General features: G+C 42.7%; 2 protein-coding genes and 1 long non-coding RNA gene across 3 annotated transcripts; 2 read left to right on the forward strand and 1 right to left on the reverse strand.

Moving 5' to 3' along the window:
* Positions 1-10807: 10807 nt before the first annotated feature.
* Positions 10808-42267, reverse strand: LOC121577395 (zinc finger protein 271-like). The gene is made up of 5 exons (XM_045216742.1): positions 42185-42267; positions 37873-38032; positions 13961-14738; positions 13802-13823; positions 10808-11035 (listed from the first exon to the last, which is right to left on the reverse strand). Exons 1-5 carry the CDS (start codon positions 42191-42193, stop codon positions 10808-10810), a joined length of 1197 nt encoding a protein of 398 aa, XP_045072677.1. The 5' UTR covers positions 42194-42267.
* LOC121559704 lies at positions 24733-27583 on the forward strand. The gene is made up of 3 exons (XR_005998795.2): positions 24733-24837; positions 25412-25478; positions 27254-27583. It is a non-coding gene; the product is annotated as an uncharacterized LOC121559704 (long non-coding RNA).
* Positions 42268-56256: 13989 nt separating the features above from the next.
* On the forward strand, positions 56257-62485 carry LOC121576332 (zinc finger protein 664-like). Its single transcript, XM_045216749.1, has 3 exons — positions 56257-56372; positions 59698-59857; positions 61268-62485. Exons 1-3 carry the CDS (start codon positions 56334-56336, stop codon positions 62287-62289), a joined length of 1221 nt encoding a protein of 406 aa, XP_045072684.1. The 5' UTR covers positions 56257-56333; the 3' UTR covers positions 62290-62485.
* Positions 62486-72089: the final 9604 nt, after the last annotated feature.

Genomic DNA, 72089 nt, shown 5'->3' on the forward strand with positions numbered 1-72089 from the left:
ACATCACAGATGGTGGAGAATACAGGCACGCTCGGGCGTTAATAGTGCATGTCAGAGGAGGATACCGAAGGTTTGATCACCCAGTTTTCCAAGTTGGCCGTAGGCTCCCCGCCTCGACTGAAATGGAGGACATATTGAAAGCCCTTGTTGCTGGCCAGCAAGCCCAGATGCAAGCAAACGTGGCTCTCTTTGAGGAGCAAAAGAAAGCCAACCTTCTGAAGGCAGAGGAATTTGCAGTTGCAGAGACAGAGGGTGGTCCAAAATACCCGCCCAATAAAGGCAAGTGACTTTATATCTAAGATGGGAGCTACCGATGACATTGAGGCATACCTGCATGCATTTGAGGCCACGGCCACTAGGGAAGCCTGGCCCAAGCAACAGTGGGTTGGTCTGTTAGCCCCCCTTTCTAACCGGGAAGCGCTGAATGCTGTCCGGGACCTGGGCCCTGACCAGGTTACTGACTATGATGCCCTGAAGTCTGAGATCCTCAGCAGATATGGACTCACAAAGTTTGGTATGGCCCAGCGCTTTCACAGTTGGACCTTCCAACCAGACCAACCTCCTGGCGCAGATGCATGAACTTGTCGATCGCAAGGAAATGGCTGGATCCGCAGAGGAATACAGCAGCGGGGTGGTGGAGGGCCGTTGTGGTGGATCGTTACCTACGCGCCCTGGCTTATGAGGGGCAAAACGGTTCATCAGTCACAGGCCTTGACCCACGGCTGATCTGACCGTGGAAGCTGTGGAAAAGTACCAGGCCACAGCCGGGAGATGCTGAATGCTTCGAAAAAGAGCCCCAGGAGTGCGGCCCCACCACAAATGAAAAGAACCCGTCCAAAGGACCCCAAGGTCTCGAACCCAGCCACGTCAGGACTTATCCCGGCTCCAGGGGAGCCAGAAACCAGGCGGGTCCAAGAAGAGTACACCAGGAGGGGGAAACTCGACAGTGTTACCGGTGTGGGGAGATGGGACATATCTCCTGGCAGTGTGGGAAACCAGCCGATGAACCTATGCCCACTGCGGAGTCCTCCAGCTCAGCACCCACACACCGTGTTGCCTCGCTCTTGGGAGTCGTAGATGGCGGCCCAGATCGACCCCCACCTGCCCGGTAACTGTGAATCACCATGATGGAGGCCTTACTGGATTCTGGTAGCCGGGCCACCCTGGTGCGTAAGGATTTGGTGGGCCCAACGTGTCTGACCCCGGGGAAAGTCCTCCCAGTTTCCTGTGTCCATGGGGACACCAGAGAATACCCCCATTACTGAACTTACAATGACCAGTACACGGGGAACCATACACACGACAGGCGGGGGTGGTTGGGATTCCCTCCCCGTCCCTGTCCTAATTGGGACGAGACTGCCCGGCCTTTTACCCACTCTGGAGAGAGTCTCTCAGGAGAGGATAACCCGAGTACCTCGGAAACGGAGAGGCAAGACTATCCTGGGAAGGCTCCAGTGCAATCCTCCGAGTTACTCACTCCCGCCCCGGGCTCTGATAGGATGGCAGGTGCCCCAGACCGACACAGAGACGGAGCTACAGAATCTGGACAAAGAACTGTCTGGTCTGAAGGGGACCGCTGAGAGGTATCGTTTGTTAAAGCGCAACAGTTAGACATGAAGACAGAAGAGTTAGATATCCTCCAGGCTAAACTCCACAGAGCTCCTTCCTAAGCAACAGGAGGAGCTGGAGAGGCTGCGCAGGGACCATCGAGGAGGTGTGAGGAGACCCTGCGCAGTAGTAAGGAGGTCCAGAAGAAGGCAGAGGAGAAGTACAAGGTGTTGGAGAACAAGATGAAGAATGCGGAGGCAGAGAGAGGAGAAGGAACTGAAAGCTGCTCAACAGAAGCTAAACTCTGCTAAAACCAAGGCTGATCGTTCAGTAAGAAACTCAAGGAGCGACAACAGGAGGCTGAGTCCCTGGTCCTAGAGTTGGAGGAGTTGAAGAGAGAGCAGTCTGGCAAGCACCACGGCAATGTCGGGCACCCTCTCCCGGCGTGATGCCTTCTTCGCTGCCTTTACCCCGACGAGGACGTCGGTCCCGGGGAGGGGGATGTGTGATGTCACAGAGGCTGTGTCCTGGAGGGACGTTACATCCCCCTGAGATGGCTGCAAACCCAGACAGCTATGGCTCCATCTGCTGGTATGGTCGGGAACTCCACCCTCTATGGCCAATCTTCCCACGCAGCTGAAACAAATGAGGAGCTGATGAGCTGAAGGTTTGGGAAGGGAAGAGAGACAGTCTCCAAGCTGGGCTCTCAGGAGGACAAGAGTGCTGCACGTCCACTTCCATGAGGAATATAAGGATTTGGAGATACTTACCTTTGGGAAATACTCACCTTTGGATATATGCACCTGTGGAAATACGTGTGGGACATTTGGAAGGACGTTTTGCTGGGTTGGCCACTAGCTGCAACGTGGAATACAGTAAGACTGGGGAAACGTTATTTGAGCGAGGGAGAGTTATGATTTTGGATGTGGAAGAGACATCCCCTGAACTGTTAACCCTAAAGAGCCACCAGAGAACAGAATTGTGTTATACTTTCGTTAGTTTCCCAAGACCTTTAATAAAATCCTTGTTTTGGTTGAACCTGGTCTCCTTTGCACTACTTGAGCAATCCCGCTGAAAGCTGGGTAGCCTCTCGTGACATCACAGTTGTGTTACAGCCTAAATTCTAAATGGATTACATAGAATTTTCTCTCTCACCCATCTACATGCCACCAGAGGTCTCTTCACAGTCCCCAAGTCCAGAACAGACTATGGGAGGCGCACAGTACTATATAGAGCCATGACTACATGGAACTCTATTCCACATCAAGTAACTCATTATAAAAAAAATAAAAAGATAAAAAATACACCTTATGGAACAGCGGGACTGTGAAGCAACACAAACATAGACACATGCATACAAACACACATGCATACTCTTCCTGGGGGTCCATATACCTATAACACAAAATCCATCTGTACATGTGTATAGTGCCTATGTTATCGTGTGTTTGTATGCATGTGTCTATATTTGTGTTGCTTCACAGTCCCAGCTGTTCCATAAGTGTATTTTTATGTTTTTTTTAAATATAATTTTACTGCTGGCATGAGTTACTTGATGTGGAATAGAGTTCCATGTCGTCATGGTTCTATATTATTGCTTTTATTTTTTACTTAACACTTTTATTTATTTTACTTTTCTTTAAAAACGGCATTGTTGGTTAAGGGCTTGTAAGTAAGCATTTCACTGTAATGTCTACACCTGTTGTATTCGGCACATGTGGCAACTTTGATTTGACTTAAGTACGTTTTACTCCTGAACTTATTTATGCTTGCCATAACAAAGGGGGTTGAATACTCAAGACATACTCAAGACATTTCAGCTTTTCATGTTTTATTCATTTGTAAAACTTTCTAAAAACATAATTCCACTTTGAAATTATGGGGTATTGTGTGTAGGCCAGTGACAACACAATCTCAATGTAATCCATTTTAAATTCAGGCTGTGACACAACAAAATGTGAAAAAAGTCAAGGGGTGTGAATACCTTCTGAAGGCACTGTATGTAGATAGAACAATACAGAGAAAGAGGGTAACCAATGAATGAGCCCATACCTGCCACAGACCAGAGACAGAACACCAACACACTTCCTGCTGTTCTCAAGGCCATTGTTTGTCTCCAACTCTGCAGTCTTAGAATCACAAAGGTCCCACCAGCTGCAGTAAAACCTGGTGTTTCCAGTGTATTGTAACACAGCACTCTCTACTGGCATCTCAACAACACAACAGCCATAAATGTGACTCAAACCATCTCTCATCCTGTAGTCTTAGCAACATAACTAACTATAGCTGGAGAATAAATACACCTTATACATCAAATGAGAGGTGAACAATCACACATTGCAGTGTTTCCCAACCCTGGTCTTCCAGTCAACATCAAGCCCTCAATGAGTTGAATGAGGTGTGTTTGTCCAAGGCTACAATGAAAATGTGTACTGTTGGGGTACTGGAGGACCAGGGTTGGGAAACACTGACTTCTTGAATAGATCTGTCTGTAGCACTGTTTACACTGTAGACATTATTCATTAATTGCTTCAGATCTGTTATATTCTCATAATCCTGACTATAGCATTGATACCTGGGTCCCTGTCTTTATCAGAATATATGGTTTATCACTAAATCTATCAAGCACAATATTACAAGATATACAAGTAAAGTGTACTTACAGAGTGAAGTGAAGGGGGAGGTCTTGTACTGTAAGTCAATTTACTGGCAATGCATAGAAACAGGAAGTGTGAGTTCTTAAAGTATTTAAAGTAGTCAGGGGCTCAAGTAGCTGATATAGTTATATAAGCTGACATATGGAATTATTTTAAGATGGTCATATCATAGATAATAATATCATAGATAATAATCATAGCTTTTTTGATTCAGAATTTTAAGACCGCTTTTAGGTCTTAAATTAATTTAATTTGATAAAATATTTAATTTGGCCTTTAGTACCAAATCCCATGGAAACTCATTGAATAACACATTCATAAATGGCAAAAAGACATCATAACGTGTTTAGAAGTGGCTGTCCTATATCTAGGAGATATAAGAGAGCTCAGGAAATATATATACAGTGAGGAGAACAAGTATTTGATACACTGCCGATTTTGCAGGTTTTCCTACTTACAAAGCATGTAGAGGTCTGTAATTTTTATCATAGGTACACTTCAACTGTGAGAGACGGAATCTAAAACAAAAATCCAGAAAATCACATTGTATGATTTTTAAGTAATTAATTTGCATTTGATTGCATGACATAAGTATTTGATCACCTACCAACCAGTAAGAATTCCGGCTCTCACAGACCTGTTAGTTTTTCTTTAAGAAGCCCTCCTGTTCTCCACTCATTACCTGTATTAACTGCACCTGTTTGAACTCGTTACCTGTATAAAAGACACCTGTCCACACACTCAATCAAACAGACTCCAACCTCTCCACAATGGCCAAGACCAGAGAGCTGTGTCAGGACATCAGGGATACAATTGTAGACCTGCACAAGGCTGGGATGGGCTACAGGACAATAAGCAAGCAGCTTGGTGAGAAAGCAACAACTGTTGGCGCAATTATTAGAAAATGGAAGAAGTTCAAGATGACGGTCAATCACCCTCGGTCTGGGGCTCCATGCAAGATCTCACCTCGTGGGGCATCAATGACCATGAGGAAGGTGAGGGATCAGCCCAGAACTACACGGCAGGACCTGGTCAATGACCTGAAGAGAGCTGGGACCACAGTCTCAAAGAAAACCATTAGTAACACACTACGCCGTCATGGATTAAAATCCTGCAGCGCACGCAAGGTCCCCCTGCTCAAGCCAGCGCATGTCCAGGCCCGTCTGAAGTTTGCCAATGACCATCTGGATGATCCAGAGGAGGAATGGGAGAAGGTCATGTGGTCTGATCAGACAAAAATATAGCTTTTTTGGTCTAAACTCCACTCGCCGTGTTTGGAGGAAGAAGAAGGATGAGTACAACTCAAGAACACCATCCCAACCGTGAAGCATGGAGGTGGAAACATTATTCTTTGGGGATGCTTTTTCTGCAAAGGGGACAGGACGACTGCACCGTATTGAGGGGAGGATGGATGGGGCCATGTATTGCGAGATCTTGGCCAACAACCTCCTTCCCTCAGTAAGAGCATTGAAGATGGGTCGTGGCTGGGTCTTCCAGCATGACAACGACCCGAAACACACAGCCAGGGCAACTAAGGAGTGGCTCCGTAGAAGCATCTCAAGGTCCTAGAGTGGCCTAGCCAGTCTCCAGACCTGAACCCAATAGAAAATCTTTGGAGGGAGCTGAAAGTCCGTATTGCCCAGCGACAGCCCCGAAACCTGAAGGATCTGGATAAGGTCTGTATGGGAGGAGTGGGCCAAAATCCCTGCTGCAGTGTGTGCAAACCTGGTCAAGACCTACAGGAAACGTATGATCTCTGTAATTGCAAACAAAGGTTTCTGTACCAAATATTAAGTTCTACTTTTCTGATGTATCAAATACTTATGTCATGCAATCAAATGCAAATTAATTACTTAAAAATCATACAATGTGATTTTCTGGATTTTTGTTTTAGATTCCGTCTCTCACAGTTGAAGTGTACCTATGATAAAAATTACAGACCTCTACATGCTTTGTAAGTAGGAAAACCTGCAAAATCGGCAGTGTATCAAATACTTGTTCTCCCCACTGTATATCTTTTACACATATTAGTAAGACATGAACATACATGACTACAGTCTTGTTGATGCAGGACAACTAATGATGTCACATAGGCCTACAGATCAGTGCCCTCGTTAATAGAGTAGATGGTTAATATTATGTAGATTACACCTCATACTGCAACTCAGCGGTGGAGGGGCAGGGGGTCACTTATTCTAACAGATGTGTAGCACTGTTTTTTCCATCAATTGTTTCAAACCTATTTTATTCTCCTTACCATGACTATAGCATTGTTGTTTTGTAACCAAGGGACACAACATATCCTTGACTCTTCTACATATTTCAACTAAACATAATTAAACTAAACAAAAATGAAATATATGAAACCACACCACAGATGTGTATTTTACAATTAGGTTTACATGCAAGCATTCGTTCGCGTAAGAAATCACTGATTAAAAGTAGAATGGTAAGGTATAAGATATTATCAAGTGGACTTACAGAGTGAAGAGAGAGAGCGAGAGGTTTGATAGAGGACCTTATTGGCTGTGTGAAACAGAGTGTGATGTCTGTGGTTGACACTAACTAGATGTACTGAGAGGCTAAAATGGGGATGCACAGCTGGCTTCCTGTCATGCCTCTTCTTGACAACCAACACGTCAGTACCGAGCTTTACAACAAATGTATTAACATATTTTTGGAGCACTTATACAAGAGGCCTACGTTCCTTATAGAAGCCAAGGGTTTAAGCCAGTCAAGCTATTACACAAGAAGGAAAGTTGTAAAACATCCCTATTCAAATCCTAGAATATAATTGTGTTAGTTTCTATGTGTAGTGTCTATGTTTTGTTTTCTATGTGTTCTTTTCTAGATCGTGTATTTCTGTGTTGGCCGGGGTGGTTCCCAATCGGAGGCAGCTGTGTCTTGTTGTCTCTGATTGGGAACCATACTTAGGCAGCCTGTTGTGCACTTGTCATTTGTGGGATCTTGTTCCGTGTAGGTTTGTGTTTATGACCGAGGACTTCACGTTTTCGTTTTGTTGTTTTGTTATTGTTAATTGTACTCAATAAAAGATGTACGCATTTCACGCTGCGCCTTGGTCCACTCATTACGACGATCGTGACAATTGGCATAGAAAGATGCCTGAGCGGAGTGCCCACTTCCGTTTTTCAGAAGAAACAGAAGTTAGGTTGAAAATACTTTATCCCTGAAAACCAGAAACATCCACTTTCTGCAAACGCCGCTAAGGGTGATGCACCAAACCGTTCTCAGTCAGCTGATTCCAACAGACTCACCTGTCCATTCTCTACTGTGTCTCTTCTGTCTCTTGTGTCAGAGGTGGATATGGAGGCCTTCTTCCTGTTTTGTTAATGAAGGAATTAATAGACAAATGAACGGATGAATGAATTAATACATTAAAATCAAGTTTAATATTTAGATCAATGATAAAAAACTAAATGTAAAAAAAGGGTACATTCCTCTCACTCACCTGAACCACATGAAGCCAGAGAGACAGAGGATGAGAATCAGAACAACCACTATGATTCCTACAGCTGCTTCCTTCAAAGACGATTGTTCCCCCACAGACAATACAGGAGAGTTGTAGCCTTCTACAGTACAGGAGTATCTGCCTGCATCCTCACTGCTGACTGGGTCTAGGGAGAGGTAGTTATCTTGGGTCTTTGAGTTGGTGAGACATTGTCCGTTCTTGTACCAGATGTAGGTGGTGTTGGGGTTGTCAGTCAGAGTACAGGTGGTGCTACAGGTCAGTGTCAGATTCCCTTTCTCTGTGGCAGGAGTCACCTTCACCTGCAGACCTGAAATGAGGTGTAGAACCTCACTTTGTCAGTACTCTTTGCCATAGACCAAGACTCCATATATATACCTGTGACCGTCAGAGTTGTTCCAGGAAGCTGTACCCCCATTCTCTAAATTGTGTTATGAATCTGAACTTGTACTCAGCTGACTCGTTCTCTCTCAGGTCTGTGATTTTCAGGGTACAATCTTTCTCTTGAATCGCAAGGTAGTTTTCTTTAGTCTCAAGGTACTCAGCACGATCTGCATGCTCTAGGTCCAAGCTCAGCGCTTTAAGCACTTCATCACATTTCTCTTGGATATACCACTTTGCCTTTAAAACTTCACTGACCATTTGGGCGTCTATATGTGCAGGGCAGTTCCACTGTTGAGCCCTTAAAAGCACAGATACTCTGATGGGTGTAAGTCACGTTGAAACACTTCTGACCAAAAACACCCAAAAACAATTGGAGGTCCATCAATTAGTTACAGTAGTTCCATTGTACTGTAAATAAGCACTGACTAAAGTTATATCTGTAATGGTATCCATTGTTGAATTGGGTAATCTTAGATTTAAAAAAATACTGTTGTTGAATCTACACTCACACACTGCAGGAGAGAAGAGATCCTCAAAGCCTTTTACAGCACAGGAGTAGCTGTCTGAATTTTAACTCGTAGCTGACAATGTGGACTTGGATAACCATGCTAGAAGTTGTCCATTCTTGTACCAAATGTATGTGGGGTTATCAGTCAGAGTACAGGTGGTGTTACAGGTCAGTGTTACCTTCTGTCCAAACAATGTGTTGGTGGGTGACACCATCACCTGGATTTTTTGTCCACACTTTGTTGCCGTAGTTGCTGAGTTGAGTGTGAATGGAAACCATAGAGAAGTGTCAATCAGTGAGGTGTGAGAGATAACTACTAAAGTGACATGGGGACGCCTAACAGACAATTCCACTGAACACCCCCAGAATAACATGAAGCATCTTGAATTGTATGTAGATTGAACAATCCAGAGAAAGAGGATAACCAATGAATGAGCCCATACCTGCCACAGACCAGAGACAGACCACCAACACACTTCCTGCTGTTCTCAAGGCCATTGTTGCATCACCCACCCTACAGTTTTAGAAACATAAAAGGTCCCACCAGCTGCAGTAAAACCTGGTGTTTCCAGTGTATTGTACCACAGCACTCTCTACTGGCATCTCAACAACACAACAGCCATCAATGTGACTCAAACCATCTCTCATCCTGTAGTCTTAGCAACATAACTAACTATAGCTGGTGAATAAATACACCTTATACATCAAATGAGAGATGAACAATCACTTATTGCAATGTTTCCCAACCCTGGTCTTCCAGTACCCCCAACAGTACACATTTTCATTGTAACCCTGGACAAACGCACCTGAGTCAACTTGTCAACTAATCATCAAGCCCTCAATGAGTTGAATGAGGTGTGTTTGTCCTACAATGAAAATGTGTACTGTTGGGGGTACTGGAGGACCAGGGTTGGGAAACACTGACTTCTTGAATAGATCTGTCTGTAGCACTGTTTACACTGTAGACATTATTCATTAATTGCTTCAGATCTGTTATATTCTCATAATCCTGACTATAGCATTGATACCTGGGTCCCTGTCTTTATCAGAATATATGGTTTATCACTAAATCTATCAAGCACAATATTACAAGATATACAAGTAAAGTGTACTTACAGAGTGAAGTGAAGGGGGGAGGTCTTGTACTGTAAATCAACTTACTGCCAGTGCATAGAAACAGGGAGTGTGAGTTCTGTGGTTGACACATATTTAAAGTAGTCAGGGCTCAAATAGCTGATACAGAAATGCCCGTTCCTTCCTATTTAAGTCATTAACATGCATGACTCAGTCTACTTATAATTATTATAATAAGACATGGGACTTACACAGTGCTTTTCAAAGACAACTAATGATGTCAGATAGGCCTATAGATCTGTACCCCAGTTATCAGAGTAGATGACTATAGATTGAATAGCAACGGATAGGAGAAAGATGGTTATTATTATGTAGATTACACCTATGTCATGTTGTGCTACTGCTTTAATAAAGAGAACCTATTTATATCATCTGTTTAATTACTGATAATGCTAATTACTGATAATGCAATTAAGCGGTATCAGGCAATTAACATAATCACCTATTTTTTTATTACGTGCTAAAACATAACAAATATGGAACCGATGCAAAACAAAACAAAGGTTTTACTAGGAGACTGACATGCAAACATTCATTATGCAGAACAAATCACCAAGAACAAAGGTTTTACTATGAGACTGACATGCAAACATTCATTCTGCAGAACAAATCACCAAGAACAAAGGTTTTACTATGAGACTGACATGCAAACATTCATTCTGCAGAACAAATCACCAAGAACAAATTATGATAATGTAAAAGGTAGTATCAAGTGTACTTCCAGAGTGAAGAGAGGAGTTTGGTAGGATACATTATACTGGCTGTGTGAAACAGAAGAGTGAGTTATATGGTTTACACCAAATAGATGTACTGAGGGTGATGCAGATCTGGCTTCCTGCACCCATGATGCCTTTTCCTGACAACCAATATGTCACTGAAGTGCTTATAAAAAAATGGAAAAGATCCCCATTAAAATACTTTAAAACAAATGCAACAACATCATTTGACCACACTAATAGGCCTATGGTTTCTCTGTAGTTCTGTATGTCTCACCAGCTACACTAAAACCTGGTGTTTTCAGTGTACAGTACTACAATGCTTTCTACTGGCATCTCAACACAACAACCATCAATCTGACTGAAAGACAGTCTATTGAGTAGCACTGGGGTGGTTGAATTTCACAGCAGAATACTGGATATCCTCGTCCTGTTTCTGGGGTTGAGACAGTTGTGCAGTGGAGTATCGAGACACTTCCTGTTTTCTGTGTTGGATGCTGGCGTAGTGAATGTCCTCCTGGTAGTCTGTGTCCGCTCTCTGTGCTGCAGTAAGGGTCATGGCCATGTCTGAGACGTTGTCATGCACTGGAATAGAGTCTCCCTGATGGGGAAAGAGGACAGATAACACGAGGACTGGAAAAGACTGTAGTTGTGGTGTTTTGAGTCAGGTGTAGGGAGACCACTAGTGGATTAATAGACTGTAGATGTGGTGTTTTGAGTCAGGTGTAGAGAGACCACTAGTGGATTAATAGACTGTAGTTGTGGTGTTTTGAGTCAGGTGTAGGGAGACCACTAGTGGATTAATAGACTGTAGTTGTGGTGTTTTGAGTCAGGTGTAGGGAGACCACTAGTGGATTAATAGAAGAACTGCAGGATGAAAACAAACCAACCAGATGACCTTTTCAGTTTTACTGAGTAACCCAGTGTGAATCATGTGTGTGGGGGGTGTGTGTCTGTGCATGCACACGCATGTATGTTTGCGTTTGAGCAAACTGTGTTTCCATGTGTGTACTCTGTGTGTGTTAGGTTAAAGCTATGATAACTCACACACCTCTTCTTTCAAGTGTTCCGACTGAAAATGTTGTGATGATGATGACGACGATGCTGGTTGCCGTGGTGTTGAAATGGTGTGAGTGTGAAGCATTGCCATGGTAGCTCGTCTCTCTCTCTCTCTGTGATTCTAAGTACAGATGTCCGGAGTCACCCAGCTCAAGCTTGTGATGTCCTTTCCTAACTACGGACAAGCCATGCTGAAACCAATGACGTGAGATACTGATCCTTCTCTCTCTCAGGGTGTTAGGGTACAGGAGGATCCCTCCGGCCTTAGGGAGGTTGGTTGACGTGGTAACAGAGATCAACAACATCACCACAGACCACAAACTTGCCAGGACCTTCTTCACCTCCCCTGGTCTGTCTATCATTCTATCCCTTCATCACTCTCTCACACTCACCCCATCTCCTGCGTCTGCATCTCCTCTCCCTGCGATAGTACGGCTAGAGTGACCTATCTTTCTCTCTCCCCCCTCTCTTTCCCTCCCTCCTCTCTCTGTCTAGGATCCGTCGCTCCACCCTACTCCATCTCCTCTCCCTGCCCTAGAACCGCGTCAGTGACGTCATGAGGGACTCACTCTTCCATGATCCTCTATTTTCGGTAGCGCCTTTCCTCTCCGAGCCGCACCTCTCCACCATGGATGTCACCTAGTGACTGTGCTCTGAACCATACACTGTTGCCAGGGATGACAGCCGCCATGGAGGAGACGATGAGGATGATGATGATAGGTCTAGTGTATGCTATCGATGGGCTGGGATGTTTAAATCCCTGTGTACATTTACCATACGGACTTGTTGTGGAAAATCTAAACCATGTTGTGGAAATTACCATTAGGGACACTTGAAGTAAATCTTAAATTAATCACCCTGTTTATTAACAGTTAACTGGAGAGGTTCCAACCAACTCAATGCACCATATGTCGATCAGGAGATCCAACAAGGCAGTCCCGTTATTTCTCTTTTATACTGCAGACAAGTCATATTTGCATGATTTAGCTTATTCATCATTCATAATTAATTAACGTTTGCTTCACTCATGTGACTGACCAATACCTCACAAGGCTTCTTCTCTCTAAGCTGAGAACTTGAAACTGAGATATCTTTAGTTCTCAAAACAAGGTTGGGCGTACTGCCAAATTGCAGATACTGATAAGTGAGGATTAGTTCAATCAGTCACTTGCATGAACACAGAAATTGGTTATTAGAACAGCACATGAAAATAACACAGAAATGTGTTATTAGAAAAGCACAAACATAAAATGTCCATCACAGTAAGGTTTAAGATATTATCAAGTGTATTTCTAGAGTGAAGAGAGAGAAGTTTGGTAGGATACCTTACTGGCTGTGAGAAAACAGAAGAGTGTGATGTCTGTGGTTGACATGACCTATAAGTACTGATGGGAAGAGCTGGCTTCCTGCCCCCATGATACCTCTTCCTAACAACCAATACATCATTTGCTTCTCAATATAAATGTGTGAACATCTTTTTGGAGCACACTTAATATACAATGAGGAAAATGTAAAGATATCTCTATTAAAATGCAACAACATAATTTGACCACACTAATAGGCCTATGGCTTCTGTACTTCCGTATGTCCCATCAACTACACTAAAACCTGGTGAAGGGTTTTACAATAAATATGTGAACATCTTTGAGTAGCAAACAAATTATACAAGAGGCCTATGATCCTTATAAAAATAGATTATTATTATAGATTTAAAAACAATGTGATAAGCAGATTGTCACGATCGTTGACTGAAGACACGGACCAAGGCGCAGCGTGATAAGCATACATACTTTTATTTAACGTACTTAACGACAAAAACAACAAACAAACGATACGTGAAGTCCTGAGGTTATAACACAACAAACCTTTACGGATCAAGATCCCACCAAGACTAGTGCAAAACAGGCTGCCTAAGTATGGTCCCCAATCAGAGACAACGAGCTACAGCTGCCTCTGATTGGGAACCACCCTGGCCAACATAGATCAAACGATCTAGAAAAAAAACATAGAAAAACTAAACATAGCAAATCCACACCCTGGCTCAACATTTAAGAGTCCCCAGAGCCAGGGCGTGACACAGATGTTGTTGAGCAGATAATGGATTTAATTTATTGATCTATTGAATACAAGAATACACACCTAGTATTGTTGAAACATTATTCTACATTATACAATTATTTAATGGATAATAGGAGTTAATGAAATAAGATACAGCTCTGAACACCCCCACCCAACACACATAGCACTCTTACTCCAAGACGCTTGATACATATGGATCCAGAGCTGCATATTATGTTACACAGGTTACCATGTTAATTAGATTGAGTAAACTGTTAGAGAATGGGAGATAGATGACTCTTTATGAGATGTTTTTTATTGAAACTTTATTTAAGGATCTGGAACCTGTGCAGGAATGGAGGGAGATGGAAAAAAACATGTTTGTTCTTTCTGGTGTTTTTTTAGGGACCCTGAAGAAGCAAAGCTCTTTCCACATAGACAGGAGTAAGGTTTCTCTCCAGTGTGTGTGAGCTGGTGAATAGTCAGGGTGAAATCTCGAGCAAAACTCTTCCCACACTCATCACAGCTATAAGGCTTCTCTCCTGTGTGTATGCGTTGGTGTGCAGTCAGTGTGGAATCTCGCGCAAAACTCTTCCCACACTGATCACAGCTATAAGGCTTCTCTCCTGTGTGTATGCGTTGGTGTGTAGTCAGGGCTCCTGATTGATTGAAGCTCTTCCCACACTGATCACAGCTATAAGATTTCTCTCCTGTGTGTATGCGTTGGTGTGCAGTCAGTGTGGAATCTCGCGCAAAACTCTTCCCACACTGATCACAGCTATAAGGCTTCTCTCCTGTGTGTATGCGTTGGTGTGTAGTCAGGGCTCCTGATTGATTGAAGCTCTTTCCACACTGATCACAGCTATAAGGCTTCTCTCCTCTGTGTATGCGTTGGTGTGTAGTCAAGTGTCCTGACTTCCTGAAACTCGTCCCACACTGATCACAGTTATAAGGCTTCTCTCCGGTGTGAATCCGCTGGTGAATTGTCAATTCCTTCTGTTTAGCAAAACTCTTCCCACAGTCAGAGCAGCAGTGGTGAGGTTTCTTCCCTTTACGTCTCTGCTGGTGTTTCTTGAGCTGTTCTGATCTGGAGAGACTCTTCTCTTTCTTGTCAGCATTGTGATGTTGTTGAAGCTCCCCAGATGATAAGCCCCTGCCACTGAGAGAGCAACGATTAGGGCTGTCCCCTATGAACCAAAGACATTGAATAGTTAGGTTTTGCAAATATGGGTCCACAAACAGATGGGTCATTCCACGAAATGAAATGCTTTTGCGTCCCTTTGATATTTTGTCAGTAGAAATTCTGCACCAATATTCAATTTGAAATCTCTGTTATATTAAATAAAATGCCCTTTTATACAGAACACATGGAGAACTCAATTAATCCAAATTGTTATATGAATAAAGACTTGCTAAAGTCCCTCCAAGTCTGTCTAACTTCTAGAAAGATTTTAACCTACCTAATACAATAATTTCTCCACATTTTACCATCATTGAGTACGGTTACAAGCGCAGAATAATATGATTAATGTGAATAGTCAATTAGTACAAGAGTTTGATTTAAACGTTGACATTCTTTGAATGAAGAACAATTTCTCTAATAATCCTGTTTACATGAAATCTGAAATCAGGCTACCTGATGGGACTTTGATAAATGTAGAAAATTGCCAATCAAAATAAACGTTCTACCACAGCCACCATGTATTTTTTGAAGCATATTTAATTCTGAGTTCGGACATATAAAATTTGTATGTGAAAACTATTTAGAAGCTGCACATTTTCAGTTTTTCTGAACTCACTGCACTCGATCAAAAGAAGTTAGCTTGCGCCGCTTGTGCTAGCACATGTACAGATTAAATACACCACTATAACTCTGATTAAAGAGTTTACATGTCCTAATAGTTCTAAAGATTGCTCAGAAAACCAGGTGTTTTTAAAGGCGTATGCTTACATCGGTTATGACCTCACGCCAATTAGAGTAAGGTGTTTACATGACATTTTTACATTTTAGTCATTTAGCAGACGCTCTTATCCAGAGCGACTTACAGTTAGTGAGTGCATACATAAAACATTATACTGGCCCCCCAGTGGGAATCGAACCCACAACCCTGGCGTTGCAAACGCCATGCTCTAACAACTGAGCTACACTGGGCCCGTGTAGCTAATGCTATACTCGGCCTACTGCCATAATCAGTTTAATAGGAAATGATTATTAGTGTGCATGTAAAGCCCTAGTTATGTGTTTTCTTTGAAAGTCATTTCTGGATATAATTTTTTTCATGTGATTAGTTATTAATTTACACCTGTCCCCCATTTTAAGGTCAACCCTGTTACATGAACTGAACACTTGTTTTAAAGTGTTTCTTAACTTTTGTAGTAAAATGCTTTTTTATGAAGTTGAACATGTGCTCTTTATGACAGAATGTTAAAATTAGGTGAAATCCAACTTTGTATTTTTTTTACCACGTTACACTTCTCAAAATTGGGTGGACGACCAGATATTTTCATCAATAAATAATTAATCAATGAATTGTTACAGAAGCAGACTGTAGTCTAATCCAAACACCATGGTTCTTACTTAATGAAACCAAATCTCCATGTTCCTCTTCTCCTCTCTATGTTCCACTCTGCCCCTGTTTTTTCCTGCAGTCGACCAGAACCAGCAGTATAATACCGGGAGGCGGTCGACCTGGGGACTCCGGAAGTGTGGAGGGGGACGGGCTAGATTTGTCCTGTTGGCCGCAAGAAGTATTCTACATAGATTAACACTAAACCAAGTATTTTATTAATTCAGTCTAAACCTCTGATTTTGGTGTATCCCTCTAATGTCTCATTTTTCCTGAAATGTTCACTCGTTCACTACAACCCACAAATCTAAGAGCATTGGATTGGTGGAGGCATGGGCTAGTTTCCACCATATTTCTTATACCAGTCATTTCCTTTCAAACTGCGAGGAAGAGGCGAGGCGAAGCGAGAGGGATAACTGGGCCCAAAATCTGGTTTATGCCTTATTTGATCAAATATACTGTAACGACCCAGTATTGTGTTCTGTGTTCGTGGGTGTGTTATCGTTCTCATGGGTGCTAGCAGGGGTTAAATATGCCAGGGCAGATGGAAAGGTTGGGGGGGGTATGATGGGTAATCCCGCGGGGTTTTGGAATGCTTAAATAGGGGTTACGGTCTCATCTCTCTCTCTTCTGTTCGGGACCCTTGACTTGACAGGTTATATTTGTGTATGTTCGAGGTTTAGCGGCGTGGGCTGTGGCCTGAACAATAGCCCATTCAGGAATAAACCTGTGTTCTGCCTGTACACCTGGTGCCCGTCTCTCTTTTACTTTATGACCCAGCTGGGTCATTACATTGGTGTCAGAAGTGCATTCGAACAACGGGATAGATCGAGATTAGGCGAGTTAGCTGTTTCAGTATAGGCCGTGGTTAGCTTTAGCGTGACTCGCATCTACGGTCATGATGATCGGGGCGAGGCGGAAAATTAAGGAAGAATCGGACGAAGTGTCCGTTGTGGGCTCGGGTGTACCCGGTCGGGAGGGTCAGGCGACGACGGCTGTAGAAGAGCTGGAGAGCCACATGGCGGAAGTTAAATTGTCAGTCAGCAAGATGGCAGAACGGGCGGGTTTTCCTTCAAACCGCTCGACCAGAACAGACGTCACGGCGACGGAGATATCGACGTCACCGCGGGCGGAAATGGCTGGGCCTCCTTATGTAAACAGAGATGGCAGCGCCCTATTGCCATTAGCCACGGTAGCGGCTAAACTTCCAAAGTTCAATGGACAAGGTAAATGGGAAGTTTTTTTCACTCAATTCGAGTTGTTGGCTAGAGCCGGGAGGTGGTCTGACGAGACGAAAGGGTTACAGCTTGCCCTGAGCCTGGCAGAGGAGGAGTCGGAATGCCTGCTAACGCTAGCCCCGGACGAGAGGGGCGACTACGGTGCGCTAGTGGAGGCATTGGGGGGCCATTTCGGCAGCGATGCACAGCCCAACATGCTGCGGATTGAACTGAGTAACAAAAAGAGACTTCAGGGGGAATCATTAAAGGCGTTGGCAAGTGATATTCTGAGCCTGACCAGGCGGGCTTATGCAAGTATGCCGATTGGGGTGCAAGACGAGCTGGCACGGGACAGTTTTATTCGAGCGCTCTCCCCCACCGAACTGGGTAAGCATGTTCAGATGTCGGACCCAGCATCTCTGCGGGCTGCAGTGGAGATAGCCAGGAAGAGGGAGCTGATCTGGGGTGAGGGAGTGAGAGTGGAGGTTGCCAGTCAACCAGAGGTGAGACCAGCGGCGGCCGGCGTGCCGGGGTCACCAAACCAGAGTGGGTCGACGAGTTGGGCGGGTTAGTCAAGACCGCTTCGCTTGTCATTGAGAGGAGCTCCAGACAACATCGCAGTGTCAGCTCAACTCCCATTGTCTGCTGGGGTTGTGGCCAGCCTGGCCACATTCAGCGGGAGTGTGGCAGATTCTCCCGTCACCAGGGGAAATGACAGCGGGTTCTCGCGCAGAGGGCAGCGCGGGCCCACCCCTCCGCCCCGAACCCACAGTAAGCAGAAGAGGTACCCAGCAGCGCAGGCAAGAGGGTGAGGACCTGCTTCCCCAGGGTGTAGCTGCCACCATGTTTCCTAGTCCGGTAGTTGTGGTGGGACACACCACCATTGGGGACTTCTGCAATGTCATCGTCAAGGTAGAGGGGGTGGAATGTTTGGCCCTGGTCGACACGGGCTCTACAGTAACCCTGGTGAGACCAGACATACTACCTGTTGGGGTGCGGGTGGAGCCAACCCTTGTCCAGCTACGGACTGTCACGGGGGAGCTAGCCCCCATGTTAGGGAAGTGTCGGTTGTCTGTGACTGTGGGGGGAAGAACTGTGGGGTGTCCGGTGTGGGTAGCAGCGGTACAGGACCCCTGTATACTGGGAATGGACTTTTTGAAAAACTGTGGGGCTCAGTTGGACTTAGCTTCGGGCACTTTGAGGCTGTCGGGGGGCCCACAGTGGGAATGACACCTTCCGGGAGGGCCAGCAGGGGGCAGGGCTGTCCCTCCGTCTTCCTCCAAGCTTGCCAAAACTCCACTGGTCGTCCCGGCTGCTCCCTTGGTCGTTGTGCCATCCCAGCAGCTGTCTCCGGCGGCAACGACCTTCACTCCCCATAATGGTGCAAGCACAGGCAGCCCAGTAGCCCAAAACACACTGGCTCCTTCACCCCATCAGCCCGACGGGGGGAAGGAGGAAGTTATCGACGCCGTTGAGGCTGTGTGGCTGAAAAACTGTCAAGGTCTGGATGAGAGACAACAGAGACAGTTAAAGCAGCTGCTGTTTGACTTTAAAGATAGCTTCGCTTGGGGGGAAGATGAGGTAGGGCAAACGCACCTGGTTCAGCACGACATCGACACTGGGGACAACCAACCCATTAAAATTCGGCCCGTTGCATTCCCCTTGCCAAGAGGGAAGCAACAGCCACAGCTATTGCTGACATGTTGCGGGCTGATTTCATTGAGCCATCAGATAGCCCATGGTCCGCGCCGGTCGTCATGGTGCCTAAGAAAGGGGGTAAACTTAGGTTTTGTGCGGACTACAGGGGCCTAAATTCTGTCACCACTAAAGACTCTTACCTCATACCAAGGATCGATGAGTCGCTAGACCACGTCAGAGGGTCCTCGTGGTTCTCTTCCCTTGATATGCGCAGTGGCTACTGGCAGGTGCCCCTCTCGCCTGGGGCACGTGAAAAAACTGCCTTCTCCACGGATAGGGGCCATTGGCAGTTCAAGGTGCTGTGCTTCGGCATTTGTAATGCTCCTGCCACCTTTGAGAGGCTCATGGACAGAGTGCTGGCGGGGGTTCCGAGAGACGAGTGTGTCGTGTACCTAGACGACATATTGGTGCACGGCACATCGTTTGAAGGGGCACTGGGGGCACTTAGGCGAGTGCTGGAGAGGATCTCGGGGCGGGGCTAAAATTACACCCGGAAAAGTGCCATTTCATGCAAAGGGAGGTGGCGTTCCTGGGTCATCAGCTGGGTGGTGAGGGCATCAGCACGATGCCAGACAAAGTGGAGGCTGTGAGGGGGTGGCCAGTTCCAAGGGGGAAAAAAAGAGGTTAAGAGCTTCCTGGGTCTGGCATCCTACTATCGTAGGTTTGTGAAAGGGTTTGCGGGGATAGCAGCTCCTTTGAACAACCTTCTCAAGAAGGACACTGTTTTTCAGTGGACCGAAGAGCACCAGCGGGCGTTTGAGGCCCTCAAACGTGCCCTGGTGGAGGCCCCTGTCCTGTCCTCACCAGACCCGAACCGTCCGTTTATCCTGGACACCGACGCAAGCAATGAGGGCTTGGGGGCTGTGCTGGCTCAGCGTGGTTCTGACGGGGAGCACGTAGTAGCTTATTACAGCAGAACTTTTGATAAGGCTGAAAAACGCTACTGCGTGACAAGGAGGGAGCTTTTGGCTGTCGTGGCAGCAGTACGCCATTTCAAGTACTACCTGGGGGGCCTGCCGTTTGTGGTGCGGACGGATCACTCCGCCCTGCAGTGGCTTCTGTCCTTCAAGGAGCCAGAGGGTCAGATCGCCCGCTGGTTGGAGGAGCTGCAACCCTACGACTTCCAGGTGGAGCACAGGGCCGGCCTTCGCCACAGCAATGCAGACGCCTTGTCCCGCCGCCCGTGTGCTGAGGACGGCTGTGGGTACTGCGCCAAACGGGTGGAGCGAGAGAGGGAACTGTGCATGGAGGAGGGAGTCACCGCCACGGTGAGTCAGCTGAGGGTGACAGAGTGCCGGGAGCTTGAGGCTGTGGAAGTCGGGGAGTGGAGGCGTCGCCAGGAGGAGGACGCAGAGCTGCGTCCTGTGCTGGGGTGGGTGGAAGAGAGAAGACGACTGCCATGGGGGAAGTAGCCCCTCTATCACCAGTCACCAAAGGACTGTGGGCTAAATTCTCAGTCCTTAGAGTGGCTGAGGGAGTGCTCCAGAGGGGGTGGAAAAAGCCAGCTACTGGAGAAATTACGTGGCAGGTAGTGGTTCCCAAAAGGCTGCAAGGGAGCGTGTTACAGCAGCTTCACGGGGAGTAGGCGCAGGGCATTTTGGGGTCTCCAAAAGCGTTAAAGCGCGTACGTAAAGGCTTCTATTGGGCCAGGCACAGGAGGGATGTGGAGGTCTTTTGCAGGCAGTGCGACGAGTGTGCTGCTAAGAAAGGACCTCCAGGTCAGTCACACGCCCTCCTACAACAATTCCCAGTAGGGGAGCCCATGGAGAGACTGGGGGTAGACATAGTTGGACCGTTTCCAACCACAGACAGCGGTAACAGGTGGATTCTAACTGCTATGGACTACTTCACCAAGTGGCCAGAGGCTTACGCTCTCCCAGACCAGGAGGCAGAAACAGTAGCTGATGCGTTGGTAGGGGGAATAATCAGTCGGTTTGGGGTGCCACAGTCTATACACAGCGACCAGGAGAGAAACTTTGAGTCACGGGTGTTCTCAGAGTTGTGTAGACGGTTAGGCGCGGAGAAGACGCGCACTACTCCGCTTCATCCCCAGAGTGATGGGCTGGTGGAAAGATTTAACAGAACATTAGCACAACAGCTGGCTATCATTACCTCAAAACACCAGAGAGATTGGGACACCCACTTACCGTTTATTCTTATGGCATGTAGGTCGGCTGTTCAAGAATCGACTGCGTGCTCCCCAGCGCTACTAATGTTAGGTCGTGAGTTGCGCACCCCAGCCGAACTGACGTTTGGCCACCCTCCTGATAACGACGACGGGGTTTTGCCTGGCCCGAACTATGTTCATCGTCTGCAGAACCGGTTAGAAGCGGCTCACACCTTCGCAAGAGAGCAACTCGAGAACGCAGGAATGCGCCAAAAGCGCCACTATGACTCACGCGCTAGGGGGAGGCACTTTGGAGCGGGAGAACGCGTGTGGCTTCACAACCCCACGCGCAAGAAGGGGCGGTGCCCAAAGCTGGACAGTGCCTGGGTGGGGCCGTGCCTGGTGATAGAGAGAGTGGGGGAGGTGACGTACCGGGTGGAGGTTCCCCCACGGAGCAGGAAGGTGGTGGTCCATTGGGACCGATTGGCGCCCTACAGAGGCAGGAAAACGGTAGGGAATGGAAGTGAGGACTCTGATGTGAGTACACGGGGACAGTCTAGCGAGGAGACTCTAGTGCAACCTGAGCCTGGGCGGGGGCTGCCTCTTCGGAGGGCGCTGGAAATGACATTGGGGCAGATGAGTGTTCTGGGGGTCCACCAGTGAGAGTCAAGGGGAGGCACAATAGACTGATGCGACCTCCGGGTCGTTTTAAGGATTTTGTTTTGTAACCCTAGGGGCTAGGGTTTAGAAAGGGGGGCTATGTAACGACCCGGTATTGTGTTCTGTGTTCGTGGGTGTGTTATCGTTCTCATGGGTGCTAGCAGGGGTTAAATATGCCAGGACAGATGGAAAGGTTGGGGGGTATGATGGGTAATCCCGCGGGGTTTTGGAATGCTCAAATAGGGGTTATGGTCTCATTCTCTCTCTCTTCTGTTCGGGACCCTTGACTTGACAGGTTATATTTGTGTATGTTCGAGGTTTAGCGGCGTGGGCTGTGGCCTGAACAATAGCCCATTCAGGAATAAACCTGTGTTCTGCCTGTACACCTGGTGCCCGTCTCTCTTTTACTTTATGACCCAGCTGGGTCATTACAATACATTTCAGTAACGATTAGGTTGTTAGGAGTTTATTGGAAAACAGCCCGTCTGGTGTTCGACCTTCCCAAGTTCTCTCATGTCACCCCGCTCCTCCGCACACTCCACTGGCTTCCAGTTGAGGCTCGCATCTACTACAAGACCATGGTGCTTGCCTACGGAGCTGTGAGGGGAACGGCACCTCCTTACCTTCAGGCTCTGATCAGACCCTACACCCAAACGAGGGCACTACGTTCATCCACCTCTGGCCTGCTAGCTCCCCTACCTATACAGAAGCACAGTTCCCGCTCAGCCCAGTCAAAGCTATTTGCTGCTCTGGCACCCCAATGGTGGAACAAGCTCCGCAACGACGCCAGGACAGCGGAGTCACTGACCACCTCCCGGAGACACTTGAAACCCTACCTGTTTAAGGAATACCTGGAATAGTATAAAGCAATCCTTCTACCCCCCCACCACCCCATAAAAAAAAGAAGAAAAAAAGTGGTTGTCCCACTTGCTATCATAAGTTGAATGGACCAATTTGTAAGTCGCTCTGGATAAGAGCGTCTGCTAAATGATGTAAATGTAAAAAAAAATGATATGTAGAACACCTGACATCCCGGCAACTTTGAGGAATGAAAAACACTTACAGTGGGGAAAAAAAGTATTTAGTCAGCCACCAATTGTGCAAGTTCTCCCACTTAAAAAGATGAGAGAGGCCTGTAATTTTCATCATAGGTACACGTCAACTATGACAGACAAAATGAGAAAAGAAATCCAGAAAATCACATTGTAGGATTTTAATGAATTTATTTGCAAATTATGGTGGAAAAAAAGTATTTGGTCACCTACAAACAAGCAAGATTTCTGGCTCTCACAGACCTGTAACTTATTCTTTAAGAGGCTCCTCTGTCCTCCACTCGTTACCTGTATTAATGGCACCTGTATGAACTTGTTGTCAGTATAAAAGACACCTGTCCACAACCTCAAACAGTCACACTCCAAACTCCACTATGGCCAAGACCAAAGAGCTGTCAAAGGACACCAGAAACAAAATTGTAGACCTGCACCAGGCTGGGAAGACTGACTCTGCAATAGGTAAGCAGCTTGGTTTGAAGAAATCAACTGTGGGAGCAATTATTAGGAAATGGAAGACATACAAGACCACTGATAATCTCCCTCGATCTGGGGCTCCACGCAAGATCTCACCCCGTGGGGTCAAAATGATCACAAGAACGGTGAGCAAAAATCCCAGAACCACACAGGGGGACCTAGTGAATGACCTGCAGAGAGCTGGGACCAAAGTAACAAAGCCTACCATCAGTAACACACTACGCCGCCAGGGACTCAAATCCTGCAGTGCCAGACGTGTCCCCCTGCTTAAGCCAGTACATGTCCAGGCCCGTCTGAAGTTTGCTAGAGTGCATTTGTATGATTCAGAAGAGGATTGGGAGAATGTCATATGGTCAGATGAAACCAAAATAGAACTTTTTGGTAAAAACTCAACTCGTCATGTTTGGAGGACAAAGAATGCTGAGTTGCATCCAAAGAACACCATACCTACTGTGAAGCATGGGGGTGGAAACATCATGCTTTGGGGCTGTTTTTTCTGCAAAGGGACCAGGACGACTGATCCGTGTAAAGGAAAGAATGAATGGGGCCATGTATTGTGAGATTTTGTGTGAAAACCTCCTTCCATCAGCAAGGGCATTGAAGATGAAACGTGGCTGGGTCTTTCAGCATGACAATGATCCCAAACACACCGCCCGGGCAACGAAGGAGTGGCTTCGTAAGAAGCATTTCAAGGTCCTGGAGTGGCCTAGCCTGTCTCCAGATCTCAACCCCCATAGAAAATCTTTGGAGGGAGTTGAAAGTCCGTGTTGCCCAGTGACAGCCCCAAAACATCACTGCTCTAGAGGAGATCTGCATGGAGGAATGGGCCAGAATACCAGCAACAGTGTGTGAAAACCTTGTGAAGACTTACAGAAAACGTTTGACCTGTGTCATTGCCAACAAAGGGTATATAGCAAAGTATTGAGAAACTTTTGTTATTGACCAAATACTTATTTTCCACCATAATTTGCAAAAAAATTCATTAAAAATCCTACAATGTGTTTTTCTGGATTTTTTTCCCTCATTTTGTCTGTCATAGTTGACGTGTACCTATGATGAAAATTACAGGCCTCTCTCATCTTTTTAAGTGGGAGAACTTGCACAATTGGTGGCTGACTAAATACTTTTTTCCCCCACTCTATATGGGAGTAGTGCCTGGTCATCACTAGTTACCACAAACAAAGCCATAAACCCCGCCCATTACTACAATTAATGTTATTCAAATGAGATATTTACCCTAATCTTAACCACACTTCTAACTTCATGCCTAACCCTAAATAAATACAAATAGGATATAGACATTTGACTTCGTGGCTGTGGTAACTAGTGGAAACCCGATTATCTGCCCTCTCATTGGCTATAATGGTCCCACCTGATCTTGCCTCTTTCCGGTTGCCTTCCATTTTTGAAGACATTTATTTTCTTTGTTAGACCTGCCACTTGAGTATCTGGTCAAATAATGGATAATGTGTTCGAAATCAGTGAAGGAATGTGAACACTTTGGGAGAAAGGTCATAGTCACAGATTCCTAAACATGACATAGGCTACTTTGTTGAAGGAAAAAAAATCCCAACAAGTTTTACCGTGAGGTTTCTTTTGTCCAGCCGTTTAAACCGAACACAGGAATTACATTTACATCATTTAGCAGACGATGTTTTAAACCGAACACAGGAATGTGGATGATTAAAGATGAAAACTAGGCCTAGACATTTTATACAACACAGCAGGCCTATACTGTTAAAACCAGACTTACCCGACCCATTGTGGAAGCTACCGTTTCTTTGTATGACATTAAATGTTGTAGGCTACAGTACAGTTAGACTACTTTGACTACTTTACAATATAGCTAACGTTAACTAGCTAATGACAAGCTCGTCTCTGCTGCCTGGATGCTTTCACGTTTCTCTCATCTGGGTTTCTTGCTGCTTGCTAGCACATGGACAAGCAGTAGCCTACTGCAGTAGTCCGACTACACGAATTACCAATATTTAATTTTTTACACTGCAGGAATATTTGAGAACAGTTAGCCCTCGAATGCTAGCTAACTAACGTTAGTTGATTGTAACACTGACACTCTGTGTGCAGACTACAGGTTTGGAGGCCACTCTAAAGATGAACCCTCTATCCTGACACCTCTGGAGCAGTGCTGCAGGTAAAACATGGGTGCATTTAGTGGCGATTCTAGCATGTAAATCTTGGTGGGGTAAAAAGAAATAACAAAGTGGGATGCATGTCAGCAAAGCCACAACACTAAACAATACATTAATTGCACTATAACTGTGACAAACGGTGCCCACAAACTGTTAGGGCCTGCATAAAGCTGTCCCAACAGCAGAGTCCCAACACCTTACAACTGCTACACCTGGCTATCAGGGAGCCTTGTCTGGCAGCGAAACAGTTCATTCAGCCTTATTTACTGCCTTAAAAAAAACAGCTGATATGCCTGACTTGCTTAAACAAATGTGGTTTCTACTGACAAATGAGATGTACATAATATGGCATAAGGGGGCGACAAGTGGATAAGAGGCAATCCGTAATTTCGATTAAGACATTAATGAGAGCGCTAGGACGGACGTAGTCAATATAACTACTTGTTCAGCACTTTTGAAATGTACAGCGACATAATTCAGAACATGGGCTGTTCTTACAGTATTCTCCCTGTACACCAAGTCAGAACCGTAGGATAAATAAAGAGGGCAGACAATGAAAGCTCTTACAATATTAGATGATTACATTTCTCAAAAACAGGTTATAGGCTACATGGGCACCATCAAGTCAGATCAGTAGGCGAAATTAAGAGGTGAAAATAGACCAAATTATTAGGATGAGGCACATGGGCAACTAACAGCTTACTACACAACATACACTTAGTATTACTTTCTTAGCTACAGTATACATATCTCCCTGGCATATTACATCATTTATGCAGCAGCGTATAAGACATTGTTGGACTCACCTTGTTGTGTTGTGCTCACTTGAACAGGAAGGTGGTGCGGCGGTCCTTCGTGGGATTTTGCAGTTCCGAGTTAACAGTTGTTTTGAGCGTGCCACAAATCATGCTTAATTGACAGCTTGGCCAATGTTGAATGTTTATAATCTTAGACTTGGGACCACAGAGCCACTCCACTGAATAGCAGGCTAGTGATTGCTTTGCAATGCTTGCAGTTAGCCACTGATTCCTTCCAACTTGTGTAATGTTTATGTCCAATGGCCGATGAGCACCGATACGTTTTATCTATAATTTCTCCATATTATTTATCTTTATATGACAAGGATTAAAAATAATTTGCCAGTAGATTGTCGACTTGATTCATGATAATGACTGCTGGCTAAGATTTTGAAAGTATGATGTTGAAATGATCAGTCTAATCAAAGCTACTGTAGATATAACGTGATATGACATCATTTTATCTGTGGTCAATGACCTTGAGCGTTCTTGGATGGCCACTTCTAATGTAACTATGGCAGCACCCAAGGGGCTAGAATTTTCGAGGTCTACCCTTAGACTTGGCGGTGATGTAGTGTCCCCATGAGTGACAGAACACTGAGCCAATCACGGCGCAACGCTCTGTATTTTCTGGACTGCCTTACTCAATAAAACAAAAAAGACTGTTTGTATGCAGCTTTATTAACTCAATTATATATAATTTTTACATTGTTTGCAAACTGATATGTGACACGTATTAATACCAAAATAACATGCAAAACAGGCAAGCCCCCCCCTCAAAAAATGTGGGGCTCAAAACAGGCCCTGCACCACCTGCCCTGAATGACGGGTCGCCACTGGGTGCATGATTAAGTTGTGTTATAATTAATATATATACTCATATGTATAGCAGCTAGAGGAAAGAACATGATAAATGTAAAATATAATTCCTCTTTCTCAACTTTCACTCCATTTCTCTCTCGCTCTCTTTCTCCCTCTAGGATTTGTCGCTCCACCCTCCTGCGTGTCTACGTCTCCTTCTCCCTGCTACAGTCTCTGTGACGTCATGAGGGACTCTCTTTTCCACGATCCTCTATTCTTCGTGGCCCCTCTCTGAGCTGCACCTCTCTGCCCTGGACCGTTCCCTAGCGACCGTGCTCAGAACTGTGAGCCGTTGCCAGGAGCGACAGTGTAGCCGCCATGGAGGCGAGGATGATGTCACTCATTATACGACCTTCGTTACACCTGTGACACATGCAGGGTACACTCTTAGAAAAAAGGGTTCTTTGGCTGTCCCCATAGGAGAACCCTTTTGGTTTCTACATGGAACCCAAGAGGTTCTACCTGGAACTGAAAGGGGTTCTTCAAAGGTTTCTCCTATGGAGAAAGCCGAAGAACCCTTTAAGGTTCTAGATAGCACAATTTTTTTCTAAGAGTGTAGTGTTGCCACGCACACTTCACGACAACACTTCAACCGTCAAAAGAAATTGTCACAACGCATCACCATGTCCATGATGATTTGTGTGACTTCATTGCGTCGGCAATCCACAAGAGTGACACGATGACATTTGGAGTTCCTGGTATCATTTGTTTGGCTTCTAACTGTTAGAGAGGAAAGCTGCATCCCAAATGTCAACCGACATTATATAGGGAATAGGATGCCATTTCAGACAGACTATTTGTTGGTCTATTCTAGTCTGGTGTATGGATGTGATGTTTAAATCACTGTGTACATTTATTGTTAGGCCTCATTAAATAAAGCTGATTATATTGTGTTGTTTAATACATGGAGCGTACTTAGTGAAATCAAGCCCAACATATACTTAGATTAAAAAGGGATAGTTCAACCCAACATTTTACAAAAAATCAATACAATTACAATGTTAATTGCAAGATGTGTATGTAGGCCAGATTCAGACTTGAGATATGTAGACTTAACATGGACTTAAGTCAATAAAACATGGACATTAGACAATATTTTGGGACTTAAGTCAATGTTAAGTTCTCAAGTCTGAATCGTGTCTGACGTGAACAACATGGGGGTGTATAGTCTTGTACATTAATGAAATTACAGAAATTATTCCCTAGTTTGTTGTGCCATGACCCATGACACTCTACAACATTATGGGCAACAGTTTCCTCTTGCTAAAACACACTCAAAGAGAAAAAAACAACCAGCGCAATGACCAGTTTGGTATATTATCTTGTTCCCCTTGAGATATACAAAGCAAAGCTTTTAGCCACAGCTCAGTGTCAAGCCATGAGCCCGTGACCAATGTAGAAATTATCCAAGCCCTATAGTAGACCCTATAGTATACTATATTAAAACCTATAGTAGACCCTATTTTTAATAATAAAAAGTCAGAATAAAATAGAAAGACTTCTTTCTTCTGTGCTGCCGACAACGCAGTTTTTAAAGACAATTTCCCTGATGTTTACAATCACATTCACGGTAAATGCTGCGGAGGTCGGCTTAAGTGTTATTACCTTTAAAATTAAAGTGCAGTATGCTTGTCCATAATGCAACTTTGATTGAATCCCAGGCAGTCATCTTTTGTTCAGGTCTTCTGGTGTTCAGTGTGCTTCCAAAATGGCACCCTATTCCCTACATAGTGCACTAGAGGGAACAAGTTACCATTTGGGAAGCATCCAAGGTGTTGTTGTGTTCAGGTCTGTTGCTTGTGGTCTTCTTGGTTCTGGATTTGTTGACTGTGCCAGAGGTCTGTTATGAAAGGAGACACAACATGTCATCCTCAATCTTCACTTCTGGGGTCTCATTTTAAGTAATCATGTAGATGTTAATACATTTAAACCAAACAACTGCTGGTCTGCTTAACATACAAGTGTTGTATGCATTCCTAATTGTCAAGCACAAGTACCATTTAATTTAAAGAGTCTCTGAGATGTTGTAATGGCTGGACTTGCTCACAGGGTGGCAGCCCTGGGGCGGTTGAATTTCACAGCATCGTACTGGACATCCTTTTTCTGGGGTTGAGGCAGTTGGACAGTGGAGTACAGAGGCACTTCCTGGTTATTGGAGCAAGAGAGGTGGACATTGGCGTAGTGAACGTAACCCTGCTCGTCTGTGTTGCAGTAGGGGCCATGGCCATGCCTGAGACGTTGTCATACACTGGACTGGGTCTCCCTGGAGAGGAGAAACGACAGACAATAGAAGCATACCTTGGGACTATTCAATTGGTTCCATTGTACCAGGCAAGATTAATCGAGCACTGATAAAAAGATCTGAAAGAAAACAAATACTTTTTGACCTCAACTCACCTGTCCATTCCCTGCTGTGCCCCTTGTGTCAGATTTTACTAACAATTAAGTTAGTAACAAATCAAAATGATAAAGTGAAAGATACATCTTAGAAAGATGCTCACCTGAACCACATGAAGCAAGAGAGACAGAGGATGAGAACCACAACTACAATTCCTATAGCTGCATTCTTCTGTTCTTCTGTCTGTCCCATCAGCAGCTGGTAAAGGGTTTTACAATAAATATGTCTAGATCTTTTTGGAGCAAACTTATTCTAGAAGAGGCCTCTGGCCCATCTAAACAAACAGTTAAATGAAGTGAGAAGCAGATGTTGAGCAGATAATGGATTTAATTTATTGATCAATTTAATACATGAATACACACCTAGTATTGTTGAAATATTATTCTACATTATACAATTATTTAATGGGTAATAGGAGTTAATTAAATAAGATACAGCCCTGAATACCCCCACCCACCTCAACATCCCCCTCTACACACAAACGGTTCACTATGACATTTGGCCATTTAGATCAAAATGCATGACAATAAATGGACACGGTACCTGCTCCTAGATCAGCACTCCTACTCCAACACAGTTGATACATATGGATCCAGAGCTGCATATTATGCTAAACAGGTTACCATGGTAATCAGACTTAGTATACTGTTAGAGAATGGGAGATAGAAAACATATTGTAAAGACTCATGTATTGAAACTTTATTTAGGGATCTGGAACCGGTGCCGGAGAGTAGGGAGATAAAATACATGTTTGTTCTTTCTGGTGATTTTTCAGTGACCCTGAATGAGCAAAGATCTTTCCACATAGACAGGAGTAAGGTTTCTCTCCAGTGTGTGTGAGCAGGAATTGAGTTTAATAAGCATACTGAGTAGAACATTGTTTGATACAGCCTCAAATATTTATATATTTTTAAGAGAAATGGGGCTGGCAGACAGGATTTAGTTCCTCGATCCCTGTTGCTGGCCCACTCCAGTACAGTAGGTGGCATAATGCACCATAACATTGGATGCCAAACACCGCTAGACCCCACAGAAAATGTATTTTCATTGTTAGAGTGGCCACTTGAGTATCTGGTCATATAACGGATCATCTGACTTTCAAAGCAGTGGAGGTGAACAAGTGCACACTTTGGGAGGAAGGAGAGATAATTAAGTAATATGACAAATTCCTAAACATGATATAGTTGTGAGCTACTTTGCTAAAGGCAAAAATCCCAACTAGTTTTACTATTATGTTTTTTTTGTGTCCAGCCGTTTAAACCGATCACAGGAATGTGGAGGATCAAAGATGATGAAAACTAGGCCTAGACATTTTATACAGCACAGCAGCCTATACTGTTAAAAGGAAACCAGACTTACTGGATCCATCGTGGAAGCTATTGTTTCTTCAGCGTTTATTACTAAGACAAGAAATGTGTAGGCTACAGTACAGTTACTATGTTGTCACAGTGTTCAGATAAGGATTATGGGGTTGCTGGGAGAGAATTCCAGTCTCAAGGCTGCGACTGATGCACCCCTAGACCAGAGCAATCAAACATCTATTTAAATATCCAAGCTCCATTAATCTTACTTCAGAAAGTTCCCGATCTATAAAAGTTGAGTATAGTCAAGAAAACGTTCAGCAACACCCCTGTCACTAAGAATCCTGTTGTCTGCTGTCGTCTATTTTTACCTGACAGCAACTTGGAACAGAGTTCTATTTGAGTCCAGTAAGACACGTGTTTCTCTGTTGATTGTTTTAAACCTGTTTTATTCTCAGGACCATGACTATAACATTGAGTATTGGGACACAGGGCAACAACATATCCTGGTCTCTTCTACATAATACAATTAAACATTTAAAAAAATACATATTTTAATAAATGAATATGCAATCAGCAATGTAAAACAAAACAAGAAAACATGAAACCACATTGCAGATGTATGTTTTACAATGACATTTACATGCAAGCATTCGTTCTGAGTAACAAATCCCCAATAAAAAGTAGAATGGTAAGGTATAAGATATTATCAAGTGTATTTCCAGAGTGAAGAGAGAGAAGTTTGGTAGGAGACCTTACTGGCTGTGAGAAAACAGAAGAATGTGACGTCTGTGGTTGACATGACCTATAAATACTGATGGGCAGAGCTGGCTTCCTGCCCCCATGATGCCTCTTCCTAACAACCAACACATCATTCGATTCACAATGAAAATGTGTGTACATCTTTTTGGAGCACACTTAATATACAATAAGGAAAGTTGAAAGATATCCCTATTAAAATCCTTTAAAACAAATGCAACAACATAATTTGACCACACTAATAGGCCTATGGCTTCTGTATTTCTGTATGTCCCATCAGCTACACTAAAACCTGGTGAAGGGTTTTACAATAAATACGTGAACATCTTTTAGGAGCAAACTTAATATACACTACCGGTCAAAAGTTTTAGAACACCTCCTCAAGGCTTGTTCTTTATTTTTACAATTTTCTACATTGTAGAATAATAGTGAAGACCTCAAAAGTATGAAATAACACATATGGAATCATGTAGTAACCAAAAAAGTGTTAAACAAATCAAAATATATTTCATATTTGAGATTCTTCAAATAGCCACCCTTTGCCTTGATGACAGCTTTACACACTCTTGGCATTCTCTCAACCAGCTTCATGAGGTAGTCACCTGGAATGAATTTCAATTAACAAGTGTGCCTTCTTAAAAGTTAATTTGTGGAATTTCTTTCCTTCTTAATGTGTTTGAGCCAATCAGTTGTGTTGTGACAAAGTAGGGGGGGTTTACAGAAGATAGCCCTATTTGGTAAAAGACCAAGTCCATATTATGGCAAGAACAGCTCAAATAAGCAAAGAGAAACAACAGCCCATCATTACTTTAAGACAGGAAGGTCAGTCAATACGTAACATTTTAAGAACTTTGAAAGTTTCTTCTGGAGCAGTCGCAAAAACCATCAAGCGCTATGATGAAACTGGCTCTCATGAGGACCGCCACAGGAATGAGACCCAGCGTTACCTCTGCTGCAGAGGATAAGTTCATTGGAGTTACCAGCCTCAGAAATTGCAGCCCAAATAAATGCTTCACAGAGTTCAAGAAACAGACACATCAACATCACCTGTTCCGAGGAGACTGTGTGAATCAGGCCTTCATGGTTGAAATGCTGCAAAGAAACCACTACTAAAGGACACCAATAAGAAGAAGAGACTTGCTTGGGCCAAGAAACACGCGCAATGGACATTAGACCGGTGTAAATTTGTCCTTTGGTCTGGAGTCCAAATTTGAGATGTTTGGTTCCAACCCTGTGTCTTTGTGAGACGCGGTGTTGGTGAATGGATGATCTCTGCATGTGTATTTCCCACTGTAAAGCATGGAGGAGGAGGTGGTATGGGGTGGGGGTGCTTTGCTGGTGACACTGTCTGTGATTTATTTAGAATTCAAGGCACACTTAACCAGCATGGCTACCACAGCATTCTGCAGCGATACACCATCCCATCTGGTTTGGGATGAGTTGGACCGCAGAGTGGTTACTACATGATTCTATTTGTGTTATTTCATAGTTTTGATGTCTTCACTATTATTCTACAATGTAGAAAATTATCCAAATAAAGAAAAAAACCCTTGAATGAGTAGGTGTTCTAAAACTTTTGACCAGTAGAGTACAATAAGGAAAGTTGAAAGATATCCCTATTAAAATACGTAAAAATAAACGCAACAACATAATTTGACCACACTAACAGTCCTATGGCTTCTGCACTTCTCTGTATGTCCCATCAGCTACACTAAAATCTGGTGAAGGGATCTACAAGAAATATGTGAACATCTTTTAGGACCAAACTAATTATACAAGAGGCCTATGCGCCTTATAAAAATAGATTATTATTAAAGATTTAAAAAACATAATTACAGTGCCTTGCAAAAGTATTCATCCCCCCTTGGCGTTTTTCCTATTTTGTTGCATTATAACCTGTAATTTAAATGGATTTTTAATTGGATTTCATGTAATGGACATACACAAAATAGTCCAAATTGGTGAAGTGAAATGGAAAATATAACTTGTTTCAAAAAATTAAATAACAAAAATACCGGAAAAGTGGTGGTGCATATGTATTCACCCCCTTTGCTATGAAGCCTCTTAATAAGACCTGGTGCAACCAATTACCTTCAGAAGTCACATAATTAGTTAAATAAAGTCCACCTGTGTGCAATCTAAGTGTCACATGATCTGTCACATGATCTCAGTATATATTCACCTGTTATGAAATGCCCCAGAGTCTGCAACACCACTAAACAAGGGGCACCACCAAGCAAGCGGCACCATGAAGACCAAGGAGCTCTCCAAACAGGTCAGGGACAAAGTTGTGGAGAAGTACAGTTCAGGGTTGGGTTATAAAAAAATATCTGAAACTTTGAACATCCCACGGAGCATCATTATATCCATTATTAAAAAATGGAAAGAATATGGCACCACAACAAACCTGCCAAGAGAGGGCCGCCCACCAAAACGCACAGACCAGGCAAGGAGGGCATTAATCAGAGAGGCAAAAGCCATTGCTTAAAGAAAAAAATAAGCAAACACGTTTGGTGTTCGCCAAAAGGCATGTGGGAGACTCCCCAAACATATGGAAGAACGTACTCTGGTCAGATGAGACTAAAATTGAGCTTTTTGGCCATCAAGGAAAACGCTATGTCTGGCGCAAACCCAACACCTCTCATCACCCCGAGAACACCATCCCCACAGTGAAGCATGGGTGGCAGCATCATGCTGTGGGGATGTTTTTCATCGGCAGGGACTGGAAAACTGGTCAGAATTGAAGGAATGATGGATGGCGCTAAATACAGGGAAATTCTTGAGGGAAACCTGTTTCAGTCTTCCAGAGATTTGAGACTGGGACGGAGGTTCACCTTCCAGCAGGACAATGACACTAAGCATACTGCTAAAGCAACACTTGAGTGGTTTAAGGGGAAACATTTAAATGTCTTGGAATAGCCTAGTCAAAGCCCAGACCTAAATCCAATTGAGAATCTGTGGTATGACTTAAAGATTGCTGTACACCAGTGGAACCCATCCAACTTGAAGGAGCTGGAGCAGTCTTGCCTTGAAGAATGGGCAAATATCCCAGTGGTGAGATGTGCCAAGCTTATAGAGACATACCCCAAGAGACTTGCAGCTGTAATTGCTGCAAACGGTAGCTCTACAAAGTATTGACTTTGGGGGGGTGAATAGTTATGCACGCTCAAATTCTGTTTTTGTCTTATTTCTTATTTGTTTCACAATAAAAAATATTTTGCATCTTCAAAGTGGTAGGCATGTTGTGTAAAAAAATCTATTTTAATTCCAGGTTGTAAGGCAACAAAATAGGAAGTATTGCCAAGGGGGGTGAATACTTTCCAAGCCACTGTAATGAGATAAGAAGACGTTGTTAAGCAGATAATGGATTGAATTTATTGATCTATTGAATACAAGAATACACACCTCGTATTGTTGAAACATTATTATACACAATACAAGTATTTAATGGATAATAGGAGTTAATGAAATAAGATACAGCTATGAAATCCCCCACCACACACACATAGCACTCCTACTCTGAGATGAATGATGGATATGGATCCAGAGTTGCATATTATGCTACATAGGTTACCATGTTAATACTATTTAGTAAACTCTTAGAGAATGGGAGATATATTACTCTTTACAAAATGTTTTCTATTGAAACTTTATTTAGGGATCTGGAACCGGTGCCGGAGAGGAGGGAGATGAAAGAAAACATGTTTGTACTTTCTGGTGTTTTATCAGTGACCCTGAATGAGCAAAGCTCTTTCCACATAGACAGGAATAAGGTTTCTCTCGAGTGTGTATGCGTTGGTGTATAATCAGGTGTCCTGATTGATTGAAGCTCTTCCCACACTGATCACAGCTATAAGGCTCCTCTCCTGTGTGTATGCATTGGTGTTTAGTCAGGGATCCTGAATGATTGAAGCTCTTCCCACACTGATAACAGCTATAAGGCTTCTCTCCTGTGTGTATGCGCTGGTGTGTAATCACGGATCCTGAATGATTGAAGCTCTTCCCACAGTGATCACAGCTATGAGGCTTCTCTCCTGTGTGTATGCGTTGGTGTATAGTCAGGTTTCCTGATTGATTGAAGCTCTTCCCACACTGATCACAGCTATAAAGCTTCTCTCCTGTGTGTATGCGTTGATGTATAGTCAGGTGTCCTGAATGATTGAAGCCCTTTCCACACTGATCACAGCTATAAGGCTTCTCTCCTGTGTGTATGCGCTGGTGTATAGTCAGGTGTCCTGATTGATTGAAGCTCTTCCCACACAGATCACAGCTATAAGGCTTCTCTCCTGTGTGTATGCGTTGGTGTGTAGTCAGGTCTCCTGATCGACTGAAGCTCTTCCCACACTGATCACAGCTATAAGGCTTCTCTCCTGTGTGTATGCGTTGGTGTTTAGTCAGGGATCCTGAATGATTGAAGCTCTTCCCACAATGATAACAGCTATAAGGCTTCTCTCCTGTGTGTATGCGCTGGTGTGTAATCACAGATGCTGAATGATTGAAGCGCTTCCCACACTGATCACAGCTATAAGGCTTCTCTCCTGTGTGTATACGTTGGTGTGTAATCAGGGATGCTGAATGATTGAAGCGCTTCCCACACTGATCACAGCTATAAGGCTTCTCTCCTGTGTGTACACATTGGTGTGTAATCAGAGATCCTGACTTCCTGAAACTCTTCCCACACTGATCACAGCTATAAGTCTTCTCTCTTTTGTGTATGCGTTGGTGTTTAGTCAGGTGTCCTGACGTCCTGAAATTCTTCCCACACTGATCACAGCTATAATTTTTCTCTCCTGTGTGTATGCGTTGGTGTATAGTCAGGTGTCCTGATCGACTGAAGCTCTTCCCACACTGATCACAGCTATAAGGCTTCTCTCCTGTGTGTATGCGTTGGTGTATAGTCAGATGTCCTGATCGACTGAAGCTCTTCCCACACTGATCACAGCTATAAGGCTTCTCTCCTGTGTGTATGTGTTGGTGTGTAGTCAGGTCTCCTGATCGACTGAAGCTCTTCCCACGCTGATCACAGCTATAAGGATTCTCTACTATGTGTATTCGCTGGTGTGTGGTTAGGTTTACGGATAAAGCAAAGGTCTTCCCACACTGATTACAGCTATAAGGTTTCTCTCCTGTGTGTATACGTTTGTGTGTAGTCTGGGCTCCTGATTGATCAAAGTATTTCCCACAATCAATGCAGGTGTAAGGCCTCTCCCCTGTATGAATTCTCTGATGAGATTGTAAGGTTTTAGATGCAGCTACACTCTTCCCACATTGAGAGCAGTGGTACGGTTTCCCTCCGGTGTGAATCTGCTCGTGAATGATCACTTCCTTCTGTTTAGCAAAACACATCCCACAGCCAGAACAGCAGTGGTGAGGTTTCTTCCCTATATGTCTCTGCTGGTGTTTCTTGAGGTGTTCTGATCTGGAGAGATTCTTCTCTGTCTTGTCAGCATCATGATGTTGTTGAGGCTCCCCAGATGATAAGCCCCTCCCACTGAGACAGCAATGATTAGGGCTGTCCCCTGTGAAACAAAGACATTGAATAATTAAGTTTAGCAAATATGGGTCCATAAACAGATGCCTTTTGCATCCCTTCGTTATTATTCCAGTAGAAATTGTGCACCAATATTCAATCTTATTATTATTTTTTTTTTTTATAAAGTGCCCTATAATACAGAACACATGGAAATCTGATTTTGTAATATGAATAAAGCAAGAATTTTTAAAGCATATTTGATTCTGAGTTTGGACAAATAAAGTTTGTATGTGAAAACTATTTCTAAGCTGCATACTTTCAGTTTTTCTGAACACACTGCACTTGCACAAAAAAAGTTAGTTTGCGCCGCTTGTGCTAGCACATGAACAGATCAAATACAACGCTATAACTCTGATTAAGGCGTTTACATGTCCTAATAATTCCAAAGATTGCTCAGAAAACCAGGTGTTTTTAAAGGACTATTTTTCCAAGGTCAAGTAGTGGTTTTGTTGTTTCCAGTAGTCCCCTGTTACGGTCAACACTGTTACTTTATTTGGCACATAGGCACTTAGTATAGTATTTGTTTTTTATTGAACCCCCTGAGATGGGAAAACATGTTTTTTATTAAGTTGAACACATGCTCTTTATGACAGAACGTTAAAATTAGGTGAAATCAAACGGTTTCTTTGACCAAGTTACACTTCTCAAATTTGAGTGGAACGACCAGATATTTTCATCAATATATAATGAATCAATGAATTGTTACAGAAGCAGACTGTAGTCTGATCCACACACCATGGTTCTTACTTAATGAAATCAAATCTCCATGTTCTTCTTCTCCTTCTCCTCTCTCAGTTCCACTCTGCCCCGGTGTTTTCCTGCAGTCGACCAGACCCAGCAGTAAAGTACCGGGAGGCGGTCGACCTGGGGACTCCTGGAGGGTGGAGGGGGACGGGCTAGATTTGTCCTGTTGGCCGCAAGAAGTATTCTACATAGATTAATATTAAACAAAATATTTTATTAATTCAGTCTAAACGTCTGATTTGGGTGCATCCCTCGAATATGTCCTTTTACCTGAAATGTTCAATCGTTCACTACAACCCACAAATCTAAGAGCATTGGATTGGTGGAGGCATGGGCAAGTTTCCACCATATTTCTTATTCCAGTAATTTCCTTTCAAACAGCGAGGAAGAGGCGAAGCAAGATGGATAACTGGGCCCAAAATCTGGCTTCTGGCTTATTTGATCGAATATACATTTCGTAACGATTAGGTTGTTAGGAGTGTATATGTAAAAGTAGGTTACGTGACATCCCGGCAACTTTGAGAAAAAATAACATTGTATGGGAGTAGTGCCTGGTCGTCACTAGTTACCACAAACAAAGTCAAACCACACTCATTTCTACAATTGATCTTATTAAAATGTGATCTTAACCCTAACCACACTAACTTTATGCATAACCCTAAATAAGTAGAAATACGATATAGCAGTGCTTAATTTGAGCCGGATCCTTCTGGAACAGCATCAGGCACCATTCAGATTAGACTTTGTTTGTTCTGGCAACTATTTGCCAGGATCTGGTACCTCTCGCAGCATGATTTAAGAATTGTTAAGTCAAGTTTCCTCCTCGTTATTTCTCCCGCCCCCCAGAAAGACCATGTAAAAGCGCTGTGATCTTTCTGTGTAATCATCCTATCCTGCCACACTGATTCCAGATCTGTTCTCTTAATTGTACATAGAGGTTATGGGGAGGGCCGGTGGGGTAAGTAACTGATCTTGACTCAGGTGTTGGTAGTGGTGGTCAGCTAGTTAGAGGTCCCTACGTATTGACGTCACGTAGCCTAGGCTAGTCGTCTCTCAACTGAATTTGAATCGTGGGAAAGGCAAATAAAAAAACTGGATAAGAAAAGGCAATTGAGTTAGATTACATTTTTGAAGTCCAAAAATCTAGAGAAAGATGGTGAATCAAACCCAGAACGAGCCAGAGAACTGTCAGTGCCTGAGGAGAGGAGTGAGGGGCAAACTGTTCCTGGTGGCGATGCCTTAGCTAGCAGCGCTGCTAATCCCGCCAGTTCAGCATCACCACCGGCACCTCCACTAGCTAGTAGGCAGAGTAGCGAGTCAGACTCAGCAGGAGAGGGAGACGGGGAGCTGGGGGTAGGGGGATAGTTCATCCACCGACAAAGTGCTCGGAGCTGGTGCAATTTGCAGGTCAAGAACAAGCAAACGTATAACCCCTGGCTTGTCATTTATAATTCAAAGTTGGGCTGTACAACATGCAAAAAGGTAGGAAGCTTGGGTCTAGAAACGACTGGAGGGATTAAACTTGCAAAAGAGTCGATGGAATGTACAGTAACATCCTCTGCCCCAGACGTAAAACAAGAGACCTCAGAAAAAAGGTTTTTGAACATGCTCCAACCAAGGCATATTTGATGGCAGCAAGCCTTGTAGACAAGGCTAAAGAGGACACCCAGGTTATAGTTAACACTCAAAATGAAAAAATAGACACTACAGCCAGAGTCTTCAGAACAGCCTTAGAAGGAGGCTAAACGTCACAGCCACAGGCCCGCTCATGGCTTTGAGCAAGAAATGTACTCTCAGGAGTTAAATGGACTTGACATGGGGAGAGTCATTGTGGGAGGTATTGAAAACTAAGGTAGGACTTTATTTTTTCTTTACAAACTTGTTCTGTGAAGGTAATCTGAATATGTGCTTCATTTTATCACACAGGCAGGAGGCCTATATATTCTGATATGTGTTCTAATGTAGCCTACATTGATTTGTTTTATTTGAAGTTATATTACAATATTGTGATATTTGTTCTACTGCTACATTGATGTCTTAAAAATTCTATGAAATGTGGGTATGCAAGCCCCACAGCTGAGTATGTGTGGATATGCATATGGCGGGTGTTCTGCAGTGTTGTCTAAAAATGTTGCTGTACATTGATGTCTAGAAAATTAGCCTATAAGAAATTCGGACTTGTGTAAGCCCCGAAACTATACTCAAGTATGTGGGCATACTGCAGTGACATTTAAAATGCTTTGAATTAATCAGCACCTTGTAGAGCGCTGTCCGTTTCACCACCATAGATAGTAGGCTACTTAGCTGTTTACTCTTTCTGCTGCGCTGCTACTTTGTTTTTGACACTTCTTTTTTCTCAATGTGTTCCGGTACCTCAGAGCACCTCGGATAACCACCCCTCTCGCGGACACTACAGTTGAAGTCGGAAGTTTACATACACCTTAGCCAAATACATTTAAACTCAGTTTTTCACAATTCCTGACATTTAATCCTAGTAAAAATTCCCTGTCTTAGGTCAGTTAGGATCCCCACTTTATTTTAAGAATGTGAAATGTCAGAATAATAGTAGAGAGAATGATTTATTTCAGCTTTTATTGATTTCATCACATTCCCAGTGATCAGAAGTTTACATACACACTATTCGTATTTGGTAACATTGCGTTTTAAGTTGTTTAACTTGGGTCAAACATTTCAGGTAGTCTTCCACAAGCTTCCCACAATAAGTTGGGTGAATTTTGGCCCATTTCTCCTGACAGAGCTGGTGTAACTGAGTCAGGTTTGTAGGCCTCCTTGCTCGCACACGATTTTCAGTTCTTCCCTCAAATTTTCTATAGGATTGAGGTCAGGGCTTTGTGATGGCCACTCCAATACCTTGACTTTGTTGTCCTTAAGCCATTTTGCCACAACTTTGGAAGTATGCTTGGGGTCATTGTCCATTTGGAAGACCCATTTGCGACCAAGCTTTAACTTTTTGACTGTTGTCTTGAGATGTTGCTTCAATATATATCCACATAATTTTCCTTTCTCATGATGTCATCTATTTTGTGAAGTGCACCAGTCCCTACTGCAGCAAAGCACCCCCACAGCATAATGCTGCCACCCCCGTGTTTCACGGTTGTGATCCAGGCTCTGTCGCAGCCGGCCGCGACCGGGAGACTCATGGGCGGCGCACAATTGGCCCAGCGTCGTCCAGGGTAGGGGAGGGAATGGCCGGCAGGGATGTAGCTCAGTTGATAGAGCATGGTGTTTGCAATGCCAGGGTTGTGGGTTCGTTTCCCACGGGGGCCAGTATAAAAAAAAAATGTATTCACTAACTGTAAGTCGCTCTGGATAAGAGCGTCTGCTAAATGACTAAAATGTAATGTAAAATGTGTTCTTCGGCTTGCAAGCTTCTTCCTTGCTGAGCGGCCATTCAGGTTATATCAATATAGGACTTGTTTTACTATAGGACTTGTTTTACTCTGGCTATAGATACTTTTGTACTTGTTTACTCCAGCATCTTCACAAGGTGCTGTTGTTCTGGGATTGATTTGCACTTTTCGCACCAAAGTACGTTCATTTCTAAAGCCATGACATCATTTTCTGGAATTTTCCAAGCTGTTTAAAGGCACAGTCAACTTAGTGTATGTAAACTTCTGACCCACTGGAATTGTGATACAGTGAATTATAAGTGAAATAATCTGTCTGTAAACAATTGTAGGAAAAATTACTTGTGTCATGCACAAAGTAGATGTCCTAACCGACTTGCCAAAACTATAGTTTGTTAACAAGAAATGTGTGTAGTGGTTGAAAAACTAGTTTTAATGACTCCAACCTAAGTGTATGTAAACTTCCGACTTCAACTGTATGTGTTACCGGACCTCCCAAAATACAAATTAAGCACTGCGATATAGACGTTTGACTTTGTGGTTGTGGTAACAGGCATATCTGCCCTCTCATTGGCTATAATGGTCCCACCTGATCTTGCCTCTTCACGATTGCCTTCCATTTTTGAAGACATTTATTTTCTTTGTTAGACCTGCCACTTAAGTATCTGGTCAAATAATGGATAATGTGTTCCGAAATCAGTGAAGGAATGTGAACACTTTGGGATGAAGGAGAGATAATTAGGTCATAGTCACATATTCCTAAACATGATATAGTAGTAGGCTACATTGTTTTAGGAAAAATAAATCCCAACAAGTTTTACCGTAATGTTTTTTTTCCCCCAGACGTTTATATCGAACACAGGAATGTGGAAGATCAAATATAATGAAAACTAGGCCTAGACATTTTATACAGCACAGCAGGCCTATAATGTTAAAACCAGACTTACCGGATCCATTGTAGAATATACTGTTTATTTGTATGACATGAAACGTTGTCGGCTACAACAGAACAGTTAGGCTGCTGTCGTCGTCGTCGTCTTCTTCTTCTTCTTCAATGAGGTTTAACGGCGGTTGGCATCCAATTTGTTTCATTACCGCCACCTACTAGACTGGAGTACAACTCCCTTATATTTCGCTTGAAAAATAAAATAAAATATAGAAATACCCTACCATCAGTGGCGGCTGGCCGATAGAGGGCGCTAGGGCGCCGCCCCCTTAAATAAAATTATTTAAAAAAAAAAAAAAAAAAATAATAATAATAATAATAAAAAACATCAGTATGTCAATATTTGTGTGTTTGAAATATGGAATGCACACAGTAATATGTGTAAGATATGATAGAAAATCATATTCGCAACCTTTCCTCTGCCTGTCAAACGCCTCGTCAGCTCTGGGCGATACAGAAAGTGCCCCGAGGAGGCGGGTCTACGTAGCAGTTAAGCCAATTGCTAATTTAAGATATGAATGTATGACATAAAATGTAGCTAATCAGCGATTTTAATTCGAATCCAAGGAGGGCGATTATTTTATCGCCCCAAGCTCGCCCCTGATAAAATAAGGACCGGGCTCCAGTGGCGCCATTTTTACTAGACGACAATGGCGAACGCAAACGTTACTCCTCCAAGACCCAACCCTAACTCGGTGAAATCTCTCCTCCAAGATCCGTTTGAGAGGAGAACTTTGTCAGAGAAAGTTCGGGTGAAAGAGCTGGGCCCAGATCAACCTGACCTCTCAATCAGACAGCAGGCTAGCGAGAAAGGGAAGCAGTATATGCGCGGCTTCTCCCGTAGCTGGTACACCAGGAAGGCTTGGCTAGCTGGGTGCACTGATGCTAATGCTTTATTTTGCTTTCCGTGCTTGCTTTTTTAAAACGACGGGGTCAGATTCAGCATGGACAGGTACCGGAGTGAGGGATATGAAGCACCTGTCAGAGAAGGTAAAGAAACATGAGAACACCAGGGCACACATGGACAACTCTGTAAAGCTAGCTGTATTAGGAAGGGTGAACATTGCTACGCAGCTGGATGACGGCCACAGGATTGCGGTGAGGAAACACAATGAGGAGGTGGATAAAAACAGGCACATTCTATCCAAAATTATCGATTGTGTGAAGTTCTGTGGGGCTTTTGAGTTGGCCTTGCGTGGGCACGAGGAGACTGACTTCTCGGACAACCCCGGCATTTTCCGGGGCTTAGTGGATTTTGTTGCCTCCCTCGACAGTGTGCTGGAGGAGCACCTGAAGACAGCTACCGTTTTTAAGGGCACGTCAAAGACGATACAGAACGAGCTGTTGGACTGTATGTTGTCAGTGCTTAAGGATTACATCCTGGAGGAAGTAAAGAGTGCTGATTTTATCGCCATTCAAGCTGACGAGACGACTGACGTTTCCACCCACTGCCAGTTGGTGCTTGTGATACGCTACATCGATGCTAAAAGTAACGTCCCAAGAGCGTTTTTTCGAGTTCATTTTGATCGAGAACGCAACCGCCCGACACCATCGCTACAGCGCTGCTGGAGAGGCTCAGCACCATACTCTCACATGGACAAAAGGCCAAACTTATTGCCCAGGCTTACGACGGAGCAAGTGTGATGAGGGGAGCCACCGGCGGAGTGCAGCGTAAAATAGTGGATGTGTACGAAAATGCGCACTACGTCCACTGCTATGCACATCAGCTGAACCTCATCATGCAGCAGGCTACTTCACGCATCCCCAGGATCGGCACTTTCTTTTCCGACCTTGCAGGATTTTCTGCTTTCTTCTCCAGGTCTCCCAAGCGAACCACCGTGCTTGACGAAGTGGTTGCGCATAGACTCCCAGAGCCTCTACAACACGGTGGAACTTCCACAGTCGCGCTGTAAACACTGTGTACGAGTACAGGGATGACCTCCTAACGTGTTTCCAGACCATCAGAGACTCTGGGAACTTTGATGCCCCGACTGTCAGAGAGGCGGGGGGGCTTTGTGAGGATGCTCGAAGACGAGGCTTTCTGTTTTTTCCTGGCACTGTTCCACAAGATCATGCCAAATGTGGACATGCTTTTCAGCCAGCTGCAGAAGAGGAACATCGACCCTGTCTTCATTAAAGCACTTGTCCAGAGGTTCACAGAAAGCATGCTAACAATCAGGTAAATAACTATATTTACTATTGGCTGATAAAGATGCTGTTAGAAAGATGAATAGTTCACTTACAACAGTTTAAAAGCCTAAATGTGTCTGGTCATCAAAGTGAGTGATTATCATAGAGCCGTCACAATTATATTTGTTTTAGTATTTTAAAAGGAAAGAGAAGACATTTACATTACATTTTAGTCATTTAGCAGACGCTCTTATCCAGAGCGACTTACAGTTAAGAGTGCATACATTTTTTCATACTGGCCCCCGTGGGAAACGAACCCACAACCCTGGCGTTGCAAGCGCCATGCTCTACCAACTGAGCTACACGGGACCACATTAGTTTTGGCAAGATCTGAAAAAGAAGTTGGTGGAGTGCAACCCTCAAACATTGAAGAATTACAGCAGTTTGCTGCTGAAGAATGGGCCAAATTGCCAGCAGAAAAGGTGCAGCAAGCTCATTGATGTCTACAATAAGCATATGTTGGCAGCTATCTTGGCCAAAAGCTGTGCAACCAAGTACTAGCTCCAGGGTGCCAATAATTTAGTCCATGACATTTGTCTATATTTTCTAAATTACAATTGTAAACTTAAGTTTACAGAAATATAATTAAAGGTGTGGAGACCCATTTTTTCCTCTCAAATTTCAACTGATTTTAGAAGAAATAGGGAATTATTTAAGAAAAGCCCAAGGGTGCCAATATATTTGGACACAACTGTATGCCTTCAGTCTAATTGGAATGTATGGCAGTAGAGTTGTTTGTATTTCTCCCTAACCAAAATGGCTGCCATTAGGATACCATTCAGGATTTTTTTTCACCTGTGTTACCACGACAATCACGCCAAATGAGCATTGCATTTGTGTGCTCCTTCAGTGTGAATGCGCAAATTTGATATGGGTCACATGTAAAACTGATATATAATTGATACAGATTTACGGTATGTTGCCTATATATTACTATATACCGGTATTGATGCACAGACCAGTTTGGGTTTTTACTTTACCTTCTATAACGGTATTTCAATGTTTGGTTTGTTAAATGTGGTAATGCCACTCCGCCATGTGTAACGTCCGTTTTTCTAGTTTACTCCGCAATTTGGGTCGTCTCTCTCCCTCTCTCACCAAGTACCACCCCGTCACTCAAGGAGCGCAGTTGTTGTTACTCGACCACGAGAACAAGTGTTTGTCCAAAAGACACAATCAGACGTTGATAATAATGCAGGAAAGTACTACACAGTTTGTAATAATTATTCAGGTGTCCACCAGGTCAATTTCTAGAAGAGGCCTAGTTGTTATTGAAGATTAACTTTATTGCTAAGTGCACAGCAGAACAAAATTATGTTGCATCCCTCTCACAAATGTAATAGAAAAAGGCTTTAAAACGTAATAACATCAGTTAATTATGTACATCACAGGTTAAAAGCAGTTACTAGACATAGTTTGTGTGTATATACACACTATCTGTCTGTCTGTCTGTCTGTCTGTCTATATATATATATATATATATATATATATATATATATATATATATAAAAGTCACTGGTTGTGTGTTGAGGGGGAATTACAGTGAGCTAAGAAGTCTGATTGCAAGTTATCAAATTAAACTTTATTTTTTGGACCCAGGGCCTCAATTCCCTCTTTGTGTGGGGACAGCGCATCTGACGAGCAGCAACAGCCCATCAAGCGACGGAGGATGCTGGGACCAGGAGAACAACAGAGGTTGGCTATAGAGGTAAGTTGTGATGTAATTGTCAGTGTTTCCCCATAGAACTTTTTTCAGGCCTGGTAGTATGTAGCCAAAACCCTGAACAATCAGCACCTTGGTAATCATATACTTGAGTTGGACATAGGCATGTGTCAGTCAGGATCACTTGCATCAAAATAGCTTAATTGCAAATTAAAGCTGATGATGTATCTTTTACAGGTATGTGATACCATCCTGAGTCATGCCAAAGAGAGGTTCTCCTTCACCCAGCACCTCATCAGCGCAACACTATTGCACAGAGAGTTGTTCCCACAACACAGTGTGAAGTTCCCGATACAGCGCTTGAAACAACCGTGGAGGCGTACCCCATGTTGAACAAGGCCAAGCTCAAAACCGAACTGTCCCTCATCTATGAGAACAGTGAGTTCAAGGCTTGTAGTGGTGCAGTGCCCCTGTACCAGTTCTTCATGGAGAACAACCTTCAGAGCACTTTCACAGAGACTGCCAGCCTCCTCAAGATCCTCATCACCACACCCATGACAACTGCTGAGTCAGAAAGGTGCTTCTCTACACTGAAAAGGATCAAGACCTTCCTGAGAAACAGCATGACACAGGATCGCCTGAACGCTCTGGCCATGCTCTCCATGGAGAAGAAACTTGTCAGGGACATTCCTGACTTTAATCAAAGGGTCATTGAGAGGTTTGCCACTCAGAAGGACAGACGGGCAAAATTCCTGTACAAATAAGATGACAGACACACACACACAGAGCAGCTCTGGCCGCATGTTTCTTTGTATATAGTTGACCTTAGCATAAAAAATCCAGTTATATATGGTACTCTAGAAAGTCTTAATAGTGTCTTTGCTAATATTACTGTATATATGTTGTTTTGTATCAATTAATTGTTGCAGTTCTGGAGCACATTAACAATTAGTCACATTTAGTATGATCATAAAATACTGTATGCTATTCTTCCAGTCAAAGGTTTGAGTTCATCCACTTGATATCCATTTCTATATTATACATCCTTTTATATAGTGTAAGATTTCCTATAAACTTTATAATAATTTCATGTTATTGTCCACTTTCCACTCTGTTCTGACAGCATGCCTGTTGCGTTGCCTGTTTACTACCAATGGTAAAAAGTTCACTTTAAATGCAAATGAAAGGCTTGGGTTTGTGTAATATGTTTTTGTGTAAGAATGCCTCAACTTTTTAATATTGGCATTAAATAATTACTGAATGTTTCACTGAGCACTGCTGTCCTGCAGTTTGTGTTAAAATATATCGCGATGGTTACAGGAAAAAAAAAGTATGGCACAGCCCCACCGAGAATATTTTTCACCAGCCGCCACTGCCTACCATCTAACACTACCCTCACAAATTCAAAATTATTATTAATAATTAACACCACCCTTCTCTGTATGGGTGGTCCTCTGTAGCTCAGCTGGTTGAGCACGGCGCTTGTAACGCCAAGGTAGTGGGTTCGAACCCCGGGACCACCCATACACAAAAAAAATTATGCACGCATGATTGTAAGTCGCTTTGGATAAAAGCGTCTGCTAAATGGCTTATTATTATTTAAATATATTTATTCCTACCTCATGTCCTCAACCTAAAATGATGTGACATCACCACTTAACACTCCCTGTGACTCTTCTGATGTCAAGTCTTGCACACCCAAATACCTCTCTGCAGCTGCCACCACGACCTACATTTTCTTTGACTTACGTTCCATCCCTGCAGTAGTTGTGGTCCTCTGTAGCTCAATTGGTAGAGCATGGCGCTTGTAACGCCAGGGTAGTGGGTTCGATCCCCGGGACCACCCATACGTAAAAATGTATGCACACATGACTGTAAGTCGCTTTGGATAAAAGCATCTGCTAAATGGCATATTATATTATAATAACCATTGCTATAAACGCTAAAAATCCAATCTTACTGAAACATATATCACTTGTTGACCTATCTCTCTGTACTGGTACAGATCTACTACTCTCACCACTCCGCCCCCTTGACCCATCTTCCTCTACTTTCTTCACTGCCTCAGCATATGACAACTTCTTCACTACTCTTACCCTGGAAACTCAACCTGCTTCTCTCGCACATTTCTGAACCCCAGCCCCATGGCCACCCCTACAATTAGCACATACCACTACTTTCCCCAATGCTACATATTCCTTTGTCTCATGCCCTTCTGCACACTTCTCACACCTTGGAACCTGCATACTGCTGCCACATGCCCATAAGTTTGACACCTGTAACATCGTAATGTGTTCGGCACATAAGCTCGTACAGGATAACTTATATATCCTAACTTCACTTTGTTAGGTAAAGACTCAACTTCAAAACTCAAAAGAACAGACAATGACTCTTCTGTTTCCCCACTCTCACCACCCTGTTTGCATCGCACCAAACGACAAGCATCACAAACACTGGGAATCTTCCCCTTCAGTTGGTCCACTTTTACATTTACTGCTACCCCAGTAATCACTCCTTTCAATGGCGCCATTTTCTTGAAAGCGAAACAATTCACAATTCTTTCCCCCATTTGTTTAACTCTGAGCGCCTTCTCCCTCTGCCCAACAGAAACACAAACAATTATCACTAGACCACTTCTGGTTACCCTCACCGATTCCACTATACCCAACTCTTTATTCACCCATCTTGAAACCACAAATGGATCAGCCAAAAGGCAAGGGTCCACTTTTTCCAAAAACTTCACTCCTACTGTCATCTTTATCCTGACCCTCTGTGCAAGCCTCTGGCTCTGAGTACTTCACCACACCTACCACCTCCAATACTTCACCCTCATTCACTTCCATTTCTCCTCCTGTCTTCAGCTCACTTTGCTTACATTTCCTACCATTCTTCTTTATCAAACCTTCTCCCTTTTTCCCCAACACAATCCTCCTCCCTCTCTCTCTTAGACCTCCTCTGCCTCCCTTTTTCCTTCCATTCCTCCTCCGCCATCCAAGTATACATCTCCTTATCCCACAGCTGTCTGTTAGGCATCGTTTTTCCTTCCCTCCTTCCCTCCTTCCCTCCTTCCTTACTTCCCTACTTCCTTCCTTTGATCTTCCATTTGTCTTCTTCTTCTTCTTCTTCTTTAAGGTTTATTCTTCTTCTTCGGTGGGGTTTATCGGCGGTTGGCATCCAACATTATGGTGCATTACCGCCACCTACTGTACTGGAGTGTGGGCCAGAGACCGGGAGAAACTAAATCCTACCTGCCAGACCCGTTGCTCTTAAAAAAGATAACAAAATCTTTGAGACTATATCTAATGACGTTCTACTCAATATACTCTTTAAACTAAATTCCTGTATCCAGTTCTCCCTCATACTAGATCTCATCCTCTCTCTTTCCCTCTGATACTGCCCACACTGTAGTAAGACATGCTGTACAGTCTCTGTTTCCTGACAATAATCACACTTTCCTGTTGGATGCTTTTCTATCACATTTAATGTCTTATTCAACTAGCTGTGTCCCACCCTTAATCTTGTAAAAATAGCCTCCTCTCTTCTGTCCCTTCCTGCCATCCTCCCCTCCCTTACTTTCCTCTGTACTTGAAATAAATGCCTTCCTTTATTAGCTCTATTCCACTGCTCCTTCCATTTCTGCACCATCACTGTATATACAGTGGGGGAAAAAAGTATTTAGTCAGCCACCAATTGTGCAAGTGTAATTTTCATCATAGGTACACGTCAACTATGACAGACAAAATGAGGAAAAAAAATCCAGAAAATCACATTGTAGGATTTTTAATGAATTTATTTGCAAATTATGGTGGAAAATAAGTATTTGGTCAATAACAAAAGTTTCTCAATAATTTGTTATATACCCTTTGTTGGCAATGACACAGGTCAAACGTTTTCTATAAGTCTTCACAAGGTTTTCACACACTGTTGCTGGTATTTTGAACCATTCCTCCATGCAGATCTCCTCTAGAGCAGTGATGTTTTGGGGCTGTCGCTGGGCAACACGGACTTTCAACTCCCTCCAAAGATTTTCTATGGGGTTGAGATCTGGAGACTGGCTAGGCCACTTCAGGACCTTGAAATGCTTCTTACGAAGCCACTTCTTCGTTGCCCGGGCGGTGTGTTTGGGATCATTGTCATGCTGAAAGACCCAGCCACGTTTCATCTTCAATGCCCTTGCTGATGGAAGGAGGTTTTCACTCAAAATCTCACGATACATGGCCCCATTCATTCTTTCCTTTACACGGATCAGTCGTACTGGTCCCTTTGCAGAAAAACGCATGATGTTTCCACCCCCATGCTTCACAGTAGGTATGGTGTTCTTTGGATGCAACTCAGCATTCTTTGTCCTCCAAACACGACGAGTTGAGTTTTTACCAAAAAGTTATATTTTGGTTTCATCTGACCATATGACATTCTCCCAATCCTCTTCTGGATCATCCAAATGCACTCTAGCAAACTTCAGACGGGCCTGGACATGTACTGGCTTAAGCAGGGGGACACGTCTGGCACTGCAGGATTTGAGTCCCTGGCGGCGTAGTGTGTTACTGATGGTAGGCTTTGTTACTTTGGTCCCAGCTCTCTGCAGGTCATTCACTAGGTCCCCCCGTGTGGTTCTGGGATTTTTTTGATAATTTTGTGAGATCTTGCGTGGAGCCCCAGATCGAGGGAGATTATCAGTGGTCTTGTATGTCTTCCATTTCCTAATAATTGCTCCCACAGTTGATTTCTTCAAACCAAGCTGCTTACCTATTGCAGATTCAGTCTTCCCAGCCTGGTGCAGGTCTACAATTTTGTTTCTGGTGTCCTTTGACAGCTCTTTGGTCTTGGCCATAGTGGAGTTTGGAGTGTGACTGTTTGAGGTTGTGGACAGGTGTCTTTTATACTGATAACAAGTTCAAACAGGTGCCATTAACACAGGCAACGAGTGGAGGACAGAGGAGCCTCTTAAAGAAGAAGTTACAGGTCTATGAGAGCCAGAAATCTTGCTTGTTTGTAGGTGACCAAATACTTATTTTCCACCATAATTTGCAAATAAATTCAATAAAAATCCTACAATGTGATTTTCTGGAGAAAAAAATTCTCAATTTGTCTGTCATAGTTGACGTGTACCTATGATGAAAATTACAGGCCTCTCTCATCTTTTTAAGTGGGAGAACTTGCACAATTGGTGGCTGACTAAATACTTTTTTTCCCCACTGTATAAGGCTTTTTGCCTCTGCCTTGCTCATTGAAACTTTAACATCAACATCCCCACTACTAAGTGCTTGTTTAGCCTGTTCATCTACTGCCTCGTTCCCCTCCACCCCCACATGGGCTTATGTGAACGGAATCACTACCCTACATAGGCTCAGGGGCTTGTGTGGACGGAACATATATCGACAGGATTCCTTGTAATGGCTCTGCTGTAAAATCCCTGAGTCCCAAAAAACGTTCAGCTGCACTCACAAGCATTCACAAGTCACAACAATGCCTATTTTCTCCAATTTCTTCTTTGTTTTCGCTGTGCAGTTTTTAACCAATCAATGCAATAAACGATACAAAGTCCACCTTTTTAACATGCAACATGTCAGGATCCTACGGAGCCCTTAGGGGTCATGTTGTTGAGAAAAACTGCCAGACTAATCCGTTCCCTCGTTTTTTAAAATCAGTTCTCTTAGATATTATTATCCATTCCCTCTGATTTTTGAATCAGTTCTCTTAGATTTTTTTACCCATTCCATCTGATTTTTTATCCGTTCCCTCGGATTTGTTATCCATTCCCTTGGTTTTTTAAATCCGTTTCCTCTGATGTTTTATGTTTTCCCTATGAATTCCCATATCTAATTGCAATTTAATTGCATGCTGTTTGGGGCACACAAGCATCCAACTTCAAGTTCAATCAATAGACCCCACCCACCCCCAAGTATCAGTCACATAGGCCTATCAGTTTGTTGTCTATGGCCTGTAGCAGAAACCAAAAGATCTGGAGCAGTATTTGCAATAATCTATTTTACAATTCTAAAGTTCAGGGGAATGGCAACAATATCATAGCAGTCTCTCGCCCATGAGGCCTTCCACATGTCAACACACTAGCAATGCCAATGCCAACCCCAACGAGCAACAGGTATAGAATATTCTCATGAGCTCAGAGTTGAGCGGACGCGTTGCCCCTGGTGACCCTTTTAATTTTTGTGGATTGCTAGGTATTACTGCACTGTTGGAGCTCGAAACACAAGCATTTAGCTGTACCTGCGATAACATCTGCAAATATGTGTACACGACCAATAAAATTGTATGTGATGTGTCACTGTCCAGCAACTGGTGGTGCTGAAATCACGGAGGTAGCACACCTATGTTTATTTGGTGCTGATTTGTGCCACTGTTCATGGTCCTGAATCAATACGTGTCTGCTGTTTTAATGGCACATCTTGGAGTTCATTAAATCAAATCAAATCAAATAGTATTTGTCACATACACGTGTTTAGCAGATGTTATTGCGGGTGTAGCGAAATGCTTGTGCTTCTAGTTCCGACAGTACAGTAATATCTAACAAGTAATATCTAACAATTTCACAACATATACTCAATACAGAAAAATCTAAGTAAGGAATGGAATTTAAGAATATGTACATATATGGACAAGCAATGACAGAGCGGCATGGACTAAGATACAGTAGAATATTATAGAATACAGTATATACATATGAGATGAGTAGTGCAAGATATGTAAACATTATTAAAGTGACTAGTGTTCCATTTCTTAAAGCGGCCAGTGATTTCAATAGGCAGCAGCAGCCTCTAATGTGCTAGTGATGGCTATTTAACAGTCTGATGGCCTTGAGATAGAAGCTGTTTTTCATTCTCTCGGTCCCAGCTTTGATGCACCTGTACTGACCTCGCCTTCTGGATGATAGCGGGGTGAACAGGCAGTGGCTCAGGTGGTTAAGAAAAGCCATGCGTGAAACATGAAACGTAACCGTTAAATTAGATCAGTAAACGAACAAACCCTATTTTACGACTATGAATGAACATTTACACATTCAATTCCTACTTTACATCTCACTTTACTCGGGTTACAGATCTTTTTTATACGTACAAACTTTTGTCAGGAATGTGGCATCTGCAAAGGACATGAGCCCAACGTATCTAGTCGAAGTTAGTTAGCCAATCAAGCAACTCTAGCCCAGGCATTAGTTGCTTTGCAGCTTCCGGTTTCATTTCCAAAATAAAAGTCTAGAGCTTGTTTTAGAACGGCATTCGATAACGTTATACCAGTAGATGGCGTAGTATAGGTTTGGGCCTTCAGCAAATGACTTGTGTGAGAATTGTACTATAAAGACACATAAGAGCCTTGTCTAGAATAACCAGCTAGGCCTATTCCACTATCTAAATATGCCATGCAGTTGTGTGTTATTGAATGGCAATAAAATTGCATATTTTATTTGTATAGCTGTGTGGGGCTACTGTGGGGATCATGTAACCTAATGAATCACACTATTTCCAGTATTTGGGAGCACAGACTGTAGGCCTTATATTAGGCATTTTGACTGTTGTATTTGAGAATTCCACTCTGAATGTAGGCTTGTTATAGCCTTTTGCGTTGCACAACCCCATCACGCAGAGGCTATATCCATATCAATAAATGAGACAAAACTAAATATTGATTAAGTCTTGGCTATAACCTGTCCTGAGTTTAATAGCCAAGGGGTCCCAAATGGTCAAGACGATCTATAACCTATTCTTATTGCCAGATCTGTTTTCCCTATCAGCCCCTGCATGTGCTCCTTCAACTATTTTGTTTAAAATGTATTTAGAGGCTATATTTAGAGGCCTGTGAGCTAGGGTCTCTTTTTAAGGGGAGGCCTATAATAAAAACTGTTATAAAACACAAATAGAGTCCTAAAATTACCTAGAATGATAGCCTAAAATGACTATTTTTTTATTTGGATAGGCCTAAATTAAACATTGCATTATTAAAATGCTTTGGAGAATTTTGGAGAATTTAGATAATTTTGAATACACACATGGATTTCAATAAACAAATGGATAAGACTGTTCTATTCTCTTTGATTTAGTTCCTATTGCAACTCAGACAAATGACAGAATGGATGACATACTGACTGACTGAACTGAATGAAGGATGAATTAAATGTTCAAATATTTTGGAATGATGAGTTGCACGCATCATGCATGCTCTGCACTTTATTTGGCTAGTAGGCAGACAGGCCTACATTAAGGTATAATGAGCAGTGTCGCAATGGAGGGAATAGCCTATACGGAGACTACCTAAGACCACTGCAACAGAGTTATTGTAAAGTGTGGGAATAAGCTTATGTCAGACTTAGCCTACGTTTAACCTTTCCCTTGTTCATTTCAAGGTCCATATGTTCATGACCCGATTCATTTAAATCAAGTCAAATTATTTAAAAATCATATTAAACCCTCCTACAGAATATGCTTTGGCAAGATTTTGAGTGATGAAATACATTTCAAAATATTTTGAGTGGAAAGACTCCAGTGGTCATACATTATTCATAGATTTTCCAAACATCGATTATTATTCTGTTTCATTATTCCTGGTATATACTACTGGCTATGATTGCAGACAGAGCTATATCTTGTGGAAGGATGAAATAGTATGAATAAATTAATCAAAATAACGTTTTGATTAATGGCTATGATTGCAGACAGAGCCCAGATAATGGGATGGTGCAATATTGAATTAGTAATTTAAGCGATAATGCCCGAGAAGCCGGTGTTTGGAGGATATATTGGCACGGGTGTTTTCAGGCCCGAGATGAGTTGTCCCCCCCACATTCTGAAATTGCATTTTTGTCCCCCCATATGGAAAACATATGGAAACATCTCTAATGTTACAGGCTTCACTGTCATGGTGCACACCGGTTTCTTCATCCCGTTCCCACCCACACCTGCTGGGTTTCTGTCCGACTCCCACCCGCTACTGTAAGAACTGGTCCCAAACCCAACCTCAGTCCAGCAATACTATTTTAGGCGTATGTGATGCGCCCTATAGGCAATATCAAAAACGCAAAAAAATAACTTCAGAAATGTGTTAAATTACCATAGATTATTACATGGCCCTTATATGTTTTTACAGGGCTATATCAGCCAATATGCACTTTATCTTGAGCTATTTTACAGCCTACCTTTTAGGAGTGGGATGATTTTCAGACGGAGAAATAATGGGTGATCAATATTTAGGCCTATTTCTAGGCAATATAGTAAACTATAGCCTAATCATAGGCCTATTAAGGAAGTACTTTTCCTTGGAAAGATAACTGCCCCGTGCTTCTTCGCCCATGCATAGGCTATAGCCTACTCTATTTAATTGAGGCCACACGTGCACCTGATCTCGCAGGTATGGCTACAGAACTGGAAGCAGCAAGAATGATGACAGCGACATGTTTTGCATAGTCCTATAGGATATAGCCTACCTTTTAGGAGGACGATTTGCAGGCAGAGACAAATAGATGGGTAATCAAAACGTATTGATAATGAAAAGGCGCAATGCTCGCTCACCATAGTAGCCTAACCTATTCAGACCTAAGTATTCAGACCCCCTGACTTTTTCCACATTTGTTATGTTACAGCCTTATTCTGAAATGGATACAATTTCAAGAGTTGTTCATTTGTTAGGCTATTGGTTAAAGGTGCAAAACAATATTTATGATTGAATTACCTTTGATGTAGTTCAGTCTTATTATTCACTTAAATATTTTTTTATGATCTCTTACCTAGCTTGATGACTGTTGCTATTTTTGCTTATTTTTTGTTCTAAATGGAGATGGCACATTGGATTGTGTAAAAATGCGTAAAATGACCTTTAAATGCCCATCAAAACCCCCCCCACACACTTCTAAAACCAAAGTGGCACCCCTGGTTTATTGCATTGGATTTAAAATGCACAGTACAAACAAAGAAGAACTCTGATAAAATAGGCATCAATTGTGAGTGCAGCTGAACGTTTTGGGGGATTTTACAGCAGAGGTATTACAAGGAATCCGGTTGATATATGTTCCGTCCACACAGGCCCCTGAGCCTATGAAGGAATATGATTTGGATTATCACTGAAGGGGTGGGGCATTTTGGAATTAATTAAATGTTTGTATTGTATATGATGGTGGTACTGTATTTCCCCGGCCCCGGCCCCCCTTTCCCGCAATGGATTTTTTTATTTTCGTTCACTAGCCATACAGTAGGTGGCGGCAATACAAAAATAGGTGTAGTCTGCCATAAACTTTAAAGAAGAAGAAGACCACAGCAAAGTAGCCTAGCTGTGCTGTTGTAGCCAACATTTCATGTCATACAAAGAAACAGTAGCTTCCACAATGAATCTGGTAAGTCTGGTTTTAACATTATAGGTCTGTTGTGCTGTATAAAATGTCTAGGCCTAGTTTTCATATTTGATCCTCCACATTCCTTTGTTCGTTTTTAAACGGCTGGACAAAAACAATGTCACGGTAAAACTTGTTTTTTTACTTCAACAAAGTAGCCTACTACTATTCATGTTTAGGAATCTGTGACTATGACCTAATTATCTCTCCTTTCTCCCAAAGTGTTCACATATTCACATCCCTTAACTGATTTCGAACACATTATCCATTATTTGACCAGATACTCAAGTGGCCACTCTAACAAAGAAAATAAATGTCTTCAAAAATGGAAGGCAATCGGGAAGAGGCAAGATCAGGTGGGACCATAATAGCCAATGAGAGGGCAGATATGCGTTTTTCCACTAGTTACCACAACCACACAGTCAAACGTCTATATCGCAGTGCTTAATTTGTATTTCGGGAGCTCCTGTAACACATAGTGAGCGCGAGCGCGAGAGGGGTGGTTATCCGAGGGGCTCTGAGTTAACGGAACACTTTGAGAAAATAAAGTGTCAAACACATCGTAGCAGCAGACAGAGTAAACAGCTAAGTAGCCTACTATCTATGGTGGTGAAACGGACGGCACTCTCCAAGGTGCTGATTAATTGAAAGCATTTTAGACGACACTGCAGAACACCCGCTATATGCATGCATATGCACACATACTCAGCTGTGGGGCTTATGTACCCAAATTTCTAATAATTTTCAAGACATCAATGTAGAAGTAGAACAAATATCACAATATCGGAATATAACTTTAAATTAAATAAATCAATGTAGGCTACATCAGAACACACATCAAAATATATAGGCCTCCTGCCTATGTGATAGTATGAAGCACATATTCAGATTACCTTCACAGAACAAGTTTGTAAAGAAAAAATAAAGTCCTACCTTAGTTTTCAAAACCTCCCACAATGACTCTCCCCATGTCAAGTCCATTTAACTCCTGAGAGAACATTTCTTGCTCAAAGCCATGAGCGGGCCTGTGGCTGTGACGTTTAGCCTCCTTCTAAGGCTGTTCTGAAGACTCTGGCTGTAGTGTCTATTTTTTCATTTTGAGTGTTAACTATAACCTGGGTGTCCTCTTTAGCCTTGTCTACAAGGCTTGCTGCCACCAAATGTGCCTTGGTTGGGGCATGTTCAAAAACCTTTTTTCTGTGGTCTCTTTGTTGTTTGTTGTTTTACATCTGAGGCAGAGGATGTTACTGTACATTCCACCCACTCTTTTGCAAGTTTAATCCCTCCAGTCGTTTCTAGACCCAAGCTCCCTACCTTTTTGCATTTTGTACAGCCCAACTTTGAATTATAAATGACAAGCCAGGGGTTGTCATTTTTGCTTGTTCTTGACCTGCAAATTGCACCAGCTCCGAGCACTTTGTCGGTGGATGAACTATCCCCCTACCCCCAGCTCCCCGTCTCCCTCTCCTGCTGAGTCTGACTCGCTACTCTGCCTACTAGCTAGTGGAGGTGCCGGTGGTGATGCTGAACTGGCGGGATTAGCAGCGCTGCTAGCTAAGGCATCGCCACCAGGAACAGTTTGCCCCTCACTCCTCTCCTCAGGCACTGACAGTTCTCTGGGTCGTTCTGGGTTCGATTCACCATCTTTCTCTGGATTTTTGGACTTCAAGCATTTTATCAAACTCAATTGACTTTTCTTATCCCGTTTTTTATTTGGCTTTCCCACGATTCAAATTCAGTTGAGAGACGACTAGCCTAGGCTATGTGACATGAATACGTAGGGACCTCTCCACTAGCTGACCACCACTACCAACACCTGTGTCAAGATCAGTTACTTACCCCACCGGCCATCCCCATAACCTCTATGTACAATTAAGAGAGCAGGTCTGGAATCAGTGTGGCAGGATAGGATGATTACACAGAAAGATCACCGCGCTTTTACATGGTCTTTCTGGGGGGGCGGGAGAAATAACGAGGAGGCAACTTGACTTAACAATTAATAAATCATGCTGCGAGAGGTACCAGATCCTGGCAAATAGTTGCCAGAACAAACAAAGTCAAATCTGAGATGTGCCTGATGCCGTTCCGGCAGGATCCGGCTCAAATTAAGCTCTACTATATCGTATTTTTATTTATTTAGGGTTAAGCATAAAGTTAGAAGTGTGGTTAGGGTTAAGATCACATTTTAATAAGATCAATGGTAGTAATTGGCGTGGTTTGACTTTGTTTGTGAAACTAGTGACGACCAGGCACTACTCTCATACAGTGTTTATTTTCTCAAAGTTGCCGGGATGTCATGTGTCCTACTTTTACATATACAGTCCTATGACTGTATATGTCATAGGACTGTATATGCACCAGCTCCGAGCAAATACTATGAAAAAGTATTTGCCCCCTTTCTAATTTTCTCTACTTTTGCATATTTGTGATACTGAATGTTATAAGATCTTCAACCAAAACCTAATATTAGATAAAGGGAACATAAGTGAACAAATAACACAACAATTACATATTTATTTCATAAACAAATTTATGCAACACCCAATTCCCCTGTGTGAAAAAGTAATTGCCCCCTTACACTCAATAACTGGTTGTGCCACCTTTAGCTGCAATGACTCCAACCAAATGCTTCCTGTAGTTGTTGATCAGTCTCTCACGTCGCTGTGGAGGAATCTTTGCCCACTCTTCCATGCAGAACTGCTTTAACTCAGTGACGTGTGGGTTTTCAAGCATGAACTGCTTGTTTCAAGTCCTGCCACAACATCTCAATTGGGATTAGGTCTGGACTTTGACTAGGTCATTCCAAAACTTCCAATTTGTTGCTTTTTAGCAATTTTCATGTAGACTTGATTGTGTGTTTTGGATCATTGGCTTGCTGCATGACCCAGCTGCGCTTCAGCTTCAGCTCACAGACGGATGGTCTGACATTCTCCTGTAGAATTCTCTGATACAGAGCAGAATTCATGGTTCCTTCTATTAATGCAAGTCGTCCAGTTCCTGAGGCAGCAAAGCATCCCCAAACCATCAGTGGTTCGTTACGGAATGTATATTCGATCAAATAAGCTAGAAGCCAGATTTTGGGCCCAGTTATCCCTCTCGCTTCTCCTATTCCTCGCTGTTTGAAAGGAAATGACTGGTATAAGAAATATGGTGGAAACTAGCCCATGCCCACCAATCCAATGCTCTTAGATTAGTGGGTTGTAGTGAACGATTTAACATTTCACTCCCGGTACTTCACTGCTGGGTCTAGTAATCAGAGGTTTAGACTGAATTAATAAAATATTTTGTTTAATATTAATCTATGTAGAATACTTCTTGCGGCCAACAGGACAAATCTAGCCCGTCCCCCTCCACCCTCCAGGAGTCCCCAGGTCGACCGTCTCCCGGTACTTTACTGCTGGGTCTGGTCGACTTCAGGAAAACACCGGGGCAGAGTGGAACTGAGCGAGGAGAAGGAGAAGAGGAACATGGAGATTTGATTTCATTAAGTAAGAACCATCGTGTTTGGATTAGAATACAGTCTGCTTCTGTAACAATTCATTGATTAATTATATATTGATGAAAATATCTGGTGGTTCCACCCAATTTTAAGAAGTGTAATTATTATTATTTTTAAACAGTCTGATTTCACCTAATTTTAACATTCTGTCATAAAGAGCACTTGTTCAACTTCATTAAAAACATGTGCAACAGGGAGTGGCAATTGAATGCAAGCTTCACCAAAAAATGTAATTGTTAAATCATTTCTACTATGTAAATGTTTTGGTAAAAGGGTTGACTTGCTCAGTTTTCCACCACAAAACAGCAGTAAATTGACAAAAAGAGTAGAACCAGCTCACCTGCTTTTACTCTATGATTTGAGTATTAGATGTTCATTGTTTGTTTAGAATAATATATTAAAACAAGGGTTGACCTTAAAATGAGGGCCAGATGTAAATTAATCACTAATCACATGAAGTATATAATCTTCAGAAATGACTGTCAAAGTAACCAAATAACTAGGGTTTATATGCACACTAATAATTTCCTATTAAACTGATTATGGCAGTGGGCTGAGTATGGCATTAGTCATGTAAACACATTAATCTGCTTATCTTAATTGGTGTGAGGTCATAACCGAAGTAAGCATACGCCTTTAAAAACACCTGGTTTTCTGAGCAATCTTTAGAATTATTAGGACATGTAAACTCTTTAATCAGAGTTATAGTGGTGTATTTAATCTGTGCATGTGCTAGCACAAGCGGCACAAGCTAACTTCTTTTGATCGGGTGCAGTGAGTTCAGAAAAACTGAAAGTATGCAGCTTAGAAATAGTTTTCACATACAAACTTTATTTGTCCGAACTCAGAATGAAATATGCTTCCAAAAAATTACATGGCCTCTGTGGTAGAACGTTTATTTAGATTGGCAATTTTTTGCATTAATCAAAGTCCCATCAGGTAGCCTGATTTCAGATGTGTCCACGTAAACAGGATTATTAGGAAATTGTTCTTCTTTCAAAGTATGTCAACGTTTAAATCAAACTCCAATATTAATTGACTATTAATAATAGTCATATTATTCTGTGCCTGTAACTGTACTCAATGATGGTAAAACTTGGTGGGTTAAACGTTTTCTAGATGTTACACAGGGTTGACTGAGGGACTTGTCAAAATGCTGAATTCTGTCACTTTAGCAAGTCTTTATTCATATAAAAATCAGATGAATCGTATTTTCCATGTGTTGTGTTTTAATGGGCACTTTATTTAATATAACAGAGATTTAATATTTAATATTGGTGCACAATTTCTACTGGAAAGATATCAAAGGGATGCAAAAGCCATTACATTCATGGAACGACCCATCTATTTATGGACACATATTTGCAAAACCTAACTATTCAATGTCTTTGTTTCACAGGGGACAGCCCTAATCGTTCCTCTCTCAGTGGCAGGAGCTTATCATCTGGGGAGATTCAACAACATCATGATGCTGACAAGACAGAGAAGAGTCTCTCGAGATCAGAACACCTCAAGAAGCACCAGCAGAGATGTATAGGGAAGAAACCTCACCACTGCTGCTTTGACTGTGGGAAGAGTTCTGCTAAACAGAGGGAATTTATAATTCACCAGCGTATTCACACTGGAAAGAAACCGTACCACTGCTCTCGGTGTGGGAAGCGTTTCACTGCATCTAAAACCTTAAAATCTCAGATAATTCATATAGGGGAGAGGCCTTACCACTGCTTTGATTGTGGGAAGAGCTTCAGTCAATCAGTAGCCCTGACTAAACACAAACGCATACACACAGGAGAGAAGCCTTATAGTTGTGATCAGTGTGGGCAGAGCTTCAATCGTTCAGGACACCTGACTACACACCAACGCATACACACAGGAGAGAAGCCTTATAGCTGTGATCAGTGTGGGAAGAGCTTCAATCATTCAGGACACCTGACTACACACCAACGCATACACACAGGAGAGAAGCCTTATAGCTGTGATCAGTGTGGGCAGAGCTTCAATCGTTCAGGACACCTGACTACACACCAACGCATACACACAGGAGAGAAGCCTTATAGCTGTGGTCAGTGTGGGAAGCGCTTCAATCATTCAGGACACCTGACTACACACCAACGCATACACACAGGAGAGAAGCCTTATAGCTGTGATCAGTGTGGGAAGAGCTTCAATCAATCAGGACAGCTGACTATACACCAACGCATACACACAGGAGAGAAGCCATATAGCTGTGATCAGTGTGGGAAGAGTTTCAATCAATCAGGTTATCTGATTACACACCAACGCATACACACTGGAGAGAAACCTTACTCCTGTCTATGTGGAAAGAGCTTTGCTCGTTCTGGGTCACTGAAAAAACACCAGAATTCACAAACATGTCATCTTTTATCTTCCTCCTCTCCTGCACCGGTTCCAGATCCTTAAATAAAGTTTAAATACATTACTCTTTACAATATGTTTTCTATCTCCCATTCTCTAACAGTTTACTAAATCTGATTACCGTGGTAACTTGTGTAGGATAATATGCAGCTCTGGATCCAAATGTATCAAACGTCTTGGAGTAGGAGTGTTGTGGGGTGGGGGATTTTGAGGTGGGTGGGTGTTTTCAAAGCTGTATCTTATTTAATTAACTTCTATTATCTATTAAATAATGTAGTATAATGTTTCAACAACAGTAGGTGTGTATTATTGTGTGAGGGAAATAGCCTTGAATTGTACATCTTGTCTCATACAATCATTGGTTCCTGTAGGTGCTGGGTAAAGATATGAGGGGAGGCGGTCATGTCCCCCTCAGAACTTTTGGCAGAACGCCCAGAATATGTTCTATAAGTTAAGATAGGAGATGGTGCCAGTCATATGCAGTGCAGGAACCAAATGTTAATTATGAATTAATTATGAACAATTATTAATGTAAGTCATGCAAATATTATTTGTCTGTGTAAGCAGTATATAAGAGAACTAACGGGACTGCCCCGAAAGAGCTCCTGACCGACGTGTACTATGGTGCATTAAGTTTGTTCGAACCTCTCCAGCTTGCTGGTAATAAATAACTATTCATTTAATTTTGGCTTTGAGTCCCTGGTGGTAATTTCCACGACAGGTATTCAATACAAAAATAAATTAAATCCATTATCTTACATGAAGGAGATGTGTCGCACTGCATGAGGCAAATGGTGGTCACACCAGATACTGACTACCTTTTCTAAAGGTATCTGTGACCAACAGATTCATATCTGTATACCCAATCATGTGAAATCCATAGATTAGGGCCTAATTCATTTATTTCAATTCACTGATTTCTTTATATGAACTGTAACTTAGTAAAATCTTAGAAATGGTTGCATGTTACGTTTATATTTTGGTTGAGTGCAAGAATAATTGAAGAAACTAATTAATAAATGAATGGGCCTACTATTGTTTTAGGTGTTCTTTGTCAGAACTGTTTCAACGTGACTTATATCCATCAGAGTATCTGTGCATTGAAGGGCTCAACAGTGGATCTGCCCTGCACATATCAACATCCAAGTCTCAGAACCAAACTGGTATATCCAAGAGAAATGTAATGAGGTGCCTAAAATCCTGGGCTCAGTGCCAGAGTATGCAGGTCGTGCTGAGTACCTTGGGACTAAAGAGAAAGCCTTCACCCTGAGAATCACAGACCTGAGAGAGAGCGATTCAACTGAGTACAAGTTCAGATTTAAAACACAGTATGCAGAATGTGGGTACAGCTTCCCTGGTACAACTGACTGTCACAGGTAATATATCATTTCTAATTGTAATAATTCATTAGAATCATTCAGACCTGCAGGTGAAGGTGTCTTCCTCCACAGAGGAAAAGAAGAGAACACTGACCTGTAGCACCACCTGTCTTCTGACCGACAACCCCAACCCCACCTACATCTGGTACAAGAACGGACAACATCTCCATGACCCTACTTCCCAACAATACTCCTGGAATAGAGAGAGAAGGGAGGAAAGTGTAGTCACAAGGCTGAGACTGGGACACAAAGAGAGAGAGAGAGCGAGAGAGAGACCACTGTGACTGACCCAAACTTAAGGAAAGCTTTGACTATGTACAGACTCAGTGAGCTCTCAAGAACCTGGCTCTCAAGAGAAGACAGGCTATGTACACACTGCCCACAAAATGAGGTGGAAACTGAGCTGCAATTCCTAACCTTCTGCCAAATGTATGACCATACTAGAGACAATTGTTTCCCTCAGATTATGTCGAGTCTCATGAATATTCATGTCATTGCCCCCCTTCCTACTGAAAGAACATTTAGACTCCCGGCACACCCCTTGTGAACACTTAAAACAAAGTAACTTCTACTGTAGCCAACACATTTCTTGTCCAAGAGAAGTTGTCTGATGAAGAAACAATAGCTTCCACAATGGATCCGGTAAGTCTGGTTTCCTTTTAACAGTATAGGCCTGCTGTGTTGTATAAAATGTCTAGGCCTAGTTTTCATCATCTTTGATCCTCCACATTCCTGTGTTCGGTTTAAATGTCTGGACAACAAAAAAAAGACTAAAACTTTTTTTCCTTCAGCAAAGTAACCTTCTACTTTATCATGTGTAGGAATCTGTGCCTATTACTTAATTATCTCTCTTTCCTCCCAAAGTGTGCACTTGTTCACATCCACTGATTTGAAAGTCAGATGATCCATTTATGACCAGATACTCAAGTGGCCACTCTAACATTGAAAATACGTATTCTTCTGTGGGGTTTATCAGCGGTTGTTATCCAACGTTATGGTGCATTACACCACCTATTGTAATGGAGTGTGGGCCAGAGACAAGGATCGAGGAACTAAATCCCACATGCCAACCCCGTTTCTCTTTAAAAAGATACCAAAATATTTGCTACTGTATCTAACGATGTTCTACTCAGTATGCTTATCGAACTTAATCCCTGTACCCCCTTCTCCCTAATACTAGACCAGTCTCTCTCGTTCCCTATCATACTGCCCACACTGTATCAGTACATGCTCCACTGTCTCTGTTTCCTGGCAGTAATCACACCTTCCTGTTGGATGCTTTCCTATCACATTTAATGACTTATTCAGCTGGCTGTGTCCCACCCTTAGCCTTGTAAGGATGGCCTCCTCTCTTCTGTCCATTCCTACCATCCTCCCCTACTTTACTCTGTACCTGGAATAGGGGCGGCAGGTAGCCTAGTGGTTTAGAGCGTTGGGCCAGTAACCCGAGCCGACTAGGTGAAAAATCTGTCAATGTGCCGTTGAGCAACTTAACCGTAATTTCTCCTGTAAGTCGCTCTAGATAAGAGTTTCTGCTAAATGACTAAAATGTAAACAATGAATAGATGCCTGCCCTTAGTGTCACTGTTTCACTGTTCCTGCCATCTCTGCACCACCACTGTCCATATCATTCCCTTAGTCTCTGCTTTGCTTATTGGCACCTCCACCTCCTGTCTCCTAAGGGCCTGTTTAGCTAGCATATCTACTTCCTCATTCCCTTCCACCCTCACATGGGCTGGGACCCAAGCAAAGCTTATATGGACACCCATCTGTCTCTCCCGGGTATGAATTTGAATTCCCTCATATAGCAGGCCTTGTCTGCTATGTGAGCTAAATTATTGCAGACTCATCAACACTGCACATGAGTCAGAACATATACAGTGGGGGAAAAAAGTATTTAGTCAGCCACCAATTGTGCAAGTTCTCCCACTTAAAAAGATGGGAGAGGCCTGTAATTTTCATCATAGGTACACGTCAACTATGACAGACAAATTGAGATTTTTTTTCTCCAGAAAATCACAATGTAGGATTTTTAATGAATTTATTTGCAAATTATGGTGGAAAATAAGTATTTGGTCACCTAAAAACAAGCAAGATTTTTGGCTCTCACAGACCTGTAACTTCTTCTTTAAGATGCTCCTCTGTCCTCCACTCGTTACCTGTATTAATGGCACCTGTTTGAACTTGTTATCAGTATAAAAGACACCTGTCCACAACCTCACACAGTCACACTCCAAACTCCACTATGGCCAAGACCAAAAAAGCTGTCAAAGGACACCAGAAACAAAATTGTAGACCTGCACCAGGCTGGGAAGACTGAATCTGCAATAGGTAAGCAGCTTGGTTTGAAGAAATCAACTGTGGGAGCAATTATTAGGAAATGGAAGACATACAAGACCACTGATAATCTCCCTCGATCTGGGGCTCCACGCAAGATCTCACCCCGTGGGGTCAAAATGATCACAAGAACGGTGAGCAAAAATCCCAGAACCACACGGGGGTACCTAGGGAATGACCTGCAGAGAGCTGGGACCAAAGTAACAAAGCCTACCATCAGTAACACACTACACCGCCAGGGACTCAAATCCTGCAGTGCCAGACGTGTCCCCCTGCTTAAGCCAGTACATGTCCAGGCCCATCTGAAGTTTGCTAGAGTGCATTTGGATGATCCAGAAGAGGATTGGGACAATGTCATATGGTCAGATGAAACCAAAATAGAACTTTTTCGTAAAAACTCAACTCGTCGTGTTTGGAGGACAAAGAATGCTGAGTTGCATCCAAAGAACAACATACCTACTGTGAAGCATGGGGGTGGAAACATCATGCTTTGGGGCTGTTTTTCTGCAAAGGGACCAGGACGACTGATCCGTGTAAAGGAAAGAATGAATGGGGCCATGTATCGTGAGATTTTGAGTGAAAACCTCCTTCCATCAGCAAGGGCATTGAAGATGAAACGTGGCTGGGTCTTTCAGCATGACAATGATCCCAAACACACCGCCCGGGCAACGAAGGAGTGGCTTCGTAAGAAGCATTTCAAGGTCCTGGAGTGGCCTAGCCAGTCTCCAGATCTCAACCCCATACAAAATCTTTGGAGGGAGTTGAAAGTCCGTGTTGCCCAGCGACAGCCCCAAAACATCAGTGCTCTATAGGAGATCTGCATGGAGGAATGGGCCAAAATACCAGCAACAGTGTGTGAAAACCTTGTGAAGACTTACAGAAAACGTTTGACCTGTGTCATTGCCAACAAAGGGTATATAACAAAGTATTGAGAAACTTTTGTTATTGACCAAATACTTATTTTCCACCATAATTTGCAAATAAATTCATTAAAAATCCTACAATGTGATTTTCTGGAAAAAAAATTCTCATTTTGTCTGTCATAGTTGACGTGTACCTATGATGAAAATTACAGGCCTCTCTCATCTTTTTAAGTGGGAGAACTTGCACAATTGGTGGCTGACTAAATACTTTTTTTCCCCACTGTAACTACTCTGTCTGGCTTGACTTCCTCCACCCACTGCATGGCCAACAGTACGGCCATCAGCTCTGCCATGTACACAGCCAGGTGTTCTGTAATAGGTCTCCTAACAGCCACCCAACTTTCCTGTTCAACAAAGGCTGATCCAGTCTGACTTGTCTTTGGGTCTTTTGATCCATCTGAATATATGGGCAAAAAATACTGATTTCCAGTTTCCAGTCACCTATTAAATAACAACAGATGGATTAACCTCCTCCCTGTCTTTCCGTACTCTCTCTAAGACTTGTAAATCAACTACTGGAGGTGGGAATAGCCATGGTGGACTCACAGGGATAGGTACCGTGGGGCTAAAGTCCCTGCCATTCAATCCCATCTGCCTCGCCTGGTTATCACCCACCCATCCAAAGCTTTTATTCTGTACATGTTCATGCTCCCAACTTTTCTGTAGCAACCCTTTTGTGGGGTGAGACCAGTGGTGGAAAAAGTACCCAATTGTCACACTTGAGTAAAAGTAAAGATACCTTAATAGAAAATTAAGTAAAAGTGAAAGTAACACAGTAAAATACTACTTGAGTAAAAGTATTTGGTTTTATATATACTTAAGTATCAAAAGTAAATGTAATTGCTCAAATAAAGTTAAGTATTAAAAGTAAAAGTATAAAAAATGTAAAATTCCTTATATAAAGCAAACCAGACTTCATAATTGTCTTGTTTTTTAAAATTACGGATAGCCAGGGGCATGCTCCAACACTCAGACATCATTTACAAACAAAGCATGTGTTTAGTGAGTCTGCCAGATCAGGGGCAGTAGGGATGACCAGGGATGTTCTGTGAATTAGGACATTTTCCTGTCCTGCTAAGCATTCAAAATGTAATGAGTACTTTTGGGTGTCAGGGAAAATTTATGGAGTAAAAAAGTACATTATTTTATTTAGGAATGTAGTGAAGTAAAAGTAAAAGTTGTCAAAAATATAAATAGTAAACTACAGATACCCCAAAAAACTACTTAAGTAGTACTTTCAAGTATTTTTATTAAGTGCTTTACACCACTGGGTGAGACAACCCATGTTCCAATAATTCATTGCCTTCTAATATGTAATGGCAATGAAAATAAATGTCTTAAAAAATGAAAGGCAGTTGGGAGGAGCAAGATGAGATGGGACCATTCTAGCCAATGAGAGGGCAGATACGCATGTGAACAACAGGCACAACGGTTTCCACTTGTTACCACAGCCACAAAGTCAAAAATGTATATCGTAGAAATTCAAGAAAACTAAAATGTGCTTTTTTGATTTCAAGGTTAGGGTCAGGCATAAGGTTAGCAGTGTGGTTAAGGTTAGGTTTAAAATGACATTTTACGAAGATAAATTGTAGAAATAGACGTGGTTTATGACTTTGTGGTAGTGATAACTAGTTCCTACCTTGCACAATTCTGATAGAAGTTTTTTTTTTCTCAGTTTCCAGCATGTCACGTGACCTACTTTTATCAGTACACTCATAACAACCTAATCATTATGAAACCTATATTCGATCAAATAAGCCACATGTCGCCTCTTCCTGTTTTGAAAGGAAATGACTGGTATAAGAAATATGGTGGAAACTCTGACTAGCCCATGCCTCCACCAACCCAATGCTATTAGATTTGTGGGAAGTAGTGAATGATTGAACATTTCAGGAAAAATTAGATATTCTAGGGATGCACCCAAATCAATCAGAGGTGTAGACTAAATTAATCAAATATTTGGTTTAATGATAAACTGTTTAATATTTATTGTGGCCAACAGGACAAAGCTAGCCCGTTCCCCTCCACCCTCCAGGAGTCCCCAGGTCAAACGCCTCCCGGTACCGCTTTACTGCAGGGTCTGGTCGACTGCAGGAAAACACCGGGGCAGAGTGGAACTGAGAGAGGAGGAGGAGAAGAGAAGGAAGATGGAGATTTGATTTCATTAAGTAAGAACCATGGTGTGTAGATTACACTACAGTCTGCTTCTGTAACAATAGTGGAGGTGCATAAAGATGGCGGCCCACATGTACTTACAGCAGTAAATTGACAAAAAGAGTAGAACCAGCTCACCTGCTTATTTGTTTTATAATTTTTTTAAATAGGAAAAATGCCAAGGGGGTGAATACTTTTGCAAGCCACTGTAATAAAGCAGAACAGGTGTATATATACTGAGATCATGTGACACTTAGATTGCACACAGGTGGACTTTATTTAACGAATTATGTGACTTCTGAAGGTAATTGGTTGCACCAGATCTTATTTAGGGGGCTTCATAGCAAAGGGGGGTGAATACATATGCATGCACCACTTTTCCATTATTTATTTTTTGGAATATTTTGAAACAAGTTATTTTTTCATTTCACTTCACCAATTTGGACTATTTTGTGTATGTCCATTAAATGAAATCCAAATAAATATCCATTTAAATTACAGGTTGTAATGCAACAAAATAGGAACAACTTCAAGGGGGGATGAATACTTTTGCAAGGCACTGTATTCAGGAACATGTTAAGACCCTCAGAACCTACCTTCAATTACCGCTGTTGACTCATCAGTAGTAAAGATTTGTTTGTCTTTTTGTCCATTCAATAACAATAGAGCTATACACGTGCCTTGTGTCAACAGGATGTTGTATCTATATACCTTATGTCATGCCTTATTGGAATGGTTTTATTGATAATATCTATTGGAAATATGTTTTGATGTTGCCACAAACATACCTACTTATTAACAAAATTAAGGAAGTTTCTTTTTAAATTATTCATCAATATTTTCCTGCCAACCACTATATGAAGACGTTGAAAAAAAATATATATTCAAATTGTACCTTTTGTAATGACCACCCAGAAACAGTTTAACATATTTTTGGCATTCATGTAAGGAATCTGTGGCAAGACATCAGTAGATGTATAATTGAACACATTTATGAAGATTCTACACTATTATGGAGAGATGTACTGCTTGGATTCTTTACTTACGATAGAAATAAGTTGAAACAATTTAATGTAATTAATTTCATTATTCTTTTGGCCACATTTCATATTCACAAATGTAAATTTACAAACAAACACCACATTTTCTTACCTAGCAAAAAGGAATTGAACTATATCTTAAGACAAATAAATACTGTATCAACAAAAAAGCTGTTAGAATTATAAATGTGCGAATGTCCCTTAAGGTCCTTATGTAATGTGATATTGTACCCCCTAGCCCCGCCCATAGCCCCGCCCCTAGCCCACGTGTCCTTTGTATATTCTTTATATATCCTGTTGTTCCCCATGTACTTTTTTGTATTGTATAAAAATAAAAATAAAATATTAGGTCGATACTTCAGCCTTTGGGAAACTCGCTCCTCGCTCTGCGAGCCTCTCCTCTCACATATGTTACGTTTTGACCGGAAGCTCGCGCTCCCGCTTGACAACGCTTCGCTCCAAAAGATTGTCCGCTTCGTGGGCGTAGGCGTGACCTATTCAAGTAAGTAAATACATTTTGAAAATGGTCAAAAACAATGTTTTATTAACCAGCTAGCTACAGCAGGCCTCTGTGTGTAGGTTAATGAGCTGCTAGCTAGCTAGCCAACTTTACATACTATAGCTAAGTCAAATATCATCAGCTAGCTAACTTCATATTAGCTTGTTATCTTGATTTAGGCCTAGTTATCATCTTAAATTAAAGATACATGCTCCAAATAAATGTGTAGATAACAGCAATGGAAGAGGGTGAAAGGGTTTTCTGCTCCAGTGTCAGAAAAGGGGTGTAGGTGCACTAGTTAGATAGGACAGGTTGTGGGATGACATTATGAAAAGATTCTCCAGCTCTAGTCCCTAGAGAGGAAAACTATGAAGACAGACAGAGAGATAATAGTCAGGACTGTCTAATTATAATAAAATTAAGTCTCTTTCTTTGTGACGTTGTCTGTCCTCAGATATGGAGAGCTGTGAAAGCCTGTCTGCAGATGAAGAGGTGCCAGTGAATGTCCCAAGAGACTGCTGGCACATCCTTGTATGCCATGGGTTGTATGTGTACTTATGTTAGCAAATGTTGTATACAACAATAAAGTTAAAAGTCACACACAATGTAGGCTACAAACGTATTACAACGGTATCAGGCCAATCCGTCTCCTGGAGGTATGCTGGGTGTGCAGACTTCTGTTCCAGCCCTGCACTAACATACACTACATTACCAAAAGTATGTTGACACCTGCTTGTCGAACATCTCATTCCAAAATCATGGGCATTAATATCAAGTTGGTCCCCCTTTGCTGTTATAACAGCCTCCACTCTTCTGGGAAGGCTTTCCACTGGAACATTGCTGCAGGGACTTGCTTCCATTCAGCCACAAGAGCATTAGTGAGGTCGGGCACTGATGTTGGGCGATTAGGCCTGGCTCGCAGTCGGCCAGTCAAGTTCTTCCACACCGATCTTAACAAACCATTTCTGTATGGACCGCGCTTTGTGCATGGGGGCATTGTCATGCTGAAACAGGAAAGGGCCTTCCCCAAACTGTTGCCACAAAATTGGAAGCACAGAATCGTCTAGAATGTAATTGTATGCGGTAGCATTAAGATTTCCCTTCACTGGAACTAAGGGGCCTAGTCCGAAGCATGATAAACAGCCCCAGACCATTATTCCTCCTCCACCAAACTTTACAGTTGGCACTGTGAATTTAGGCGGGTATTGTTCTCCTGGAATCCGCCAAACCCAGATTCGTCCGTCGGACTGCCAGATGGTGAAGCGTGATCAGAGAACGCATTTCCACTGCTCCAGAGTAAAATGGCGGCGAGCTTTAGACCACTACAGCCAACACTTGGCATTGCACATGGTGATCTTAGGCTTGTGTGCGGCTGCTCGGCCATGGAAACCCATTTCATGAAGCTTCCGATGAACAGTTCTTGAGCTGACTTTGCTTCTAGAGGCAGTTTGGAACTCGGTAGGGAGTGTAGAAACCGAGGACAGAGCTCTAAGACGTTTCCACTTCACAATAA

The sequence above is a fragment of the Coregonus clupeaformis genome, unplaced genomic scaffold (assembly GCF_020615455.1).
Source record: "Coregonus clupeaformis isolate EN_2021a unplaced genomic scaffold, ASM2061545v1 scaf0787, whole genome shotgun sequence".
Taxonomy (NCBI): domain Eukaryota; kingdom Metazoa; phylum Chordata; class Actinopteri; order Salmoniformes; family Salmonidae; genus Coregonus; species Coregonus clupeaformis.

Bases quoted from the DNA above. Each gene is read 5' to 3' on its own strand.
- LOC121577395 (XM_045216742.1), bottom strand. The intron at 13,824-13,960 runs GTCCCTAAAAAA...ATTCTCTAACAG, and splicing joins AAGAGCTTTGCTTCTTCAGG to TTTACTCAATCTAATTAACA. The intron at 11,036-13,801 runs GTAACCTGTGTA...TTTCCCCATCAG, and splicing joins TACTCAATCTAATTAACATG to GGAGACTCTATTCCAGTGCA.
- LOC121576332 (XM_045216749.1), top strand. From the start codon at position 56,334: ATGTCATACAAAGAAACAGTAGCTTCCACAATGAATCTG. The intron at 56,373-59,697 runs GTAAGTCTGGTT...TGCGGCCAACAG, and splicing joins TAGCTTCCACAATGAATCTG to GACAAATCTAGCCCGTCCCC. The intron at 59,858-61,267 runs GTAAGAACCATC...TTTGTTTCACAG, and splicing joins TGGAGATTTGATTTCATTAA to GGGACAGCCCTAATCGTTCC.